This window comes from Haliotis rubra, unplaced genomic scaffold (genome assembly GCF_003918875.1).
Source record: "Haliotis rubra isolate DU_JTF1 unplaced genomic scaffold, ASM391887v1 Scf976, whole genome shotgun sequence".
NCBI lineage: Eukaryota > Metazoa > Mollusca > Gastropoda > Lepetellida > Haliotidae > Haliotis > Haliotis rubra.
The window spans coordinates 133,713-205,801 of record NW_025767719.1 but is presented as its reverse complement, the minus strand read 5'-3'; the positions used below and the strand labels follow the sequence as shown (position 1 = coordinate 205,801).

At 40.0% G+C, this 72,089-nt stretch overlaps 1 protein-coding gene across 1 annotated transcript; it reads left to right on the top strand.

Moving 5' to 3' along the window:
* Window positions 1–23,992: 23,992 nt before the first annotated feature.
* Window positions 23,993–71,499, top strand: LOC124265376. Its single transcript, XM_046700150.1, has 3 exons — window positions 23,993–24,295; window positions 69,744–69,887; window positions 71,223–71,499. Exons 1-3 carry the CDS (start codon window positions 24,112–24,114, stop codon window positions 71,324–71,326), a joined length of 432 nt encoding a protein of 143 aa, XP_046556106.1. The 5' UTR covers window positions 23,993–24,111; the 3' UTR covers window positions 71,327–71,499.
* Window positions 71,500–72,089: the final 590 nt, after the last annotated feature.

The following is a 72,089-nucleotide window of genomic DNA, read 5'->3' as shown; positions in this document are numbered from 1 at the left end:
AGTGGTCGAATATTGGGATACGCTGTCACACGATTTCCTACAAACTGTGATCGGTAGTGTACCAAGGCGCATTCAGTCGTTTATTGCAGAGCAAGGAGGTATCACAAAGTACTGAAAAGACACTTAGACTGTAACAGAATCATATCTAAACATATTCATTTAAGTAAAACTTCTGTAGTTTATATACATGTATTAGATATTTGCCGAAACAACATTCTCAATAATTTCTGGGAATGCTATACTTTCTTTCGCCCGTCAGATGTTTGTTTCTGAACAAAGACAGTAAAGGCTTTTTTCTGTACCTCACTGCCAGGCTTGTCATGAACTTGACGAGGGATTCCTTGGTAGTTAAAAAAGACCGAAAAATATATTCCATCATTGGTATTCTATAAGTTTTTATAACATCACTTATTTCTCACGGGGATACATAAAATTATTTCACCCTTCCAATTTCAAGTTTCAACAATATCCTTGACTTTGGAGTAAAAAATCCGAACCATGGATAATTTTAGATGACCTATTATTTCACATACAACTGTTTTCCTATGTTGATGTCATAATAGCCTTCTGGGGAAAATAGTGGGTGAGTGAATTAAGTTTTATGCCGCACACTTTAATATTCCAGCTATATGGCTGTGTTTTGTAAATAATCGAGTCTGGACCAGACAATCCAGTGTTTAACAGCATGAGCATCGATCTACGCAATTGGGATACGATGACATGTGGCAACCTAGTCAGCGAGCCTGACCTCCTGATCCCGTTAATCGCCCCTTACGACAAACATGGGTTGCTGAAAACCAATTCTCACCCGGATCTTCACGGGGTACGACAAGCATGGGTTACTGAATATCAATTCTAACACGGATCTTCACAGGGTACGACAAGCATGGGTTACTGAATATCAATTCTAACACGGATCTTCACAGGGTACGACAAGCATGGGTTACTGAAGATCAATTCTATCCCGGATCTTCACGGGGTACAAGCATGGGTTATTGAAGATCAATTCTAACCCAGATCTTCACGGGGGTAGAACAAGCATGGGTTACTGAAGATCAATTCTAACCCAGATCTTCACGGGGGTAGAACAAGCATGGGTTACTGAAGATCAATTCTAACCCAGATCTTCACGGGGGTAGAACAAGCATGGGTTACTGAAGGTCAATTCTAACCCAGATCTTCACGGGGGTAGAACAAGCATGGGTTACTGAAGATCAATTCTAACCCAGATCTTCACGGGGGTAGAACAAGCATGGGTTACTGAAGATCAATTCTATCCCGGATCTTCACGGGGTACGACAAGCATGGGTTACTGAAGACCAATGTAACACGGATCTTCACAGGGTACGACAAGCATGGGTTACTGAAGATCAATTCTAACCCGGATCTTCACGGAGTACAAGCATGGGTTATTGAAGATCAATTCTAACTCAGATCTTCACGGGGGTAGAACAAGCATGGGTTACTGAAGATCAATTCTAACCCAGATCTTCACGGGGGTAGAACAAGCATGGGTTACTGAAGATCAATTCTAACCCAGATCTTCACGGGGGTAGAACAAGCATGGGTTACTGAAGATCAATTCTAACCCAGATCTTCACGGGGGTAGAACAAGCATGGGTTACTGAAGATCAATTCTATCCCGGATCTTAACGGAGTACGACAAGCATGGGTTATTGAAGATCAATTCTAACCCAGATCTTCACGGGGGTAGAACAAGCATGGGTTACTGAAGATCAATTCTATCCCGGATCTTCACGGAGTACGACAAGCATGGGTTATTGAAGATCAATCCTAACCCAGATCTTCACGGAGGTAGAACAAGCATGGGTTACTGAAGATCAATTTTAACCCGGATTTTAACGGGTTTCCGGAGAATACGAAAGTACACACGCATGTTTCATTGTAGCTAAAAGTGAAACAAGAAATTGTTTTACGAAGATATATATTTGGTACGGATCAAAGATTGATCAAAAGCGGTATTACCGGCAATGGGTATCTCGCAGCAGAAAACCGTTTTCAGCATACTAACGTGTTGATAACGTCTGGAATTGTTCTGGTGAAAACCAAACTTCAAACGTTTACTTTTTTGACCGACAGTTTACATCTTTTAACCTTTAAAAGAAATGCTTGAGATACTTTATTATATAAGAGAATAATTGAATTAGTGTTGTGTTCATTACAATTCCTACGTTATGATTGGCTAAACTGGCTCGTGTTACTGCATTCATTTCCCAAAGAATGTAAACAATTAAGCCACGTCCACAAAAGTGGACTACTTTCACCACCACAGATTGTAGGAAAATCCCATATACAGACGAGGGAATTTCCAAGTCAAAACATTGATGACACAACAGTCTCGTTTCCTGTTGACTGCGTTCCGTCCTATTGTACTTAGTACAATAACCAGTCCAGAAATTTGAGACCAATTCATTTCATTGGATACATAATTATTAATCAGTATTCTAAGATGCCTAGCGGTTAGAACAATCGAAAAAAAAATACATTATCAGACAATAAAGGTATAGTTTTTTGATGACGTAACAATTGAATGACGTTATCCCGCCACTGCGCCATTCTAGTGTGCCCCTTCGTAATCGAACCATTTTACATTACGTCACAATGTAAGCGACGTCACGATGCATGTCAGTTGTCATCGCCTCGTACGGCCTCCTACAGTAAACTACACCGTTGCATCCCGTTTCTTGGTTGGCTGTTGCTTCACGCAGCTAACATCACTGGTGGAAACATTACGTTTATGTTTTACGACGGTTAAAATGTGTCATTTCGACTCACAAGTTTTCAGCGACACGGTAACGTTCGCAATGCAATCACGGAATGTCGCTAGACTACTCAACTTCCTCTGGATGTACTGATCTAAACTTACGTTGGTAGTAGAAATGCAACGTTCATATTGCCCCATATGGTTTACGTTAATGACAGATGTAATTAAAATAATTCAGAGAAGATATTTAATCCGAACGTAAACCGTCATCAAACTGTTATCATTTGTTTTTTTCTGGTAACGTTCGTCTTAACGTAGGGGGCAGACACATCAATAGAACAGCGCGCCAGTTAGCCCTGTGCGAGGATTCTTAATTTAGGTCACCGACACCGTCGTTTGTTTTCTGCCTTAAATTAATCGTAATTATCCTTAGAAAGTATTAAATTTGGCATCTTAGAAAAAAAATACAGTTCGCTCTACCACCATGTATAGTGTAATAAAACACACTTTCGCCCTGAACTATTATAACGTTAAAGCACGAGGACGCAAGCGCCCTCGTGCTTTAACTATAATAGTTCAGGGCAAAAGTGTGTTTTATTACATTATACATGATGGTAGAGCGAACTGTATTTCTTAATTATTTGATACATCTAAGCACTTGTATATTGGAACACTACGTTCCTTATAATCCTTGCAAACATGTCGTGCAGCGTACTCTGTCGTACAGCGAGCACTGACAAACAGAAACCTGGAAATCGTGGAAATCTCAAAACGAGGCTCTGCCGCTCTAAATGCTTTGCTGTCTGGTACGGACTTGATATTACAGCAATTACATTGTGCGTTACAGAACTACATTGAATAAGCGCAAAAAATACATAACAGGTGTAACCAGTGAGTCAGATGCATTGTGTATCATTTTACGACCTTATCAAACTGGGGCAGTCTGTGACGTCTTAGTTAAGGTCATGCTGCCTACACCTCGCCATAAAATATAGAAATACGATGTTATTAAAGTTTAAAATTAAATTCATGTCACTTTTCTGTTTGTACATACAACTTAAAAGGGAATAAAGATTTTTAAAAATAGAATAAATACAAAATGATAGAAACTGATATAATTTTCACATCTATGTCATCCTAAATTGGAAAATTGAAAAAGAGTGCAATTCTTATTGAAAGTATCTAAAATTACTGGGTATATGATTAATATCACACGGCGGATACAGACCAGACATAACACCCATCCGATATATATCATATCAAATGAGATTGTGGCACTCCCTATGAATATACAATCGTGTTACGGTATCGCACAATGGTATTATTCAGGTCATGATTCACAATGTCGTGACGGCCACGTCTTCGGGACGTCACGGAGGGCGAGACGTAGGAGTATGGAAGACAAATGAGGTGATCAGTGGTGACTCACAGGTAGGCAGCTACAACGAGCAACTGCAACTACATGTATCTACAACGTCGAGAAAAAATAACAAGAGAGCGAGGTCAAATTCAACGTCGCATCGTCATTATTTCAGCCCGGGGCGGTGAGATATCCTAGTGGTTAAAGCGTCCGCTCGTCACGCCGAAGACCCGGGGTCGACGCCTCACATGGGTACAATGTGTGAAACCCGTTTCGGATGTTCCCCACCGTGATGTTGCTGGAATATTACTAAAACCATACTCACTCACGTAAACGGCGCCTACGTCACCGTCAACAACCATCAACTACTCTCAACGAATCTGCCGTCAACGTTGACATTTGAGGGTTCATTAAGAGTGCGCCTTCTCGAATCCGGGATTGTCTCTTGAGAGTGAGTGAGTTCAGTTTTACGCCGCACTCAGCAATACTTCCAGCTATATGGCGGCGGTCTGTAAATAATCGAGTCTAGACCAGACATTCCAGGGATCAACAGCAAGAACATCGATCTAAGCAAATGGGATACGATGACATGTGTCAACCCAGTCAGCGAGCGTGACCACCCGATCCCGTTAGTCGCCTCTTACGACAAGCATGGGTTACTTAAGATCAATTCTAACCTGGACCTTCACGGGTCTATATCTTGAGGACAGAGGCGGATCAGGCGATGTCAATTTATTGATCTTTTCATGGTAAATGACGTGAGTGACAGTGGGATACCAGAAAGAACACAAAACCTATGGTCATCTGACGTTCAACGACTAATACAGATCTCAGTCAGATTTCGCCATTACAATGATAAACTATTATCTCATAAAGATTTAAAAAATATATAATTGTGACACTTAAATAGCCCTAAGTTTTTAATGGTAAATTCATATATAACGGCTGATTATTTATTACTTTAACCTTTTGACTATCTGACATCAAAGATTTTCTTCAAAGGCACAATGTCACACATTTTCGACAGTGTGTTGGCCTATATTATGTATATTGGGGCATATGCACTCAGTCTAGCTTCCTGTTGATGCGATTGGCGTATTATCCCTTACAACTTGCCTGAAATCGATAACTGAAACTTCGAGGCGAACAGCTTCCAAACAGAAGCACTTGCCATATATGGAATGTAAACGATTCGTCCGTATATCGAAAACTGTTGCACGCGGTGTTGTCGGTGCTTGCCGAACTGATTTCAATCACAAGTCAGTCTAAGTAAACTTAGCGTCAGTATTATTCGTTACCCTACTATACAGTAGAGGAGTGTAACGAATAATACTGAGACTAAGTTTACTTAGACTGAATCTCAAGTTCGACGAAGGATATTCTTTAAGAGCACTCTAAGGGGCATAACTCTATGGAGTTTGCTTGAAATAATGTTCGGCCGGTAGAGGGCTCGAGAGTCGATTTAATGCAACATTGCATTAACTCAGTCGAATTATTTAATTTAACATTGTAATCTAAATACGTAAATCTTTTTTGGAAAAAATTATATGGTAGCTTTCCAGAGGGATGATAGTGTTATTGAGAGAAATGCATGATGTATTTTTAGAGAAATGTGGTGTGAAATTGTGCTTTTAGCATAACGGTATTTTTCCTTTCAAATACATGTAGATCTATCGATTTGAACATAGAAGGGGTCTTTAGAGAGTATATGGCAGTAATTTGTTTCTTATATCTACAACATATTTGCAATCATATATATTTATTACCCTTAAGATAAATTTGTCGAATTCTGATTGGTCAATAGCCAAAGCATACCAAACCATGTAGGTAGATTTGCCAGGGTGTACGAACCGTACACACCGTCAGATCTGTCATGTGACACACTACACGGGTTGTACGAATGACCTTGACCTTAGATGGAATGTGGCTGATCGCTTCGAAATTTTAGAGTCGGCGTATACAATTATGAGTAAAAACAGAGTAATATAATTGTTGCCATAATTTCTTATTTGTTTGCGTCAATACATATATCTAAAAAATAAAATTTCACTTGTCGTTTAACCAAAGACGTCCTTGGTTTAACAAAACCACAAATTCGATAATTTGTATCATAAGTAAAGCGATTCCGAGTTATCTCCCAGGAAAAATCATGGCGAAACATTTTGCGTCTCATTCTGTCGATGATTGAATGTTGTTGTTTAAAGATAAGCTAAATAAAAAGATCTTAAGGGTAATAAATTCATCACAATGTGTTTTAAAAGGGTGTACGGGACTGTAATTCCGTATTCGGCTGCGCCTCAGGAAATACGGAATTTACAAGGGTCTTACAGATAGTATATGCTGACACTTGTCTCCAATATCACTAAACTAGCAAAAGAGACATTATCATTCTCACAAAGATCTGAATTGAATTAAAGTAAAAATACATTTATAGTGAAGATTTTGTAGATAATTTTTTTTCAATTCTATTATTGATTGTTTTATAGAATTTGACCTTCGATGAGGATTATATATGTCAGATCTCCAGTTTTGGATATTTTAGTCTTCAAGACAATTTCTTATTTTCAATTTCAGGAAGAAAATATCTATTATTTGAGAAGTCCAAATTAAGATATTACTTAAACGCAAGTAAGCCATGCAGTTATTTCTGGTTTATCACTGATGATTGTCACACAGTAACCTTGTAGAACGTTGAACATGAGATGAACCAGTTGATATAGTAAACATTAATTAATATAGGTTTCTTCCACTTCCTCCATACACTATAACATGTGTGTGTGCGTGTGCGTACGTGCGTGTGTGTTTGCGAGTTTTATGCGTGCGTGCGTGTGTGTCCATACACGAAGTAGTGTTCTTGGGAAGGTCAAGTAAACACATATATAGTTTTTCAAAGCCCCTATGTTAAAATAAGTCTTACAATTGCACCAAATAGCTTTAGTTGGATGACTTTTTGAGATCCCAAAGTTGTACATCTTGTTGAATGGGCCCATTCTCCAGATACAAACAAAGGCTTTCTCAAAGACTAGAAAAGCATGGACCAAGTTCCCTTTTTGAGATTTCAAAGTTGTGTGCGTGTGATATCTGTATCACTTGGTGCAGTCCTCTCACAAAAAGCTGAAACACCTTTGTATAATTGGAATATACAATGTATATAAAATTATATGTATATATAATATATTAAAGGCGTATTATTAATTTGTTACAATGTACTTAAAGGCAGTAAACGTCCTAGACTAACGCTTAGTCTCTGCATATATAATTTTGATAGTAACATATAATACCATTTGGGGCGGTGGGGTAGCCTAGTGGTTAAAGTGTTGGCTCGTCACACCAAAGACCCGGGTTCGAATCCCCACATGGGTACAATTTGTGAAGCCAATTTTTCTGGTGTCCCCCGCCGTGATATTGCTGGAATATTGCTAAAAGCGGCGTAAAACCAAACTCAGTCAGTGAGTATAATACCATTTAAATTGAAAAGGAGCCAAAGCGAGAAGGGAGATTCCTGAACCTGAGGAAATTTAGACTTGCTTTATTCGGGGCTTTAGCATTGTAGGAAGGGTGAGGTAGTAGGGACAACATGGTTCAGAGACTGCGAGACAGACTATAACCGTCCCCACCTTGCATCGTTTAGTGTAATAAAACTGTCAGATGGTCAGTTGGGTGTAGTCAACAGGCATTCTTGAAAACCTCACCCATTCCTAAGGTTAACAGAAAGCAAAATCACATAGCTGTAAACAACAGTGACTCATCATTATTTTGTCAAGATTCATCCGCTTCTAATGGAGGACACTGGTTGTAAACAGGAGTTTAGTTTATAAGATATGCCTCAGTGTATGACCACATACTGGTGACCATCGTGTCCTTATTAGCAGCAGGCATCACCATGGTAACAGATAATATAAATGTAATGTTTACCAGAAAACTTATTGTGTTGAAATACCCCAGATTATATAAGAATGCTATCAGGCTTCTCTGTTTTCAATTTTGCGGTCCTTTATCGTTGATTTAAGACCGCTAAATTTAATTTAAAAACCGAACGCGTAAGCGCTAAATTAAACATTTAGCGGTCTTAAATCAACGATAAAGGACCGCAAAATTGAAAACAGAGTAGCTTTATCTTCATTCTAGCACGACTGATAAGCGTTTTAAAACCGAACTGTTTGGCGCCCAAGAACAGTGCACACAAGGCGGAAAGGGGCCTTTTTCCTGGAAATCACTTGGAATTGTCCCGTTGAGGGACAGGTTGTGTAATGAACAAAATAAGACATTTTCAACAACATAAATGCTTTTTTTCAGGAACAAGTATGATTGGTATTTGTAACAAGTAGCATACATAAATATAAAAATACAGTTTATACTATGAGCAAGTTACAATTATTTGATTTTTCTCAAGCGAATTATTGATCTCCCCTACTGTATGACAATCGACTCGCCCCAATTCAAGCCGTGAACTCGCTAAGTTTAGTCGCCGCTAACTTTATTCACGGAAATAATTGTTGATAACCACCCTACTATTCCCAATTTGGAAAAGACCTGACATGCCACGTTTTATGTGGGATACATGGACAGTGGAAGTGGAAGGACTGGGCATTACGGCCGGGACGGAAGCGGTCAGGTTAGGACGCGTGGGCCGACGTGTGTTGTCGACGTCATGCCCGCTAGATCAAAAACACCAAAGATGCAGCCGAGGTAGAAATTGCCGATGTCCGACATGTTTGTTTACAAACAATAGGGTCAACGAGTTCGTTGTATTCATACGCGGTGAATCGGTCACTTTAATTAGCGGTCTTAAACTGCCATTTAAGTACGGTTTTGATAAGCTCTCAGCCAATCAGAATCGAGTATCACTCAGTGTCGTGCTAGAATATATAAGAATTCCCTCCGGCCAATAGAAAATATGTTTTATTTGTTTGTGGCCTTTATAATGATATATATTTGTTTGAGTTTTAAGCCTGCACTCCTGCTCTGTGACTCCTGTCTGTATAATATTGAATCTGGACCAGACAATCGAGTGATTGACATCATGAACATCGATCTACGCATTTCGGATACGATGACATGTGTCAACCAACTCAGCGAGCCTGACCACCCGATCCCGTTTGTCGCCTCTTACGACAAGCATGGGTTGCTGAAGATCAGTTCTAACCCGGATCTTCACGGGGTACGACAAGCATGGGTTGCTGAAGATCAATTCTAACCCGGATCTTCACGGGGTACGACAAGCATGGGTTGCTGAAGATCAGTTCTAACCCGGATCTTCACGGGGTACGACAAGCATGGGTTGCTGAAGATCAATTCTAACCCGGATCTTCACGGGGTACGACAAGCATGGGTTGCTGAAGATCAGTTCTAACCCGGATCTTCACGGGGTACGACAAGCATGGGTTGCTGAAGATCAATTCTAACCCGGATCTTCACGGGGTACGACAAGCATGGGTTGCTGAAGATCAGTTCTAACCCGGATCTTCTGTATGGTATAAGAATATACTCCAAAATGTCGGGTTTCTTATAATAAGAAAGGTGAAATCTATAACTCTTTGCTTCCTCGTGTGTAGTGACCGCCTCCGTGGTGTAGTGGTTAGAGCGTCCGCCCGGAGAGCGAAAGGTCGCGGGTTCGATCCCCGACCGCGTCATACCAAAAGACGTTAAAATATGGTACTTGTTGGTCCCTGCCTGGCGCTCGGCATTAATGGGTACAACAAGGACTGGTCGGCTCGGAGTCACTATAATGTGTCTGAGTGGGGTATTCATGCTTCACTGCGGCATGGTATCTCAGTGGGCTAGCACTATAAAACCAGCTTAAGTCTGGGCTAGTACAAGCAGCCGCACATACACATACACACGCATGCACGTCGTCATATGAGCGAAATATTCTCAAGCACGACGTTAAACCCAATTCCACCACCACCACCACTTCGTGTGTAGTACTTCCAAACGTTTGTTTGTTTGTTTAACGCCGCACTCAGGAATATTGAAGTAATGTGGCTGCGGTCTGTAAATAATCGAGTCTGGACAAGACAACCCAGTGATCAAATGACATTCAAAGACTTATCGATCTATCTTGAGTGAAAACAGTCACTGAAAGATAGCAAGGTCCATAACAACTACAAAGGTCTTATCAAATATATACTCAGCAGCAAAAAAAACGTCAGTACGAATTCAAAATTAGATAGGCACTGTAATCAAATCATTACGGAAATTGACATAATACGCGGATCAAAAATATTTTTTGTGTACAATATCTTGACACATCAATAAATAACTCAGCAGAATTTCAAGACATTACGTGAACGTTTGCAGTCCATTCAGACTCTTGACTTCAGTATCTAGTGTGACCACCACGAGCGGCAATAACTGCAGCACAGCGTCTATGCATGGAGCGCACCAATCGATTGATGAAGGCCATTGGCACCTGGAACCACACTCTGAGAAAGGCCTGGCCCAATAAATCGGCTGTGTTCGGCCTTGGTATGACAATATTTAGTTTCCTCTTAATTTCATCCCAAAGATGTTCAATTGGGTTTAAATCAGGACTAAGGGCTGGCCACTGCATAATGTTGACACCGTTCTGCTGTAGGAAGTCCCGTGTAGTTCTGGCAGTATGGGCCAGGGCGTTATCATGCTGGGAAATGTTGGGGGGATGTGTTTTTGTTTTTGTTTTGTTTTTTGGGGGTGTAGGTTTTTTTCACATATTTTTATTCAGTTCAAGAGTATACATGTAATTGCATAGTCTTCATATACACTACATTGATTCAGTCAGGATACAATTAAATATCAAATATCTACATGTCAAATACATTTTCACATGTTTATACCAAAAGATATACTGAGACTGGAACTATTGAAGCATATCCACCAGTGATCTCCATTTTTGCTCAAATTTATGTTCTTTATTGTTCTTTGTTGCAATATATCTTTCTATTTTCATTATCTCTTTAAGAGATTTCTTGAATTTCCAAAATACAAGAATGCTATATTTTATGCTCATATCGTGTATGTACTTCTTGGCTAGGAGAATGATATGATTTATCAGATAATCTGAGTATTGGGAACCAAAAAGATTATGAACTTAGTTAGGACAAAACCTGGTACTTTGTCTTTCAAGAAAGCTTCAAAGTGAGACCAGAAGTTATTGGTATGCTGACAACAATAATACACTTGTTCTATATCTTCTCTTTCTTCCGTAGAAAGGCTGTGGGGTAGCCTAGTGGTTAAAGCGTTGGCTCGTCACGCCGAAGACCCGGGTTCGAATCCCCACATGGGTACAATGTGTGAAGCCCATTTCTGGTGTCCCCCGCCTTGATGTTGCTGGAATATTGCTAAAAGCGGCGTAAAACCAAACTCAGTCAGTCAGTCTTCCGTACAAAACGAACAAACATCGTCATCAACAATGTTCATATATAGCAACTCACGTTTGGTGTAAATTTTCTTGTGAATAAATTTGTATTGAAAATCGATCAATTTAACATCTTTAGTACATTTTCTAAATTTAGTGAATATGGATTTGCAGTTCATATCTTCTGGAAATTGGGTTTTCCATTTTGTACATACCTCAGGTAGATTGTCTTTCTTTATCAATGTATCTACAACCTTTAGAATATTTTAACATATTTCTTAAGGGTTATGGAATATACATATTTTCTCCGATGAGATCTCCATCAGATATGGATTTTCTCCACTGGAGAGGGATATTTAATAACATTTTATTGTAATGTAGTACTGTGCCATTCAAGTCATATTTGTTTTTTAATTGCGCAAAAGACAATATACCTTTGGAATCACATTTTTCTCTAGAGTACAAAGTCCTTTGGAAAACCATGACTTAATAATGAAGTAAATTGGTGGTTAAGCCATAATGGTTCTGCTAAAATATCATCTACCTTGTTTCCCTCACATTTATACAATCTGTAATAAACATTCCAAGATTCCAGTACATTTTGCCTAAAAGGGTTTTCCAGTGAAACAAAGGTATTAATATTAGCTCCCAGTTTAATTATATCATCTACAGGAATATGTTGTATATGTTCATTATTTCTAATTTATACTCATGCCAATAATGGTTGTCACCCCCTTCAATTTTTATAAGTGGAGAGGGGTGTGGGGTGGGGGTTGGGGTGGGGAGGAGGTGACAACCATTATTGGCATAAGTATATCTTTGGAGGTATGATAATTTTAAGTATGTGACAAATGAAGTGATATCTATCATTCTAAGCCCTCCTCCGTCATAGTCTCGCATTATAGTTTCCCGTTTAATTTTATCTTTTTTACCATTCCATAAAAAGTCCAAAAATATCTTATTAAGATCTATATTCTGGCGGGTTAGGTAAAGCAGTTAATATATGCACTAGTGTTGACAATGCTAGAGATTTAATAACGATTATTTTGCCAATTAAGGTTAAATTGCGTTTCTCCAGTTTCCTAATATTCTTTTAATATTATCTAGCTTTTTAAGTGTGTTAATCACCCATAGGTCTTCCAGCTCTGCATTTAATGTGACTCCCAAAACATCAAAATTATCTTCTTCCGAATCTAGTTGGAGGTTGTTACACATTTTTAGCCTACTCCCTGCTATAGAGCCTAGCCATACAGCCTTTGATTTTTGATTATTTATTCTTAGTCCTGACATTTTGTAAAAAAGTCTAGAGTGTTCATTACTGCCTGTAAACTATTTTCAGGCCCATCTAGAAACAATGCTGTATCATCCGCATACTGTCCTATCTTATGTTCATTATCATGTAGAACAATACCTTTGATTTCTTTATTCTGTCTGATCATTATCCCTAATATTTCTGCGACTAATAAAAACAGATATGGGGACATCGGGTCACCCTGTCTACAACCTCTTTCGTTATTGAAAAATGAGGAAAGATGGCCGTTCTGAGACACGCAGGATTGATTATTATTAATTAATATTTGAATCCATTTTATCATATTTGTTCCAAATTGAAACTTTTTTAACACATTTACTATAAAAGTTTTCGAAACAGTATCAAATGCTTTTTCAAAGTCAATTAATACTAGAAGGCCACGTTTTGTCTTAATTTAGTTTCAAAAAATAATATCATATAACAAACGAATATTATCGCTTATATATTCTCCCAAACAAGAAACGCATATAGGAATTTCAACTGTATTTTTATGTTTATTTTGTCTTGTAGGCTTTATGTCAATTAAATATAGCGAAATTGCAGCAGACTTATCCGTCTTTGTCGAGGAAAGTCAGTTTGAGTGTCACATGAAGACGTGTGGTGGCGCTGAAGTCAATACTGTTTGAAGTGCACTTCTTTTTTGGGATATACATCACCCGATATAAATCCTGTATGGTTACTATGTATTAAAGCTGGTAAAGCTAATTTGAGTCTGTTTGCAATACAAACTTAATATCTTTATATATATTCCAAAAAAAGAGTCATATTTAAGAGTGTAATCGGTCTCCAGTTTTTTAACAATGTCATATCTTTAACTGGCTTAGGTATACATGTAATTATGCCTTGGTTAATTGTTAAACTTAATTTATCATTAGTAAGCACTTCTAGGATATATCTATACACCCATGTTTCTAAATCTTTCCAGAAAAACTTTAAAATTCTACACTAAAACCATCAATACCTGGACTTTTATTATTTTTCATGGCCTGCTGCAGCAACTTCTTGTTTTCCAATAGGTTTCTCTAGTGACCTTTGTAACACATCGTCTAGTGTAGGGGTTGTTGTAGTACTTAGAATATTTGTATCATGTGTTTCATTTACGGGCAGAGCATATAGTTTTTTTGTAAAACTTCATTTGTTCCTGTAAAATATCTGTACCATCTACAATAATATCGCCATTATCTTTTTCTATTTTTGTAATAAGTTTACTGGTATAGTTCCTGTTTTCCAAATGGCAGAAGAAATTTGTTGGTTTTTCGCCTTCTTCGTACCATCTAATTCTGCTTCTTATTGCTTGTCCTTTACATTCTTCCTCTTTAGGGGCGGTGAGGTAGCCTAGTGGTTAAAGCGTTGGCTCGTCACGCCGAAGACCCGGGTTCGAATCCCCACATGGGTACAATGTGTGAAGCCCATTTCTGGTGTTCCCCGCCTTGATGTTGCTGGAATATTGCTAAAAGCGGCGTAAACCAAACTCAGTCAGTCAGTCAGTCTTCCTCTTTACTGCTTTCTAATTCTTTTTGTGTTTTAGATAGTTCTGAAAGAAGACTTTCATTTACATTTTGAAGATCATCACTAATTTCATCTTCTAGCTTAGCAATAGTTTTTTCCAATTCTGACGTTTTCCTTGATTTATCTTTTTAACGGAATGCAGAGTATGATATAGTACTTCCTCTTATTTTCATTAAGAATGTTTCTAAAAATAAAGTATCTGAAATAGTTAGTTTAATGTTTTCATCATTTGTCTTTATTTCATCTATATTCATATTTTGATCGTGATTATACTCTTTCTTCATATCTGTTAATGTTTGGTTTACCATTTTTATATATTCACTGTCTTGTAGAAGGGATGTATTTAATTTCCAGTAACCTTTTCCTTTTTCCTTTTCAAGTATATTGGAGAATGACATACTAATTGCAGAATGGTCAGATTGTAACCTGGTAGAATTGCGGTTTCTTGTGTTATAAAATGTATATTTTCTGAAGTAATAAAGAAGTCTAACCTGGCCTGTTGTCGTGGTTTTGTCTTATCTTTATTAAATTCTCTTCATACGTCAACCAGATTACCTTTTTCAATATAATCCAATACAACATCTCTAGCTTTGGGGTTATTGATATTTTTGTAATTTTCAAGGTCTATGTTTGGATTTAGAACTAAATTCCAATCACCACAGATCACCAGAGGGCTATTATCTATGCTATTTATCTTTGTAAAAAGAGTGTTATAAAATTGTGGTTGATCTGTATTTGGACCATATATGTTTGCAAGAGTAAGACGTAAACCTTCTAAAGTTACATCAACAATCACATAGTAAACAAATAAAAAAAAAAAAAAAAAAAAAAAAAAAATCACATAGTTTCCGTTTTCATCCTTAGTGTATGTATGTAATTTCTTTCTCACAATTGTTGTTAAATAACATGGCTACGCCACGTGCATTTGATTTGAAAGGTGCTATTATACAATCCAAGCCCCATTCATTTCTCATTATATTTTCTGTGTTTTCATCTACATGTATATCTTGAAGGCATATGACTGAATATTTTGTTTCCTCCATAAATTCAGACCTTCCTTACGTTTTTGTTTTGGAGCTAGACCTCTACAGTTGGCCGAGACTATTTTTAATTCCGCTACTCATAAGTAAAGATTGTGTCCTTATGGAAGTGTATATAAAGACGATATCTGAACGTACAACAAATGAACCTATTTTTTTTTTCATAACAATAAAATGGAAAACACATAAATGTAAAAACAAAAACATATCCGGTGACGGTTGTATACTCTACTGATAAGTACCATGTTGTCGGGCTACCGGCCTTTTCTTATACATTATTGAGGCCGCCTCCGTGGTGTGGTGGTTAGAGCGTCCGCCCGGAGAGCAGAAGGCCGCGGGTTCGATCCCCGACCGCGTCATACCAAAAACTAAAATATGGTACTTGTTGGTCCCTGCCTGGCGCTCGGCATTAATGGGTACAACAAGAACTGGTCGGCTCGGAGTCAGTATAATGTGTCTGAGTGGGGTATTCATGCTTCACTGCGGCATGGTATCTCAGTGGGCGAGCACTATAAAAGCAGCTTCAGTCTGGGCTAGTACAAGCAGCTGCACATACACATACACACGCATGCACGTCGTCATATGAACGAAATATTCTCAAGCACGACGTTAAACCCAATTTCACCTCATCAATACATTATTGAATGAACAATATTCTAAAGGTCACGCAACAATTTTACAGTTTTACTCACTCCGTGGGTTTTGGGTAATTTCCAAATTATGTGGGTTTTGATAGTGAATTTTCTTATGCAATTCTTAAAATAATATTCTAAAGGTAATGCAGCAATTATAAGCGAAACCGATGTGAATGTAATATCTCTGGCAATCGATTTCAACTGAAATGCAATATCAAACAAATAGCATATATCAACTCATATCGAATTAAAAAAAAATAAAAAAAGTCTACACCCTCTAACTGTTCAACAGGATTGATCCCATAATAAAAATAAAAACTAATATATCCCTGCAGGCCCTTAGTGAAACCTCATGTCTCTAAACAAATACAGATTGTTCTATCAGGAAGTTTGAATATATATAATAATGTAGAACTAAATCAATAATGAGACCAATAAAACTAAAATCAGGGTATCTCAAAATATCCTTAATTCAATGTCATGTCTCTAGATAGATGAAGGTGGCTTTATTGGGATATAAATATTAATTTAACATGGATTGATTTAGAGTGAGTGGGTGAGTGGGTGAGTATGATTTAACGCCGCTTCTGGCAATATTCCAGCAATATCACGGCGGGGGAGACCAGAAATGGGTTTTGGATTGATTTAGGATCATTTACAGTGCTATTATTCCGTGTTAATATTCTGGCTTTTGAGGATTCAGATGATCACCTCGGATAAACGAGTGATATAAAGAACATCATACAACAGAGTACAGCTTTACTCACTCCGTGGGTTTTGGATAATTTCCAAATTATGTGGGTTTTGATAGTGAATTTTCTTATGCAGGTAACGCAGCAATTATAAGCGAAACCAATGTGAATGTAATATCTGGCAGTCAATTTTAATTGAAATGTAATATCTAGCAAATCACATATATCAATTCATATAGAGCAAACAGTCTGTGCTATATCCAACTATTCGGCATAATTGATCCCATAATCTTATACAAATTAATAAATCCCGGCATGTTCTGAGTGAAACCTCATGTCTCTGAAGAAATAAAGATTGTTCTATCTGAAAATTTGAATCCATATAATAATGTATAACTAAATCACAGTCTAAGTAAACTTAAACTCAGTATTATTCGTTACGCTGCTATACTCGGTATTATTCGTTACGCTGCTATACTCGGTATTATTCGTTACGCTGCTATACTCGGTATTATTCGTTACGCTGCTATACTCGGTATTATTCGTTACGCTGCTATACTGGGTATTATTCGTTACGCTGCTATACTCGGTTTATTCGTTACGCTGCTATACTGGGTATTATTCGTTACGCTGCTATACTGGGTATTATTCGTTACGCTGCTATACTCGGTATTATTCGTTACGCTGCTATACTCGGTATTATTCGTTACGCTGCTATACTCGGTATTATTCGTTACGCTGCTATACTCAGTATAGCAATGTAACGAATAATACTGAGTCTAAGTTTACTTAGACTGAACTAAATCACTAATCACTAATAGTGAATTTTCTTATACATCTTGATTTAATATTCTAAAGGTAACGCAGCAATTATAAGCAAAACCAGTGTGAATGTAGTATCTCTGGCAGTCAATTTCAATTGAAATGTAATATCAAAACAAATCACATATATCAACCCGTATTGAGCAAAAGCAGTCCATTAGGATCGAAATATCAACTATACAGTCCGTTTGAGTCAGAAACGGACCGATGAATTGCAAATTTTATCATTGTACAAAATTGCCACACAAATATAAATAGTACACATGTTTATCATTTACTAATACCCATTCTAAGATGCCTAGCGGTTAGAACAATCGGAAAAAATACATTATCAGACAATAAAGGTATAGTGTCTTTCAGATTTAGAAGTTGTACAGTGATGTCCAAGATATTTTATGGATTAAACTTATACCGTCACTGCGAAACCATTCTAGTCTGCCCCATAAAATACATTATCAGACAATAAAGGTATAGTATTTTGATGACGTAACAATTGAATGACGTTATACCGTCACTGCGCCATTCTAGTCTGCCCCCTCGTAATCGAACCATTACGTCACAATGTAAGCGACGTCACGATGCATGTCAGTTGTCATCGCCTCGTACGGCCTCCTACAGTAAACTACACCGTTGCATCCCGTTTCTTGGTTGGCTGTTGCTTCACGCAGCTAACATCACTGGTGGAAACATTACGTTTATGTTTTACGAAGGTTAAAATGTGTCATTTCGACTCACAAGTTTTCAGCGACACTGTAACGTTCGTAATGTTTACATTCCCACAATGCAATTGTGGAATGTCGCTTGACTACTCAACTTCCTCTGGATGTACTGATCTAAACTTAGGCTGGTAGTAGAAATGCAACGTTCATATTGCCCCATATGGTTTACGTTAATGACAGATGTAATTAAAATAATTCAGAGAAGATATTTAATCCGAACGTAAACCGTCATCAAACTGTTATCATTTGTTTTTTTCCTGGTAACGTTCGTCTTAACGTAGGGGGCAGACACATCAATAGAACAGCGCGTCAGTTAGCCCTGTGCGAGGATTCTTAATTTAGGTCACCGACACCGTCGTTTGTTTTCTGCCTTAAATTAATCGTAATTATCTTTAGAAAGTATTAAATTTGGCATCTTAGAAAAGAAATACAGTTCGCTCTACCACCATGTAAAGTGTAATAAAACACACACTTTTGCCCTGAACTATTATAGTTAAAGCACGAGGACGCTTGCGTCCGAGTGCTTTAACGTTATAATAGTTCAGGGCGAAAGTGTGTTTTATTACACTATACATGGTGGTAGAGCGAACTGTATTTCTTAAACAGATTTCTTATAGTTGAAAATTTTCCGGACTCCACCAAAAAAGTTGTTTAAGAAACTATCATTGAAAACGCAAAAGTTGTTATCTGTCGCGGCGGGGGTGAAACCGCAGAAACGGAACAGCCACTATCTCGTCGTGCACGGGATACACATGCCTGATGAAAAATGAAGTTGAATGCTGACGTGAAACAGTTGATGATTAAAGTGTACAATTTTTTCCGTGCTGAAGCCGAAAGGGGCAAACCATTTTATGCCATTAATAAATTCCGTAAGCGGGCAGCAAAAACTTTAGGAGTATCAGCAAGGGTACTGACAAATGGTCTGGAACACAAACATTGTGAGGGTGATGCGAAGCAGGTAGGGGTCGTGTCAAAATCACACAAATTAAAACATCTCGACAACTTTCAAAAGAACCTTGTAAGGCAGTCTATCAACAAGCTCTATTCTGAAAACAAATACATGTCGCTGAAATTTTTTAAAAAACATTTGAAGCAAGAACACAACCTCAGAGTATCAAATTACACACTCTGGCGACTCTTACACTCTTTCCGGTATCGTTATAAGAAAATTTCGGGGGAGAATAGGTCAGTACTCTGTGAACGCCCTGATATCGTTCGCTTGAGAAATAATTTTCTCAGGGTTATAAAGAAGAAGCGCGAGGAAGGGTTCGAGCCAGTGTACTTGGACGAGACCTGGGTCAATGCCTCGCACACTGCCAGCAGTCAGTGGGTACCCGATGGGGGTGATAAGGGGTCACGTAGAAAGCTGCCTCAAGGGAAAGGAGAGAAACTAATCATTCTCCATGCTGGTTGCTCCAGCAAAGGCTTTCTCCCAGGCTACGATTTGGTATTCAGGACAAAGTCCACAGATAACAGAGACTACCATTCCGAGATGAATGGTGCGGTTTTCCTCAATTGGGTTAAAAACAAGTTGGTACCAGCTCTACCAGAGAAGTCTTTTATCGTAATGGACAATGACCCATACCACAGCGTGCAGGACCCCGACATCGAACAGTCGAAAAGGTGATATGATATCATGGCTCGACAAATTTCAGATCGCACGGCCTTCAAAGGCAACGAAGCATCAGCTATATGAGATCATAAAAACCCACAAAGGTGAACCTTTCTACAAAGTTGACAGTTACATAACAGTAAGGATCACGATATTCTGCGACTTCCACCCTATCACTGTGACCTTAACCCCATTGAAATGATATGGGGTATTGTCAACGGAGATGCTGCCAGATCAAACACAAAATTACGTGACGTAGAGGTTTTGGTTAAGGAATCCCTTAACAAAATCACGACTGAAACTTGGCAAAACTGTGTCAACAAGGTAGCTAACGTCATTGAACAAGGTTACTGGTCTCGGGGTGGCTTACAACAGGCAACTGTGGCACCACTTGTCATCCCTTTAAGTCGTGACTATGACACTACGACGGACGAGGAACCGACAGGTCTCCCGGAATAGATTTTGAGATGCCCCCCGCCATGACTGGCTGTTCCGTTTCTGCGGTTTCACCCCGCCGCGATAGATAACAACTTTTGCGTTTTCAATGATGATAGTTTCTTAAACAACCTTTTTGGTGGAGTCCGGAAATTTTTCAAATATAAGAAAGCTGTTGGGTATTAGTAAATGATAAACATGTGTACTATTTCTATTTATGTGGCAATTTTGTACAATGATAAAATTTGCAATTCATTGGTCCGTTTCTGACTCAAACGGACTGATCATGGATTGATTGAGAGTGAGTGGGTGGATAAGTATGATTTACGCCGCTTCCGGCAAGACTCCAGCAATATCACGGCCCGGGAACACCACAAATGGGTTTTTGACTGATTTAGAATCCTTTACAGTGCTATTATTCCATGTAAATGTTCTGGCCTCGGATAAACGAGTGATATGAAATTGAAAACATCCTACAACAAAGTCCAGATTTACTCACTCCGTTGGTTTTGGGTAATGTCCAAATTATGTAGGCTCCGATAGTGAATTTTCCACGAAAATTCCACGGAACACTATTCACATCCAATCGAGTCTACCTCACTCGCGCATGGCCACTCACACACACACACGTGCTAAATTCTGCACGAAAAACACATGATTGTCTGACCTTGACACTGAATGTAAACAATTAATAGCCTTGACCTTTGCGAAACTGTCTTCATTTCGTTGATCTTGTTGAAGGCGCTCCGTAAGGCGTATTACTCGTATCTTTACCATACTGACTTGGGTTCCTTGTTGAAGGCGCTCCGTAAGTCGTAGTCCTTCTTTACCATACTTGGGTTTCTTGTTGATCCGTCGATCAAACTTTACCATACTCTTGTCCTTGTTGACCGGTTGGTTCGTATCGAACTTTCTGTCGACTGTCGGCCAATTTCTTTCTCAACATATAGACCGGTTGATTTAAATTTCGGCCGACTGAACGCTTTCAATTCTGTGAACGCTCAATTCTGGGGGCTTTCCCAGATTTCAAGACTGCGTCTCTCTCCGGTATTGACATAAATGAGGCAATTATACTGCGTACTGGATGTTGGCGGTTTTTCTGTTGATACTCCGAGATCGGTAGGCGGTGTACAGTTTTAAACAACATGTCGGCTACCCTCTCCACTGTGAAATTAAGCTTATCTATCAAGAAGTTTCTCAAAAGCATTTCCGTGTTTTCTTCAGTGACTTCTTTGATGCCATAGAATAGTAAATTTACTTTCCGGTCATGTATGTCCTTCAGTAGGAACTGTCTCCCGAGTTGTTCGTTAGCTTTCTCGGCTTTGTCGATTTCCACTCGAAGCGCTACGATATCGTCGCCATGTTTCTTAATGTCAAATTCCGTTGTTTCAAATGCTGGAAAATGTTGTTCCGGTGACGTGCGAAATGTGGTATGACGCGGGGTCTGAGAGCTTGGTCGATGTAGCGCACAGCTGTGATGCCGCCTCCTCTCCCTGGACCAAGGTTCTGGAACACAACAGGACCCACTCTCTGGTTCAGGACTATTCCACCCCATGCCATGATGCTTGCACCTCCCCATTAGTCTCTTTCCATAACACAATGGTTTGAGTAACGCTGGCCACGTCGTCGCCATATTCTTGTTATGCCATCTGCAGTTGATACGCAGTACCGACTCTAATCTGTGAACAGAACAGTTTCCCATGTCTGTATCGCCAGTTTTGGTGTTGTAGGGCAAACTGTCGACGTTCACGCCGATGACGAGGGGTGAGGATACGGCAATGGAGGTTCCCGCTGTTAAGACGTCGGCGTACTGTATCAGTACTGATTGGTCTTCTGTGTGTTCCCACTGTCTGGCGTGCTGTTTCGGATGCCTGCATGAAGGGATTCTGTACATGCTGTCGCACAACATGACGGTCTTGTCGTCTTGTGGTCACCCTTGGTCTGCCAGTAAGGGGGCGATCATTTTTGGTGTTGGTGGCCCGGATACGTTGCTGCAACCTGTAGATGGTCCGAACGTTGACCTGGAAGTGATTGACAACGGCTTGTGCAGTGTGGCCAGCTTCAAGTCTTCCTAGCGCCTGGTTCCTCTGAGCTGTCGTGAGTCGCGGCATCCTGCTGACATTGTAATGTGAATGTTTCAACGAGGTTTGGGGGTGCATTTTATAGGGCTGGTCCTTGTGAAGAGCACGTGCAGCATGAGTTGCATGAAAAACATGGAGAACACCGTACCATCTCCGAGATCAGGTTGCGCCTTTGAGACCATTTCCTGGGTTCAATTCTGAGTTTGGGAAGATGTTGTCAAAAATATACAATCAAAACATTAAATGAGTTTACAGTTATCCGTTTCTGCGAAGGAATATTCCAAACTGACGTTTCTTTTGCTGCTGAGTATATATCAATTGAATAGCATGCGTCTTTTCATATCTAGAAACCATAACAAGTCGTACATACTTTAATTGGCAGATAAGTCGCATGGATGACATTCATTTTGTCTTTGTTACGGGTTTAATAGTATCAAGAAGGGTGAGTGAGTGTGTTTAGTTTTACGCCGCAAAATTCCAGCAATATCACCGCGGGGGACACCAGAAATAGGGTTCACACATTGTACCCATGTGGGGAATCGAACATGGTCTTCGGCGTGACGAGCGAAAGCTTTAACCACGAGACTACCCCACCGCCCCGTATGGAATCGTTACAGACAGCTCCCTGCTCCCTCCTTATCCTTGGAGCCAGAGTTTGTCTCCAGTGCAAAAAAGGTTATTTGTTTTGGTTTTTTCCTACAAAGCAGCACTCAGTAATATTCCATATCTAACCAATAAAAAAAAATAAAAAAAATATTTAAAAATATTCCATCTGTGTCGCAGCAGTTAGTCAAGAAGGAGATCGAGTCTGCACGAGACGAACCAGTGATCAACATCATGACTACTTTAATATGATGACATTCAAACAGCTTTTACTTTCTCAACACGTTCCCAGCAATATCACAGCGGGGGACACCAGAAATGGGCTTCACACACTGTACCCATGTGGGGAATCGAACCCTATCTTCTCGTGACAGGCGAACACTTTACCCAGTCACGGAGTATTTGTATTTTTGATTTTCACATATTCTGCCAGGCAAATGAAAGATTAAACCTGAAATCTGGATTTGACAAAGAAAATTACAAATGTTATCAAAACGTTACTAGGCTGAAAACAGTTGACAAAATGCATCAAAATTTCGCCCAAATCGCTACACTGTGATACGTGTATCAAATACTCCACAAATGAAAACTATTTCTTGGTTTCTCTTTGTTATTTAGCCACCTTCAAAACGTGAGTGTTTATTCCATTTGACCGGTTGTCAACGCAAACTATTTCTTTGTTTTTGTCTATTTCAAGCTTCCTTTCAAACATGGGTGTTTATTTCATTTGTCCGGCAAGTACCAGGACAGGGAGTATCAGTTTAATTTATTCTTACATACTATCTGTGACATGTTTAAATAGTAGTAAACACGCCTATCCTTCATCACGGGCGAATCTGAGCGGTAGCTTCAACTTCCGACAGCTGCCCCCACGTATACTGAAAAACATTTACCCCACGCCAACCCGCATACCAATCAGAAGAGTTCTACCAATCATACCGACAATTTTACAAGTGACGATTTACGATCAATAAGATCGAGAGTCGTGGTCACGGTGTTGTGTCCACGCGTCCACGTCCGTCCACCAGGTAAACCAATCAGGGACCACGCCAGGTGTGCATTGAACTGCGTTACGGGCATATAAACCCGGTAATTCTATATCTCCCTGCACTACTGGTAACTGTCGGCGGAAAGAGTCGCCTTGAGCACTGAACTACTGGTAACTGTCGGCGATAAGAGACACCTAGAGCACTGGAATCAGCTGTCAGTCAGGAGTGAGAGGCAAGTCGCATGCTACGAGCGCACGTGGGTTGGGCACCGAGGCAAACAAAACTGGCGACTGGCAGCGAGGTACTGTCTTTCCATCACGCCGCAAGCATCATGAGACGGGGCCCACAGTTCTTGATGGTGTTGACCGCCGTCTTGCTTGGAACTCTAGCAGTGGTCACGGGTTATACTCTGGAACCATTTGCAGGTACGTCCAAATAGTACTTTTTATCATGATTGTTCCACAATCTTTTAGATTTTTTTTGGCAACATCACACACGTTTCTGTAGTTCTTCAGTTATTTTTTAACTCTGGAGCCACTTGCAGGTACGTGCCTATGGTAAGTTTTATCATGATTGTTGGTTTCAAATATCTGTTTGTTTAAATTTCGTTAAACAGGATCATTCCACAATCTTTAAGCTTTTCTTCCATCACACGTTTCTGTAGTTTTGAAGTTATTATTTAAACGTGAATGTATTTTCCATTTCGCGTCTTCAACGCCTTGGTATTGCTAAAGCGGCATGATACAATGCTCACTCACTTTTGAAGTTAACTGATATTGTTTAACTGTCAAAGGTTTGTGCATTTTCATTTTTTTACACGGCCTTTACAAAGCACATATAACATTTCTGTATTTTAAAGCATGTGTAAAAACATTATGGTAAAATATTAAATGTTAACCTATGGCGACGTACAGGATACAGGCACCATATGCATGTGTTTGATATGTGTTTGCGTCGTTTAGCCATCTGTATCCAGCCATGTGGTGGTGTAATTACACATCTAATTTTGAGTCCAATACAATCATCAGGTTTATATGTTTCCGGCGGTTTATTTTAATATACGTTCATGTTTACCTGTAAACTAATTACATGACACCCACATATCCCACAAATATACCGCCTCTACCAAATGCATGCGGCTTGAAGCAACATTTACTTACTCACTACCAAATACAAAATGTTTAGAGAAAGGTGTCTGTTCTGATAGCTCATACAGTAAATGGAAACTTAAATGCTGACTTTCAGTTACTAAAAAACCCTTTCAGACTGATTCTCTGGTCGAACATCAAACGAATTCTGATTATTAAACTTAAACGGATTTTTATGAAGGTCAATAAAGTTAGGAGATAATATAGATAATTTCATTTCTACATGATTGAAAGCATGCGAAAATATTCAGAAAATTAAATTTAATGGACATATTCAAACACAGTGGGGAAATGTAATCCCCCACAACCCGGTGTTTTCTGCGTAAATTCATTTAAATATGTTTATTTCATTTCCCAGAGGCATGCTAACGTTTGCTTTGCTGATAAATTTAAATAGAAGATTTGGTGCACTAAATGGCACAGTCATGGCTCCGATGTGCACAGTTGTGTCCCTTGGGTGCGACTGGATCCTCTAGTCAATGATTCGAATTTTGTGTTCCTGTGATTATGAGGTGAGGTGAGGTGAAATTGGGTTTAACGTCGTGCTTGAGAATATTTCGCTCATATGACGACGTGCATGCGTGTGTATGTGTATGTGTGGCTGCTAGTACTAGCCCAGACGTAAGCTGGTTTTATAGTGCTAGCTCACTGAGATACCATGTCGCAGTGAAGCATGAATACCCCACTCAGACACATTATACTAACTCCGAGCCGACCAGTCCTTGTTGTACCCATTAATGCCGAGCGCCAGGCAGGGACCAACAAGTACCATATTTTAACGTCTTTTGGTATGACGCGGTTGGGGATCGAACCCGCGACCTTCCGCTCTCCGGGCGGACGCTCTAACCACTACACCACGGATGCGGTCTTCTGTGATTATGATTTCAGATTTGTGATGAAAGCGATAAAAGTCTAACATTCCATACTTTACGCTGAAACAACTCAAATACGGTTCGAAACGGACTTAAACCCACCGTCCTCACTAACACTCACTCAGTCCCTAACTAAACCGTACGAGGTTAACAATCTCAGAAGATGAATCTTGGAAATCAAATCACGTGGATGTTTTACAGGCTACGAACTTGATAAGCAGCATATCCCACCAATTGAAAGAAATGTCATTCAGCAAAATAATATATATTAAAGACGTTTTCTTGTAAATATCATCAATTTGTATCATGTCGTTATTTATTACTCACCCGTGAAAGCTACCTCAGTGTTATATTTTTACGGCAATATTACACTAGTGTAATACCGCTAGACGTATGACGTCATAATGGTTTGCAGTTATGACGTCACAATGCTAATGCCTCTGTCACAGTGGTATTATACCTTGCTTGACTCGCGGAAAGCTGAGAGTCATCACACTGTAGGCAGTTTCTACCAGTTTATGTTGGAGGGTAATAAACAGAATACTAAACGACCTTCTGTGTAATACCATTTTTATTAAACTCTTGAAAGATTAAAAGTATCAAACGAGCGAAAGCGAGTTTGATACTTTTAATCTTTCACGAGTTTCACCAAATCATTAACTCGTTTAATAAAAATGGTATTACACAGGAGGTCGTTTAGTACCCTCTATATATGGCTCACATCAGTATCACTTTAGGGTAGAAAGAGTGCTACAGAAAATAATATTTTCTATTTGCACAAACATTAGCTGTGTTCGTATATGCGGGTGTTATGGAGTACTGGACGCTTGGAAATCTAGAAATTTGAAACCCGCTTTCGCCGTCGGTTTTAAATGAAAATACCGTGTACTAAGTAATCAATAACACCCGCAAATCCGATAACACATAAAGTTTATCTCTTAAGATATAAGTGCCACTCACTTGTACCTTTATTTCCCGCTATAACAGGCGTCGACCTACTCCACAATAATTTATAAAACGGAGAGGTCGATAGGTCAACTTTACTGACACTTTGTGTAACTCTACTTTATCCAACGGCTGGAGATACCATTAATATCCAGAGTATAAAAACGTCTCAGTTTAAAGGCTAACCGGTTTGCGTTTAAATAACAGGTACAATGCAAGAACGTGCATTTGTACACTTAATCCTCGCTGAAATTACTTGAACTCCAATTTAAACGAGCCATTGTGAATATAATCGGCCTAAAGCGTTTGCAAGATATAACAGTTTACAGGTATGCATAATTTTATTATATAAAACACGGTCAACTTTCAACGTATTGCAATAAAGTACATATTCCCTTCTTTACAAGGGGCGGTGGGGTAGCCTAGCGGTTAAAGCGTTCGCTCGTCACGCCGAGGAGAGGGTTTGATTCCATACAATGGTGCAATGGGTGAAGCCCATGGATCCGTGATATTGCTGGAATACTGTTAAAGCGGCGTAAAACTAAACTCACTCACTCACCGAGAGAATTCTTATATAATTTGGATTATTTCAAGACAATACTTTTTCTGGTAAATATTGCTTGTATATTACATGTTACCATGGTGATGACTTCTACTGATAAGGGCACGATGGACACTAGTATGTGGTCATCCACAGAGATAGTCAGCGGCTGACATTTAGTACACGTAAGTCGACTAGACGCGGGTGATAATTAAGGAAGAGGTGATGTGATGAGATCTGTGTTTAAGGTCGAGCTGACTAATAAGCTTTATGTGTAACTCACTTAGATCACATGGATCTCTGAGACCCGATGGCACCAGCTCCTCTTTTTCTAACACAACTGCAGGTGAGTGAGTATGGTTTTACGCCGCTTTTGGAAATATTCCAACAGTATCACTGCTGGGGACTGATCTTCACAGATTGTACCAATGTGGGGAATCGAACCCGGATCTTTGGCGTGATGGGCGAATGTTTTAACCACTAGGCTACCAAGACGACCTTACATACCGTTTGTGAGAAAACGTATACTGAAAGCCATTAGAATCGCATCACTGATAGATTAGCATATGTCTTAGGTGCGTTTTGGCATCCAAGAATTTTTTAGAGAACGATGTGATAAGTGACCATTTAAGAAGAGAATGAAATGCGTTATGAAGTTGTACTGCATCTATTGACCAAGGCAACGTGGGTTAAACAGAGACGGGGTCAAATCAAAAGTTACACAGGTAAACAACAAGAAGAAAGACAACGTCAGTATCGCGTGTGTCCACCATCAGCATCAATAACAGCCACACACCTCCTCCTGAGAGAAAAGATGACCATCCTTAAGAAATCCTGAGGGATCTGTTGCCATATCCTGCGGAGAGACGCTTCCAGCTGCTGCAAGTTGAGAGGTGGCGCCACATTGGCAAGTCTCCTCCCCATCTCATCCCAGACATGCTTGATGGGTGCCAAATCAGGAGACAGCGATGGCCATTGCATGACACTGATGTTGTTCTGTAGCAGGAACTCCATGGTATGCCTTGCGGTATGGGGCCTGGCGTTATCTTGTTGCAGAGTGTGCAGACGTTGATGGGTCATCATGTGAGGGACAACGATAGGCCTTAAAACGTCCTGCGTGTACGTTTGGGCGGTAACACGACCTCGAAAGACATGCAAGGGGTCCTGTCAAACACACTGATGCCGCCCCAGCGATTAGCCTCCAAACCACAGCAATTGGCGTAACGCTCACCGCGTCTACCCCACACACACAAACGTCCATCAGCGTGACTAAGGTGGAATCTGGATTCCTGTCCACTCTCTGTGTGTCCATCTGCGATGATGTCTACACCAAGCGAGACGTGCCTGACGATGTCTACGTGTCAGAATTGGACCAACATGAGGTTGACGTGCACGTAGCCTTCTCTCACGTAAACGAAGTCTCACAGTTTGAGGACTGATTCTCCCCCTTCTCCCACGGATTGCTGAAGCTGTCCTCGCTGCTGGCTGGAACCGGTTCCACAAATAGGTGACCTGGATGTAGTGGTCTTGATATGGGGTTGTGACGCTTGGTTGTCCCGGACGTTGACGGTCACGTGTGCTGCCTGTTTGTTGAAGACGCTGGAAGCGTCTAACAATTGTCAACATGTGACAGTTGAACTGTGCGGCCACTGCACGGGTGGATAATCCAGCATTAAGCAAACCCACTGCTCGCTCTCTCTGAACAGCCGATACTCGAGGCATCGTTACAAATTGAGCAATGGAATTAAAGACCAAAAACCATGTGATTCTTACAGGAAAATTGTCAAACTTTAACCCTGCTTGAATTTCGGATCAGTTGGGTCATCTGTCCATGCTCTACATGACAATTCGTGGTTATGTGATCATCATGTGTCACGTGACCGCACATGCATGCATGCTGCTCTCACTTTGCATGCTTTTCAGGGGACATGGTTAGTTGATTCATACAACAGTTTGGGTTCGAACCATTCACGTCAGTAAAACTTATATCATCAGAATGGGTGATGCGTTTCTAATGGCTTTCAGTATATTTTTAAATTAACATAGACGTATACTCCATGTTGATGATGTAAGGTCAAAATATCCGGACTACTTTCCTGATTGCCAATGACACGTTCTCGTGCTTCAGTCGAATTCGAAACACGTCTTAGTCGAAAATGTATGGATTTAAATTGTTTCATACATGTGGTTTAATCTTATAAATTCAATCTCACCAGCGATTTTAAGGAGTGGAGGAAACAGATTTCTGCACGCTTGGCTATCACATACCATTATACCACAACTCGTTGCTCCGAAATGTGGCTATTGCGTCTTGGTTTTGAAACAGCTCGTTGTAAGATATTGGTATATGACAGACAGTAATGAAGAAACCATGTCATATACGGACAATATGCATCATGTGTAGGAGAACCTTGTTCATACAGACAGACAGTCTGGATAAACGGGTGAACGACCTATCAAATAAACAGAGATTCAGAGATTGAGGACCGAGATTTTTTTTTTATTTTTTTTTTTATTGGTTCCCAGGATTGCAATGTCATGTAGAACAGTGATGTACAGACAGATGGATGATGTACAGGTATTATGTCAATATCATGTTAATACACATATATAAGTCAATAAAAGAGAAATATGACCTCAGGTAAATTGGATACATTTTAAATTCACCAAAGTACTGGGAAGAGAAGACCCCATATATGATTGAAATCTTCTATTTTATTATTTCTTTTGCATATATGGTTTTCCACAAAGAATATTTCTTTCAAAGTTTTTATAAATAGAGTTATGTTTGGATTCATTCGAGATTCTTTCTTAATCTCTTTCCCTCGCGGTTGAAGGGTATCAGCTTGGATACCATTTTTGAATTTCACTACCCTTGAAGAATGCTTGGAATATTACAAAACGCGGCATAAAACCTTACTCGCTCACATTTTCATTCCGACTTGTGGGGTAGCCTAGTGGTTAAAGCGTTCGCTCTTCATGCCGCAGACCCAGGTTTGATTCCCCACATGGGTACAATGTGTGAAGCCTATTTCTGGTGTCCCCGGCCGTGATATTGCTGGAATATTGCTAACAGCGGCGTAAAACTAAACTCACTCACTCACTCCGACTTGTGGCGAAATAAGATCCATCCAACACCATGGCGTTTGTATTGGGATTATAACGAGCTGTCCTATTATCAGTAATTAAGAAATAAAAACGGATGAGATTTGTTTATTGTACAATAAAACACTAGAGGAGGGAATAAAACACAAGGATCGCAGCAGGGCTGGTTTATTCTCCCTACGATGTTTTATTGTACGATAAACAACGACCAAGAGACGTTTATTTGTAGGTTTGTTATTTGTTGTTTTAGTGGAGAAAGCAACATTATGTATCGCCGCTTTAAGGATGCTAATAAAATTTAGACGGCTTTATTTATATTTATCGAATTTAAATAATGTTTCCCTGAATACAAATTGCAATCCGCTGTCGACAATGTTGGACAAGTCCATTTTTCGAACAGGGGGTTTAGTCTGAAGTTTCTAATAAACACAAACAACTGATAGCCATTATCTGTGCCATTTCCCCCTTTACAGATTGTGATATTTCGCCCATTTTATGGGGTGATCGTTCGGTCATTTACCCTTATCTGTGCTACCCGGCTACATCTGGGGGTTCGGGTTCGATTCCCCACATGGGTACAATCTGTAAAGCCCATTTCTGGTGTCCCCCGCCGTGATATTTCTGGAATATTACTAAAGCGGCGTAAAACCATACTCATTCACCATAAGGATATTTGACTTTGGTTTAAATCTGCGTGGTCTTGTGCATCGAGCCCAGGTCACAAATCAATTGAAGTTAAGCAACGTTGGTCGCGGACAGTCCTTGGATGGGTGACCATGTTTGGCAGCTTGACTCCTGAGAGTTTCTAGGACTTCAGTCCAGCCCCACAACGAAGTACACCTGACACATGTGGTCTGACCTTAGGCAAGCAAGTTTGTTCATGAATTGCCTCTGTTCACCAGCAGTGAATGGGTACCCGGTAGGATAAGTCATATGACTGTTAACCTTCTCACGCCTCACTGGCAGCTTGGGTTATCCGGGTAATAATGCGTTAGCGCTTTGAGCATGCACAGGTGCGTGGAAACAGGCGCTTTATAGCTAGCCATGATCATTATTAAACGACAATATGTTTTTTTATCGGCGTAAAACCTAATCTCACTCACTCACTCACTTACGGCCGGCAGTTTTCACTTACAGAATACAGGACAGAGAATGTCCAAACTTTCTACGATGGTTTCACAGAGTACATTACAAAAAGATATTTTCTAGTCAGATGCCAGTTCACCAGATTGCATTATTGATTCTCCTCCCGTTTATTTCAAACTGTATCCAGGAACTTATTTGATTCATAGAATCCTAACATTCGATTTTGCCTGTTTCCGATTCCTCAATTCCTGGAATCAGGGAATTGTCAAAAAATGGTTTCGGGCCGTGCGTCGGTAAAACATTTGACAAGGTATCAAACAAAACGGTTCTTTACTGATATAGATTGAGCACTTTAAGATATGTTTTAGGTCAGTATCACATCACACAAAGCTTTAAGGCATTATGGATGTTTCAGTTGTTTTAAGATATGTTTTAGGTCAGTATCACATCACGCAAAGCTTTAAGGCATTATGGACGTTTCAGTTGTTTTAAGATATGTTTCAGGTCAGTATCACATCACGCAAAGCTTTAAGGCATTATGGACGTTTCAGTTGTTTTAAGATATGTTTTAGGTCAGTATCACATCACGCAAATGGACGTTTCAGGCATCAGTATCACATCACGCAAAGGACGTTTCAGTTGTTTTAAGATATGTTTCAGGTCAGTATCACATCACGCAAAGCTTTAAGGCATTATGGACGTTTCAGTTGTTTTAAGATATGTTTCAGGTCAGTATCACATCACGCAAAGCTTTAAGGCATTATGGACGTTTCAGTTGTTTTAAGATATGTTTCAGGTCAGTATCACATCACACAAAGCTTTAAGGCATTATGGACGTTTCAGTTGTTTTAAGATATGTTTCAGGTCAGTATCACATCACGCAAAGCTTTAAGGCATTATGGACGTTTCAGTTGTTTGAGCACTTTAAGATATGTTTTAGGTCAGTATCACATCACACAAAGCTTTAAGGCATTATGGATGTTTCAGTTGTTTTATTCTAATCTGTACAATGTGATTTTGCTCGGCCGTACTATCCTTAGTTTCACCTAATAAATTCACCATCTAATTCAATCACTCACCTTTGATACTGTGAAGAATATTTTAGCAGATTGTTCATGATCATTTGTGTGTAGTTTGTCGATATGAATTATTGTTGTGACTGAAGTACTGTTGGCGTTAAATATCACTCACTCACTCCTCCACCTGTTCGAGGTGAGGTGAGGTGAGGTGAAATTGGGTTTAACGTCGTGCTTGAGAATATTTCGCTCATATGACGACGTGCATGCGTGTGTATGTGTATGTGCGGCTGCTTGTACTAGCCCAGACTTAAGCTGGTTTTATAGTGCTAGCCCACTGAGATACCAGGCCGCAGTGAAGCATGAATACCCCACTCAGACACATTATACTGACTCTGAGCCCACCAGTCCTTGTTGTACCCATTAATGCCGAGCGCCAGGCAGGGACCAACAAGTACCATATTTTCACGTCTTTTGGTATGACGCGGTCGGGGATCGAACCCGCGACCTTCCGTTCTCCGGGTGGACGCTCTAACCACTACACCACGGAGGCGGTCCCACCTGTTCGAGCACCCTCCATTACCTCTATACGATTCTTCTGTAACAACCCGAAAAAATACAAATATGTGTTTTTCACGTGAATGTCTTCCAAGAACATTATGATTACTAGCTTCGAAGCCATAACGTGTAATTAAACCTTGATTCTGGACTTCAATCACCTTGGAATACCCTGTGTTTTCCATCGCCTTAATTACAGGCCAGTCAATATTGCTTTTTCTGCCTTCGTATGTGGAGTGAGTGAGTTTAGTGTTACGCCGCACTCAGCAATATTCCAGCTATATGGCAGCGGTCTGTGAATAATGGAGTCTGGACCAGGCAATCCAGTGATCAATATCATGTGCATCGTTCTACGCAATTTCGATACGATGACATTTGTCAATCAAGTCAGCAAGCCTTACCACCCGATCCCGTTAGTCGCCTTTTACGACAAGCATGGTTTACTGAAGATCAATTCTAACCCGGATCTTCACGGGTCTGTATGTGGAAGCTGTATCAGACCTTTGTCAATACATGTTGTCATACATTGCGACCCTGTGAATAAGAGTGTGTGAGTGAGTTTAGTTTTACGCCGCTTTTAGCAATATTACAGCAATATCGCGGCGAGGGACACCAGAAATGGGCTTCATACAATTTACCCATGTGGGGAATCGAACCCGGGTCTTCGGCGTGACGAGCAAACCCTCTACCCGGGGGATAGGAGGTGACACAAACTTCTTTTTCTGAGACATATTTGAGTGACCCCGTTGATAGCTCTGATTACTGATACGGAATATTGTTGATAGTTTCATCGCATTCTTATTTGTTTGTTTGTTGTGTAACGCCGTAATCAGCAATATTCCAGTTATATGGCGGCAGTCTGTCAATAGTCGAGTCTGGCGATGATCACATTCTCCAAATTACTAGTAATGTCAATGGGGTTGTGGAGGCAGTGTCACATTAGTAGTAGTAGTGGTGGTAGTAGTAGTAGTGGTAGTAGTAGTGGTAGAAGTAGTAGTAGGAGTGGTAGTAGTAGGAGTAGCGGTAGTAGTGGTAGTAGTAGGTGGTAGTAAGGTAGTGGTAGTAGTAGTAGTAGTGAGTGGTGGTAGTAGTAGTAGTAATTGGTGGTAGTAGTGGGTGTGTGTAGTGGGAGGTGTAGTGGTAGGGTAGTGAGGTAGTAGTGAGTGGTAGTGGCTGTAGTAGTAGTAGTAGTAAGGTAAGGTGGTGTGGTAGTGGTGGTGGTGGTGGTGGTAGTAGTGGTGGTAGTGGTGGTAGTGGTAGTGTAGTAGTAGTGGTAGTAGTGGTGGTGGTAAGTATGTAGTGGTAGTAGTGGTGGTAGTGGTGTAGTGGTGGTGGTAGTGTGGTGGGTGGTGTGGTGGTAGTGGTGGTGGTGGTAGTGTAGTGGTGGTTAGTGGTGTAGTGGTGTAGTAGTAGTGGTAGTGTGAGTAGTGGTGGTAGTGGTGTGGTAGTAGTGTGGTGGTGAGTGGTGGTAGGTGGTGGTGGTGGTGGTAGTAGTGGTAGTGGTGGTGGTGGTAGTGGTGGTAGTAGTGGTGGTGGTAGGTGGTAGTGGTGGTGGTAGTGGTAGTGGTGGTGGGTGGTGGTAGTGGTGGTGGTAGTGGTGAGTGTAGTGGTGGTGGTGGTGGTGGTGAGTAGTGGTGGTAGTAGTGGTGGTGGTGGTAGTGGTGGTGGTGGTAGTGGTAGTGGTGGTGGTGGTGGTAGTGAGTAGTGGTGGTGGTAGTGAGTGGTAGTGGTGTGGTGAGTAGGTGTGGTAGTGGTGGTGGTAGTGGTGGTGGTAGTGGTGGTAGTAGTAGTGGTGGTGGTGGTAGGTGGTGGTAGTAGTGGTGGTGGTGGTGGTGGTGGTGGTAGTAGTGAGTAGTGAGTAGGTGTAGTGGTAGTGTGTGGTAGTGAGTGGTGGTAGTAGTGGTGGTGGTGGTGGTGGTAGTAGGTGGTAGTGTAGTGTAGTGGTGGTGGTAGTGGTAGTAGTAGTGGTAGTAGTAGTGGTGTAGTAGTAGTAGTAGTGGTAGTAGTAGTGGTAGTAGTAGTCGTAGTAGTAGTAGTAGTAGTAGTAGTAGTGGTAGTGGCAGCAGTAGTAGTAGTAGTAGTAGTAGCAGTAGTCGCAGTGCTAGTATCGGCAGCAGTAGTAGTGGTAGTAGTAGTAGTAGTGGTAGTAGTAGTAGTAGTAGCAGTAGTCGCTAGCAGTAGTAGTAGTAGTAGTAGTAGTAGTAGTAGTAGTAGTAGTAGTAGTAGTAGTAGTCGCATCAGAGGAAGTTTGCTCAACAAGGAATAGGCTCCATTAATGCCCCGTGGTATCCCAACAACAAATTACCCCTACATGTCAGAGCGACGCCAGGCCCTCCAAATTTACAATGTCCACCTTTCTGGACAGGCATTTCGCCAGTGTGACCGACGTGACCGACTTCCTCGGAACGTTAGTTGAGTAGCACACAATACTTAACATACATCGTAAAGGTGCTATCGAGCTGGAGAGACACCGAGACACGGTTAATTCCACGTCGGATAAACGCAAGCCTCCATGAGTCTTTGGTTCCTGCTGTACACAGTTATTGTGTTCAGCTCACCTGGGCTCCGTTTCACAACGCTATCGTAGCGCTACGCCTGCCGTAAGTCTATGTTACAGTATAGGAGTACGATTGCTGCGAGAAAAGGTACGAGATCTTAGGCTTACGAGAGCTTTGTGAAACGGGGCCTGCAGACCAGTGATTTACAGCTACGGCGGAAACATGTGTCATCAAGAAAGTAAAATATGATATCAATATTGCCGTTATAAAACGATTTGGCCTTGCTCAGATTCCTGCATAGGGTATGGTACGATCGTCGGAAGAATTACAGCTGTTTGTGGTTTGACCTCTCACTAAGGAATGATTTTAATGGGGATCTGGTAGTGCATGCAATGTGTATGGAGTGATGTGTATTCGGCTTTAAACATGCAGTACCTGTTGTCTACAAGACAGAAATATCAAGAAGGTATTTAATGCGAAACGGATAGTGTGGTGTGTGGTGTAAGAGACCGCATTCTGATTGGCCTGTCTTCTTCTCGGCTCATTCCGTTACCATAGTAACTCAGGCAACAATGACGTAGTGTTATTGCATAGGTTAGCGGTAAGACAGTTTCTTCTGATCCCTGCGCATTTGTACGCATGTTAATACGGGTTGTATCGTCTTTAGGAGCTGTCACTCGTGGTTGTCGTGGTCTTCGCGAACGCTGACGGTCCTTAACGTCATCAATGTTCTGACGTTTTCTGGCCAATCTGGTGATCGTAGTTGGATGACAGCGAACATCTCTTGCCATAGCCCTTTAATAACTTACAATCTTTCAGCAGTTGTCATTTGAGTGGTACTTAGTTTTACGCCACTTTTAGCAATAGTCCAGCAATATCACGGCGGGGGACACCAAAAATGGGCTTCACACTTTGTACCCATGTGGGGAATCGAACCCGGGTCTTCAGTGAGTTGTCGGGTGAGTAACCCCCGTGTGTGCTTATCACACACACAAAAACAGTTTACTAAACCTCGATATTAACTTAATGACAGATACACGTATTGCACGTGATACTTGCGTTTGATCGTAACACTTGTATTATCTAACTGACTGACTGAGTTTGGTTTTACGCCACTTTTAGCAATATTCCAGCAACATCACGGCGGGGGACACCAGAAATGGGCTTCACACATTGTGCCCATGTGGGGATTCGAACCCGGGTCTTCGGCGTGACGAGCCAACGCTTTAACCATTAGGCTACCCCACCGCCCCTGCTTTATTAATGCCTAACACTGGATGTTTGACGACGTAGATGACGACGACGACGGTGAAGATGACGACGATGAAGATCTGGTTTAGAATTGGTATTATCTAAGATCAATGTATTGTTCGTCCGAAAGGTCAAACTAACCATACAAACAAACACAATTATTATATGAATATAAATGGTGTTTGGGGGTTAAAATCATAGGTGTTGCTATACGTTTTCTATGTGCGTAGTTCGAGCAGACATCAAAGCTATTTTGAGTGAGTGAGTGAGTGACTGTAATTTTACGTCCCCCTAAGCAATATTCCAGCCATATGGCGGCGGTCTGTAAATGATCGGGTCTGGACTAGACAATCCAGTGATCGTCAGAATGTACATCGATCTGCGCAACTGGGATACGATGACATGTGCCAACCCAGTCAGCGAGCCTGACAACCCGATCCCGTTAGTCGCTTCTTGGGTTGGGTTGCTGAAGATCAGTTATAACCCGGATCTTCATGGGTAGCGATTTTGAGAACGATGGTAGGAATACAATTTGATATCGAGTAATTTGATATCGTATAATTTGCTGTCGGGTGTCGCGACTGTCGTCTTATTGTGTTGTTTTATGTGATAGTGACGAGAACCATTAAAAATAGTAAATACAGTTCCTACCCGTGAAGATGTGGGTTAGAATGGTTCTTCAGTGACCAATGCTTGCCGTAATCGGGATCGGGTGATCAGGCTCGCTGACTTCGTTGACACATGTCATCGTATCCCAATTGCGTAGATCGATGCTCATGCTGTTGATCACTGGATTGTCTGGTCCAGACTCGTTATCTACAGATCGCCGCCATATAGCCGGAATATTGCTGAGTACGGCGTAAAACAACAACCAACAAACCAACCTGCCAATAAACCAAATATAGTTCCAATATGGATTCTTCCCAATGCAGCCCGAGGTGCCATATCGGTCGAGATGAGCCGAGTATGTACTGAAGGTTACGGAAAGATGCGATGAATGAAGAATGACAATGATGACTACAGACATTGTTTGGGGCGTTTGTTCATAATGTACACGGTTTCACTGCTGTGATATGCACGTGAGATGCAGGTGTCGGGATGATGGAGGGGTTGACGTGCACGACACAAACTTCACAGTACTGACATGCTTTGTTGACAGCGGCCAAACAAACAGCAGACAAAACCGTCTGGCTTTCCATGTTCAATCTCCCCATTTTCTACTGTGCTCGGTAATTTGAATAGGTAACTCTGGACCCAAGGGGGATTTGAACGTTGTTAATGACATTTGCGACTAATGCAGTTTATTTCAGTCACAAATGAAGACGATCAATTATTCCAATGGTGTGACTCACGGTATTCCTGATCAAAATTACTCAACCTAAAAGTTCATAAGCACGCCTTAGTGATCTACCACACCTACTCGCAATGCCATTGAAGCTAGTTAAGAGTTTTCAGTTTTAATTAGCAAAACTAGTCCCGCAGTATATAAGCTTTGGTATTAAACAATCTGTAATAACAGTTTATTGTTATTAACAGCGGTATCTCCAACGAGTTATAAAATGTTCTATGAGACTTGTGCTCCTTTGATCTGCTTTATTAATCTTCGAGGTAAAAGGCCCAGAGAAAAAATACATTTTGAGTCCCATTGTTGATTTGATCCCACACTCTCAGATAATCGCCAGCATACAAAGTCAGCGATCTACATCACTCAGCCACCCGGATGGGTCTCAACCTAACAAAGTAGAATATGTACTTTACAAAGTGTAATCCCAAATACACATATAGATGCTATAAATGGAAGATGTTCGACAGATCGACGTCACTGGGAATCGTTTACTTTGTGTGCCAGGACCCCGTTTCTCAAAGCTCTCGTAAGCCTAAGATCTCGTAACTTTTCTCGTAGCATTCTTACACTTATGTTACTCTGAGAGTGTGGGTTGGAATCCCGAATGGACTCAACCCAACAAAAGTACTAAAATATGTTGCCTACTGAGAAAGTGTAATCCCAAATATAACATATGTTACAGTAGACCACTTCCTAAATTGCGTTGTGTATCCATACATATTCCGTGGCTTTGAAAGTTTACAAGTGTTTTCAAAATTTGGTTCGACTGTCATATAGATATTTAGTGTGAGTTTGGGCTAAAATACGTCACCCACAAGAAATGACGTCACGTGTTCGCGCAATGACGTCATTCGATTATTTCTTTGTATCCCGCCAGAGATAACTGCCAGCATGGGAGTCAAACCGAGAGCGAGGTGTTCCATGTGGAATGCACACACTCCTCTAATCAGACAATTTGTTCCCCAAATCCCGCGAATTCTCGCGAGACTTGGTTTTAATTGAACTGCGGCTGTCAGCCATGTCACGTTAATCTAATCGCTCCGCGGGTAAGGTGACACGCCGTTGAGATCTGACACACCGTTGACATGGGCAGGAGAGTACCGAGTTCGTCTGAAAAGGAATACCTGCTGATTAAATTACCGGGACATTCAGACTTTGCCACTTGGCGGAGCACAACCATGTTTTTTAAAATGTTTCCAATTTACTATCGGAGAGGTAATCGGCGCGAGGAGGTTTTTCAACCAAGAAAAAGGATTGTGTTAATTTGTTGTAATTTCGGATTTAATATATGTTTCGGTTCTAAATTAAGAGGAAATGATCAAGGGAGAAACTGGGTTTGATTATTGTCTGAGAATGTGAGTTGGTGAATGTATTTTTACGTTGTTTTTATTCCCTCAATATCACAGCGGAGGACACCAGAAATGGTCTTCACTCATTGTACCTCTTTGGGGGCATCGAACCCAAGTCTCTGGGCTCCACGACTTCGTTATTCATAACATATAAACCCTTTCTGGCGGGATATCTAGCATGCCCAGTGGTCAAATTAGTGGGATATTTTTAACATTTGTCCTCAATCAAACCTATATTCCTTGAGTTAATATCAAATTCATATACGTACAAAATGACCACAAAATAAAAAATAAATACCGATCTGACCTCAGCACCAATACCCTCTCCCTTTTTTCACCCAGCCGTTCGTCTTAACCAACCCACGATCGGTCATCTTGTATTTCTTTTGCTGTGCACATATTTCCCATCTCTCATAGCAAATATGTCATTTCATCATTGTCAAATTCTGTCATCTGCTGCGTGTTAATCCACGATAACAGGTAAAACTAAACAGTAAAATGGGGAAAAATCATACAAAAAGATCAGAACCGGCCTGAATCCAACTCTCACTTAGTGCATGCTGCATGTACTCTCGCACGTGGTGTGACACAAGATCCCGCAACCAATATCACTCCATCATTCCAGAGTTACATCTACTGGCAAGGAACTGTCGCAGACTGTGAGCCTGCAAATGAGTTCCGTCATTGTTGATGGAAGGGAACAGTACACCACACATATGTTACACTTACGTTTTCGTTCGACTAACGTGGGGAAGAACCGCAGTGAGGTCAAGTCTCGCGAGAACTGGGAACGAGCGAGATCAAACGTGATTGGTTAATAATGCCGTTGGTCGCTTTCAGTTGTAGAGTACGAATGTCCAGCTTCTATCGTTATTTTGCTGAAGAGCCACTGTGAGGTCAAGTCTCGCGAGGACTGGGAACGAACGAGATCAAACGTGGTTGGTTAATAATGTCGTTGGTCGCTTTCAGTTGTAGAGTACGGATGCCCAGCTTCTATCGTTATTTTGCTGAAGAGCCACTGTGAAGTCTAGTCTCGCGAGAACTGGGAACGAGCGAGATCAAACGTGACTGGTTAATAATAGCCTTATGTTGGCGCATGGTCGCTTGTAGAGCACGAAGTCTCGCGAGAACCAGGAACGAGGGAGATCAAACGTGATTGGACAATAATGGCCTTATGTTGGCACGACGTTGTATTCAGTAGTTGAGTACGGATACGTAGCCTGTTCGTTATCTTATTCAGGTCTATCTTTACGCCAGTGTCTTTGGAACAGGTTTAACAGGACTTGTTACTCCATATATACGTCTAAGATGGCGGGCAAATCAAATGATATACATGTTTGGTGTTGGTTCCACATGAAACAGGGGTGGTGGGGTAGCCTAGCGGTAAAAGCGTTCGCTAGTCCCGCCGAAGACTCGGGTTCGATTCCCCTGATGGCTACAATGCTAACATTGCTAAAAGCGGCGTAAAACTAAACTCACTCCAAATGAAACAAAATAGAAATTGCAATTCAATAGTGTTGAATTTCATACCAGTATCAAAAATGTGTTTTGTTGCTTGAGTTTACCTGAGTAGGCGACTGTTGTCAGCTTAGTAATCATAACCTTTGTAATTTTTAAATCAAATCCATTTTTGAAGTGTTTTGCACGCAAAATGTGTGTAGTACAGTGACAAGTGGACACGTTCGCCGTCCATTTTCTGGTGGAAAAAACGTTGGAGAAATGCTGTGTGGAACCCAAAACTCGTTTACTCCATATGTTCCGAAAACAGTTATGGGACTGATTGTTGTTTAATGCTGCAGTCGACGGTATACGACTATGTAATGGCGGTGGTCTTAAACTCCTTATAAACGAATCGGATGGTTAATTTACGGTCCCTTGGACTAAATGACGTCACGCCGTTACAATGTTTCTACTAGTTATAGTCCGTTTGGCTCAAAAGCGGACCGATGAATTGCAATCGAACTCGAAAACTAATAAACATAAAATACTGAACGAAACGCTGATCATAATCAAAAAATCATACCCACTCTGTGAGGTTTTTGCAGAATTTTTGTCCTAAAAATAAAAAAGTTGTTTAACAATCTATCATTAAAATATTGACACAGTTCATTATTTGTTACGAGGGAGTAGTGCAGAGAAAGGGACAGCCAGGTGTTCGAGAGCGGATGGAGACGGCACAGCACAGGTTAATGAATCAATAACTTTGTCTGTGAACGTGCTTCTCGAACACCTGGCTGTCCCTTTCTCTGCACTCCTCCCCTCGTAACAAACAGTGAACTGTGCCAATATTTTAATGATAGTTTGTTAAACAACTTTTTAATTTTTAGGACAAAAATTCTGCAAAAACCTCACAGAGTGGGTATGATTTTTTGATTATGATCAGCGTTTCATTCAGTATTTTATGTTTATTAGTTTTCGAGTTTGATTGCAATTCATCAGTCCGCTTTTGAGCCAAACGGACTGTAAATCACGTGAGAAAAAATTTGTCGAAATGTACTATGCCTTAGGTATATAATTTCCTCTTTCAATCCTGCGGAAAATGATTTCTTCTTTTTTAGGAACCGATAATAATATACAACCAACTAAATATGTAAATACCTTTATCAATATCAACATTGTCCAGGAGTTTAAAGTTGACGGTCACCGAGTACATATTGTTATTTCAAGCATACAACGGGTATTTCTTCTGTGGGAATTCTGCAATATTTCTTGGAGATGGTCAGTCAACTTGAGCTGTTTTGCTAAACATCTCTCCAAAATGTCCTTACATTCATTCCGGAAATAAGTCATTCATGCATACATGTTTATTTGCGAAACTGCTAAAATAGCAATCATCATAATCAATAAACAGTCTTTAGTGGGGGCGGGGGGTCATAAACTCTGTTTATAGATTCCGAACAAACACAAAAGATGTTGATGCTTTAGTACGTTATATCACATGGCGGGAGGTCTCGCTTCACGGAGCTCCATACAGCGCCTTAGTGATTTTATTGACGCAGGTTTATTGTTTGTGAATGCTGAAGGTATTTCTGGTAGTAAACATGTGTAATAATTATATGTTTATCTTTTAAGCGAACATAGCAGCTGTGCCCTTTCTCACCGTCTTTGTTTGGAGATATTTGACTGGTTATTTCCCTACAACGCGCTTTTAACTGCGTTTGTTATCACTCATGTTTTTTCAGTGAAAACCGCGTTGAGAGTATGTCCACTTGGTGCCGTCTTTACGCAAACGCGCATAGAGAAAAAACAAGTCATCTTGTAGTACATCCGCCATCGCTCTTCAGGTTTACGTGATGGTGTTTAAAATTAACACGGCTTCACTTTTAACAAACACTTGTTATTCAGTCTGGCGAGATGTTCATGGGTGTCAGTTGTGTGATGATGATGATGATAAAATAGTAAAGGTGAGCGGTTTATAATATACAGTCAAACGTGCTTGCTGATTGGTCCGGTGTATTCCCATACTGCCTACAGGTTAAAACAACATGATACGGTCCAGTGATCAGGAAGTGAAGTTAATGGGAATACACCGATCTGACCTGTTCTACCCCTGCTAAAATGAACTTGACTAGTTCATAATCTGACACAGACAGACAAAGCCTGTAACAACATAGTTAAAATAAGCCTACCCAACTTGATCAAATAGGATTAAGTTAATCCTGCTTTGGAGGTTACAATATAAGCATGCTAACTGCTTCCCAAACGAAATAAAACAATATCATTGTACTTGTCTTGTAGTCTTTATTGGATGAGAAGTCGTCACGATATGGCTGAAATATTGCCGATGTGACGTTAAATATGAACTCACTCACTATTGGATGAGAAGACTCAAAACATACTATACACAGAAGTAGATGCACAGATATATACTAATATAATACCCCTAATTATCCCTTACTCCAAACGAAGCACCCTTTCTTCATTGATACTCGGGCTGTTCCATTATTTTACAGGGCAAAAAATCAATTCCCACGCTGCCTACAATGTTTTTGCTGACAGTTTGGGATGTAGGCAGTTTGGAACTGTAGGCAGTATGGGACCTAACCGATTGGTCCGGTGTTTTAACTCATAGCATTTGTCGATAAGGCGTCAGTCGGTCGGGTTTGTACACAGAAGGAAATATGTTTGAAGATCTCTAGTTTGTCAGACAGACTCTGAAACAGATATACCCAAGGCAGCCCTTGCAATTCTAGAATATGTGGCAAGTCTAGAAAGTTTCCTTTACATTTTATGTATGAACATAATTCAGAGACTAGATGCTAGTCTAGATGTTCTCATAATTTCTTTGAGGGCATTTAGAAGTTGGAGCAGTAAGGAAGGATAACAATATATGCTTGATAACGGTGTTAGAACCTTCACCGAAAAGTCGCTCACAGCAATAAAGAAGTTGTTCATCCATATATGGTTATCCTTCCCTAGATGTTCTCATGTTTGAATGGCTGCCGCCTCGATCGTGTAGCGGATAGAGCGCCTGCCCAGCGGAAGGCCGGTAGTTCGAATCTCACATACTACAATACACTGATATTGAATCATGGTGCCTCTAGATATCCAGAATGGCGCTTGGCATTAAAGAAAGGCTCGGCGGACTACGTGTCGAAGATAATATACTTCTGCTGACTGTCTCATAGTCAGGGGTTAAACCGTTCGCTCGTCACACCGTCACGCCGAAGACTCGGTTCGATTCCCCACATGGGTACATTGTTTAAAGCCAATTTCTTGGGTTCCCCACCGTGATATTGCTGGAATTTTGCAAAAAGCGGCGTAAAACCAAACTCACTCACTCACTCATAGTCTGTCTCCCAGTTCGCGAACCATGTTATTTGCCCATCCGCCCAGCTTGTTCTGCAATGATAAAACCCTAAATGAAGCAAGTCTAGATTTCCCCAGGTTCAGGTTCTGAATCTCCCTGCTCACTGGGGCTCCTTTTCAAAATAAAAGTAATTATTTGTTTCTATTTAAAATTATAAAAATTCAGAGACTAGTCTTAGGTATTTCAGTGAGTTCGCTCTATAAAATCACGTATTCTGAAAAACTGACCTCAAACATCAGACATTCCGTGAGTGTGTGAGTGAGTGAGATGGGTTTTGAACCGCATTTCACTTGCAACACGGCATATCAGCTTAAAGTATTGAATGGTAGTCTTTTCTCGCCTTGATAACAATCTGAAATGATAATCACAGATAACATTGAATTCGAACCATGGACTAGCGGATCCTGACGCACGCAAGGGACACAATCCTACACATCGACTTGTGTTGTCTTAGTGAGTCTGTGAGTGTAGTTTTACGCCGCTTTTAGCAATATTCCAGCAATATCACGGCGGGGGACACCAGAAATGGGCTTCACACATAGTACCCATGTGGGGAATCGAACCCGGGTCTTCGGCGTGACGAGCGAACGCTTTAACCACGGGACTACCTCACCGCCCCAGGTGGATAAGGATAATTAATATAAAAGTAATAGAATAGATTAAAATATAACAGATAAAGCCTGTCCAAAAAAACTATATAGGGATTTAACACTGTACTCCAGGAGTGTAAACAAGTTCCTAGTTCTCATTAAGCTGAGTTAATAATAATAATCATCATTTTCACCATTATAATACACATAATGAACCCGTAATTGACTGTATCATATTCATTCTATGTCCGACACGCACTGACTTCATCAATATCTATTCCGGAGGTCAGTAATGACATCTTAATACCATAGATGATTGGATTTCTGAAACAATGTCACCACTTCCGGTATAAACATCACTTCCGGTGAGATCGTGACTCGGAGTTGTTGCGCGGTGTTACCGCTATTCAATGTAAATTACTCACCTTGGAATTAATCCAGTTGTTACTGACAGTGATAATTTATTCCACTGCATAATTACTCACACGTAGGACGTCAATGCGAATAATATTTAATTTAGCCGAAGATACAAGCGGGCTGACGAACAATACTCTCGATCCATTACCTTGTAATAGTATCCACTATTTGAATAGTGTTAATATTTTTTAGGTCGAGTATAGTAGTGGTACCTGTGAATCGTCATGCGTGGAGATGCACCTTGTGAATCAATTTAAAATGTCACTAACAAACAGCGTGACAGATTTCAATGGAAAAAGATTATCGCGTCGTGTGGAGCTTCATTGTTTTGATCAAAGCCGGCCATTAAACTCTCGCAACCCGATGGACAAGAGACAAAAGATGTTCGCGTAATTCTGGCTTCATTTAAAAGCGTGTAGATTTAATAAATGAGTTTTCATTGAATTTAGCCGGGCTTGCAAGAAGAGTTGTTTCGTTATTCTATCTCGTTTGTGTGGGTTTGTACTTAAGTTGTTGTACAACAGTGGGGGCGTTGTTGACGCCCTGTTCGAATAGGCCATGGTTGATTGATTTTGAAGTTCAGCTCGCGAGGGTTGGGAAATCACTTTTTTTAAATGATGGTTAAAAGTGAAATGACGTTGTTGTGGCAACGTTTTGAGGATTCAGGTTTTAGTTTAAGCATATTTTTATTCATGAGAGAATCTGGTTTGGTAAACAAGCAAAGCTTTGGTTTTCCGAATGCCTCACCAGTACAAATATAACTCAAATAGAACACACAAGAACTAGAGAAAAGATACAGGATGAAATAAACTAAAATTTAGGTTTTGAATTCTAACCCTTCTATATGTTTAGCTCGCGATCTGTCACAGAATATGGCAAGAATAATCACTGCATTTTTAGATGATGGTTAAAGGTGTAATGGTGTTGTAGAGGTAACGTTTTAGGATTGTCAAATGTTGAATTCTAACCCTGTCAAATGTCGTTCGTGTGTACAAGTGGCATGTGAATATTGCCACGTGCTTAGTATTGAAATTAGTTAATTGCGCCAATTTTAACATTAATATAACTACTATGGTTTTCGAATTTTATCTAACTGTTGGTTCAGTCTAGCTATATACTGTCAATTGGGGCGGTGGGGTAGCCTAATGGTTAAAGCGTTCGCTCGTCACGCCAAACACCCAGGTTCGATTCCCCACATGGGTACCAATTCTGGTGTCCCCCGCCGTGATATTGCTGGAATATTGCTACTAGCTGCGTAAAACTAAACTCACTCACTCACTATACTGTTTTTATACAGTTGGTGCATAAGATTGAACAAAATCATGATTTTCATTATATCCCATGCGCATCAACGTAAAGGATAGCTGTGGCACTTTAGCAACAGGTACAAAACAGCTTTGATTAGTCACAATCAAAACACTTTTCCCAATAGTAGGGCTGCGCAATATAACCGGTTTACCGGTATTTACCGGTTCAGACATGAAAACGATACGTATTGCGATACGCTGATCGAAAACCGGTATTTTGACTTGCATTCGGAAATCACTCGGAAATCTTCGGATATGTCCTTGTTTCATTTGTGCCAAATATTATTCACATTTTTATTTTATCATGATTAATAGTTGTTATTAAAGCTTAATCAAGCGTAGTGATTCTTGTTGTGTTTTTGCTCTATAAATCAAGAATTAACTTGATTATAAGTAGTTTTTTGTTTAAAAATAATTCATGCAATATATTGCAATACATATCGCAATACTGACATGCTTTCGCATCCCAATATATCGCTATATGAAAATTCTCTGCAATACCCACCCCTACCCAATAGGTATGTTGTTGTTTTTTGGGGGTCTTTTTTTTTTTTTTTTGTGTGAACCATCCTTCATGGTGAAGCCAATGAGTGAAGCCCATCTGACATAACTGGAATATTAAACACAGCGGCGTAAAACAATAATCCTCAACCCCAGACGCGCACAGATAAGGAAAAACTTATATAGTTGTCTAATTCCAATTGTTGGCGGTGTCGAGCCAGGAAAACAAGATAGCAGTGCGTGATAATTCAATATGGCGCTGCTCCTTCACAGGATTATTAGATGATGTGCCCCATCTGTTTTCGTTAGTATGCGCGCGCACAGCGCAACAATAAGATGAAATGTCATTCATTGTAACGCATGGTTTTGCACCAGAGTATAGATCTCACTGCAACCTGAGTAAGTGACGTTGACTAACGGGGGAATAGTTAAGCGTTTGATATGCTGGATATACCGTTAGATGAATGATGATGCCTCTTTATCAAAAGATGATTCGATAATCCTGTGCGATGCGTGGGGTTTTATGATAACTGTACAGCTTGTTCATGATACTTGTATTTTCATGTCAAATGAAATATTATCACTTTGTGTCTGATAATGCTGAGATATTTATTAATGGCGAACGGATATGTTTCTTTTCTTTCTCATTGTTGCCTTTTTTTCTTTTATTTTGACGCGACAATACAAGTGTAACAAATGTACTACTATATTTAAATAGGGGTTTGTTTAAATTCTTAGAAATAATAGATGTTTATTTAAATTCTTAGAAATAATAGATCTTTGTTTAAATTCTTAGAAATAATAGATGTTTATTTAAATTCTTAGAAATAATAGATGTTTGTTTAAATTCTTAGAAATAATAGATGTTTATTTAAATTCTTAGAAATAATAGATGTTTGTTTAAATTCTTAGAAATAATAGATGTTTAGAAATTCTAGAAATAATAGGCGTTTGTATAAATTCTTAGAAATAATAGATGTTTGTTTAAATTCATAGAAATAATAGATGTTTGTTTAAATTCTTAGAAATAATAGGTGATTGTTTAAATTCTTGGATATAATGCGTGTTTGTTTAAACTATTAGAAATAATAGATCTTTGTTTAAATTCTTAGAAATAATAGGTGTTTGTGTAAGTTCTTAGAAATCATTGTGCCACGGGGGGAAAATGGCAAGTTCCGCTATAAAATGTTATTTTACTCCAGTGGGATATTTCAGTCGATATTTATTTTGAGATAAGTACAGAATATAGTGCAGAATATGTCAAGCAGCTGGCATGTCATGTCATTCCTGGTACACAAGGTATCATGTTTCACCCCTCGTCGCGTGAAAGCAAGCACTGGCAGTGACAGAAAGGTCATATCATATTGCTGTTTTACGGAAAATGCTCAGTTTCCATTATCTACCGAAACTGATTCCAAAGGCAACTGGAAGCAAATACGAATTTACTGAAAACTAGAGATGACACCTGGTGCTTGTGAAAGCAGGAATGTCGCTGAACATCCTGGGGAAATACAAACAAGTCAATATAATGGTTAATGTTTCGGTTCACACCTCGTTCGAAAAAAGAGTATTAGCCTGTCACGCTATCAAAACACACCCACACCCACACCCACACCCACACCCACACCCACACCCCACACCCTACACCACACACCCACACCCACACCCACACCCACACCCACACCCACACCCCACACCCACAACCACATGTCATCGTACCCCAATTGAGTAGATCGATGCTCATGCTGTTTGATCACTGGATTGTCTAGTCCAGACTCGATTATCTACAGACCGCCGCTATATAGCTGGAATATTGCTGAGTGTGGCGTAAAACAACCAACCAACCAAACAATCAACAAAACAACCAAACAACAACCACACCCCCATCCACCATTGCTGAACAATGACATCACAACACTCGTTTTTTCCACGAAGTACAAATAATCAACGGTGTAGGAGCTGTCGACAAGTTTGTAAGATCTATCAAATCAAATCCGAATCAAAAGGTCTTCTTCTATCCACTCAGTGTAGAATTATATCACGTTCATCTTTAAATGTGATCAGGACGATAATTCAGGTAGTCGAGAATGATGTACCAAACAGATTAACTGATTTCTTGATCATCCTCGGTCTTCAAGGGCGTTATGTTTGTTTAATACGATATACCGTGGGCCTAGGTGCTCCCACAGCGTCCTGAGGGATGGTGAGGTAGCCTAGTGGTTAAAGCGTTAGCTCGTCACGCTGACGTCCCGGGTTTAATACCCCACATGAGTACAATGTGTGTAGCCAATTTCTGTTTTTCCCCGTAAAGATATTGTTGGAATAGTGCCTAAGGTGGCATAAAGCTAATCTCACTCAGCCCATGGACTCCTGTTGGAAGTGACGTCACCAGCTCCTCTCCTCTGATCACTCTCTTTTTTAATTCGACTCAAAACGAGGGCTGTTTTGGCGAATCGATACAAGATATTTGTCTCAATAGAAATTATATATATATTACTTTACATAGTGGAGGATTCCAAACGATTGGTCGAGTTACGTGTCAGTTGTTAGACACGGTATTGGAGGGGTGGAAGTTTATGATATTTACTGGTCACTGGTTTGATGTGTGGACTAATGGTCAGTCACTGGTCACTGGTTACTGGAATTCGTGGGTGGATTTATACGTCAGTCACTGGTCACTGGAATTCGTGGGTGGAGTTATATGTCAGTCATTAGTCACTAGTGTAGGTGGGTGGAGTTATATGTCAGTCATTGGTCACTGGAATTCGTGAGTTGAGTTATATTTTGTCAGTCACTGGTGACTGGAATTCGTGGGTGGAGTTATATGTCAGTCATTGGTCACTGGTGTAGGTTGGTGGAGTTATATGTCAGTCATTGGTCACTGGAATTCGTGAGTTGAGTTATATGTCAGTCACTGGTCACTGGAATTCGTGGGTGGAGTTATATGTCAGTCACTGGTGACTGGAATTCGTGGGTGGAGTTATATGTCAGTCATTGGTCACTGGAATTCGTGGGTGGAGTTATACGTCAGTCATTGGTCACTGGAATTCGTGGGTGGAGTTATATGTCAGTCATTGGTCACTGGAATTCGTGGGTGGAGTTATATGTCAGTCATTGGTCACTGGAATTCGTGGGTGGAGTTATATGTCAGTCACTGGTCACTGGAATTCGTGGGTGGAGTTATATGTCAGTCATTGGTCACTGGAATTCGTGGGTGGAGTTTATGTCTGTCATTGGTCACCGGAATTCACTGGTGGGTGGAGTTATACGTCAATCACTGGTCACTGGTGTAGTAGGTGGAGTTGTATGTCAGGCACTGGTATTTCCCAACAATATAAAGCTACGACGTGGGTGTTGGTCGCTGAACGAGCACTGTTTTATATCAAATGGCCACAATTATCTGGTGACGTATCTTGTACCTATCTTTATAACTGTCTCGTGTATGCAAATGATCTGGTTGTCTCTGGTCAGTATCTTACCTCACGAAATGTTTTGGGTTATGACTTCAGTATTTAATGCCTTAAGCTCAAGCGAAAAGACATCATTAGCAAGCGTTACAAGTGTGGTTACGTGCAGAACTTGCGGGGCTATTTATCTAAATCTGTTTCTGGAGGGCGGTGGGGTAGCCTATTGGTTGAATCGTTCGCTCGTCATGCCGAAGACCCGGGTTCGATTCCCCACATGGGTACAATGTGTGAAGCCCATTTCTGGTGTCCCCCGCTGTAATATTGCCGGACTATTGCTAAAAGCGGCGTAAAACTAAACTCACTCACTGTTTCTTGGGTGGTTACGATGAGCACTGTATTATGATATATTTTCACGTGCGTGTGTGTCTGTGTGAAAATACATACGTGTGACTTTTTCTGTGACCCCTGGTTCACCATGATTGGTTCGGACATCTACGTACTTCTCTCCAACTGGGACGTGTGTCGTATTTGTGTTTGAGACTGTGTGCGTGTGTGCGTGTGTGGAATTACGTGCTTATGTCTTTCGCTTTCGGAGCCTCTTAGTGTACACCCCTCTCTCTTTCTCTCTCTCTTATGTCTCTCAGTATACGCCTCTTTTCCCAGTGCACGCAAATGTGGGAAATATGATGTAAAATGTATGACTATATGTCTGTTCGCGAATGTATGTTCGCGTTGTTTTATACATATATGTGTTGATTTAAGCACTTCAGGAAAATTATTCTACTGTGAATTAATCGCTATGCTATTTTAAGAAAGACGTGATAATTTTTTGCCGCCGAGTGGACACCTCAAGATTTCTTCTCACGTTTGCTCCAGCATATTGGTTTCAAACAATGTTGTATATGATAAAATGGCACAGGTGTCAGATGTTTTGACACGTCTGATTGGTTCCGATTTATTTTATAGATTCCCTCACAGTAAAATTAAGTTCTTCAGGGAGCGTAGCTTGTGCCATTCCATCCAACGCAATTGCGTTTACATTATCGGACAAAGAGTGAGCGAGTGAGTGAGTTGGCTTTTACGCCGCTTTTATCAATATTCCAGCAATATCACGGCGGGGGAACACCAGGAATGGGCTTCACACATATCGGACACAGACTGAATAATAACGAAGCATACGACTTTGTTGAAAGCAACTTCTCGTTTATAGCATATTGAAAATAATTTCAATATAGCGATATAAATGCATATATCAAAGCGCCTTTGAGCAGCTCAGCTGGATATCGGCGCTATACAAATGTATGTATGTATGTATGTATGTATGTATGTATGTATGTATGTATGTATGTATGTATGTATGTATGTATGTATGTATGTATGTATGTATGTATGTATCTATGTCTCTCTCTCTCTCTCTCTCTCTCTCTCTCTCTCTCTCTCTCTCTCAAAACAATATTTACATGAGAACTTTAGGAACAGCTCTTTAGAAAAGTTATTCTTTTATAAATAAATATTTTATGAAATACATGATAGTTATTTGCCTCCGAGCGTAGGTTGTATAATGTTGTTTTACGACGCACCTATATCCTGGAGTGACTAACGCTCGCAACCTTTCATTGAGAATTTCGGTGCTGCAGATCAAGTTTACCATATGAACCATTCACTTGAGACCGCGCAATGTGGGCAATGAGCACGATATTCTCACGCATGAACATACCATCGATCCTGACACCTGCTCTCTTCGCGGAATAATGCACACTTCCGGGCACGTGATGCACACTTCCGGGCTCGTGAATGCTCAGCAGCGACCGGTACCTGAGTTTGTCTCTGTTGACAGCGAAGTGTCGCACATTCTTGTCATGGCGCATTAAGAAAAGATGTTTGTACGAAGGGCCAGTATATCGTATTACAAAATCGTAAGGAGAATTTGAATATTCTCGTTCTTCAGATGTTACTGTGTCATTATTCGATACTATGGAATGGTGGGTTGATTGTCTTTCTAGTTTGATGTCTGAAGCGTTGGTGATATTCCAGAACCTTCTATACATGTATACTGTATTAGAGAGAGTGTCTCTCCGGAAAGTCGACAGTTAGGCAGATGTTGTATTGGAGAGAACGTCTCACGGGAAAGTCGGCAGTTAGGCAGATGTTGTATGGGAGAGAGTGTCTCTCCGGAAAGTCGGCAGCTAGGCAGATGTTGTATTGGAGAGAGCGTCTCCCGGGCAAGTCGACAGTTAGGCAGATGTTGAATTGGAGACAGTGTCCCTCCAGAAAGTCGACAGTTAGGCAGATGTTGTATTGGAGAGAACGTCTCACGGGAAAGTCGGCAGTTAGGCAGATGTTGTATTGGAGAGAACGTCTCACGGGAAAGTCGGCTGTTAGGCAGATGTTGTATGGGAGAGAGTGTCCCTCCGGAAAGTTGGTAGTTAGGCAGATGTTGTATTGGAGACGCGTCTCACGGGTAAGTCGACAGTTAGGCAGATGTTGAATTGGAGAGAGTGTCTCTCCGGAAAGTCGGCAGTTAGGCAGACACATCACACCAAAAGATGTTCTAAGATGTTGGTTTGTTGTTCTTCGTGTGTGTGTTTTGGTTTTTGGGTTTGTTTGTTGTTGTTTCTTTATTTTATTTTTTTATAGTTTCCAAATTTTGCCGTGCCTAGAGCTCGGAATTAAGGGTGAAAAACAAGGATTCATGAGAGCCGCTGCTTGTATGGATCGGGCACGTCTTGTTTGTTTGTTTGTTGATTAACGCGACACCCAGCAATTGTCCAGTTATATGGCGGTGGTCTGTAAATAATGGAGTCAGGACCAGACAATCTAGTGATCAACAGCATGAGCATCGATCTACGCAATCGGGATACAATGACACGTCGTGTCAACCAAAGCAGCAAGGAGAGGGGGGTGGAGGTGGGGTGGAGAGAGAGGGAGGGGAGAAGAGACAGAGAGAGGGGGGACAGACAGCTGGAAGATTCATGGGGATATACTTCGGTTTTAACGCTGCAATCATGATCTCTTTCTTTCATTTCTCACTTCCCGCCATAACCTTTCAGTCAACAATGCCAACATTCAGGACACTTTCAAGTAAACTACTTTCGGAACAACTGATCTGGAATGAGCCAAGTAATATTACTGTAGTTGGTGTTAAATGTCGTTTTGGTACATTTATAAGAAAGTATCGACAAATGCCTGTAAAAAAATTGGTTAAAGGTGCTCTATGGTTTCATATGTTGTTAAATATATATTTAAAGTTCTTCGGAACTGAAGTAATATGTCATACAGATCACCTTACATTCACAAAAACAGGGGGTGGATGGGGTTATTTTGGTTTGTTGATGTGGTTGTATAACGCCCCAGTGTGCCTTTATTACCTCTATATGACACCGGCTTGTACTGGTCAGGACCAGACAATCCAGTGACTCAAACATGCGCATCGATACATATTAATAGAAATTCGATGACGCACAGCACGTCTAGTTACCCAGCTTCACTTAAACCTCTTACAATATTTGCCAGTGGCCTTTATCCAAGACCTTTCCCTGCGGAGACGCAACTAATTAATGTACTTATAAACAATTTGAACTCAGAGACAAAATGACGATAAAGTTCATGGTAGCAAATGCCTCTTTCTACTTTTCTGATACAAACTTATTTTGTAAATTTTTTAATGAACAATGGACATTGTTTGATGATTTTACAAAAAGACACCTTACGTGTCTATTTTAGTCATAATCGTGGGAGGCTAACGCGAGTTTACCACACCAAACCAACATCTATCATCATCTTTATACAAGCTAGCCTATAAATATAGTGTTTTCCTTCAAACTTATTTCAATCCAAATCATCATCCAACGCTTGAAATGATCTCTCATACCTGTTTAGAACCTGTACCCTTTCTTTACCTGGCCCGGACAGTGATGAATCACGGTAATAGAGTAGGATGATCTTATCTGATCACTTAGTCCCTTCCACGCCAATAACAAGTACATCTTTGTCTGCTATTTAGTCTCGGAACATGTTGAAGAATATCGGTAAAATAAGCCATGTCTCAAATATCTCTCCTCTGACACGACGAAGTGGGCCGTTGGTCGTTATTCATAAGCCAATAACGTGGGCCGGCTGACGGCTTGGGCAAAACAATGATAAGTTGGTGGGAATGTATGAGGAAACTCCAAAAACGTTCCATTTATCAATCGAAGCAATCGGAACCGCTCGACTCTGTCCGGTAAGCTTCGGGAAATTTTCGGAATCGATCGTGTTGTGAAGTGCGTAGAATGTGTTGGGGAAAGCTGCGAATGGTAGTGACTGCTGTTTCTGTCAATTTATATTATTAAATCAGAAAGTGAGATATGTGTTATTGTTATATACCATATACTGACGGCTAATGTGAAGACTAGTTTGATAGTTTGCGTCACTGTGATACTGTCACACAACAATTCGGATGTTCCGGCTCGAATATACCGATCATGAATCGCGGACCTGATCATTTGGAGTGTGTTGGGTTTTATTAATAAAAACATAACACATATAACCAGTACAATACTTGAATAACACAATTAAGCTTCAAACTAGCTGAAACAAATATCTAGTCTCCATGCAACCTTGTCTGACCACCATCACGCTATGATGAACGGATCAGCGAACGCTGTAACCACTATAGTCTATTTTACCCCACAGCCCCCAGAATGAAAGAAGAAGATACCATTATGTCCATTAAAACCTGTAAATAAATAGTGGATATTATATGAGTGCCCATGTCATACCACGTTTACGACGCGAGTGCCTAAATATTGGTATTTCCCGAGCGAGAGCGAGGGATATACCGATATTTAGGCACGAGTGTCGTAAACATAGTACGATATGGGCACGAATATAATATTCTGTTTATTACCGAAGTCGTCAAATTGAGGAAAATAACCCAAATCTTCTTTCAAACATAGGCTCGCTACCCGCCGTCGCCGCATGTAGAACGCAACGTCACAGAAGAAACGTGACGTCATAGCTTTGTTCATGACGTCACGTCACCATGACAGAGTGATATTTTGCCCTAGGGAATCGTATGAAAAATATGAACCCCTATATGTTCGCCCTCGTAGGTAATAATACATCTATACTGTTTACGGTGTAGATAAACTTCATGAACGCTGCCCGTTTGACCAATGAACACAAAATGAAAGACAGTTCTAAAGAAGATGCTTGATTGGCATTTTAGAAGATGATATTTGATGAACATAGAGATTTTTCTGGGTTACATCTTCTTTTTATTCTCGAGTACAACGTTTCAGGGCTTTAGCCTTCTGGCCCCATCATCAGGTAAACTGATGAAAAATATGAACCCAATCAAATATATGTTCGCCATCGTAGGTAATAATACATCTATACTGTTTACGGTGTAGATAAACTTCATGAACGCTGCCCGTATGACCAATGAACACAAAATGAAAGACAGTTCTAAAGTACTTTAACTCAGACTCGTTTATTCAATACTGCAGGCCATATGACCTAAAGTACAATTACACCAGGACACATTATGTCACGTGTTTGATATAATTAACAAAACTAAGAATTAAGAACGGCGTGTATTAAATACATGCTTCAAACAGAGTAACAGTAATTTGATTGTTTGTGGAATTTGTGAAGAAATCAGTTTGATGAAGTTACATTTGTTTGGTACTACTTAGGTTAGCCAAGGTAAATATTTCATTCGGAGTGCAGGATATTGTAGAGAGGAACATTATAAGTATACTTCATCTTCGATGTCGGGATCCATGCAAATGTTCACAGCAGATGTTATAATCGTACTGTTGTTTCTCCTTCCTGTATGCATTTACCTTCAGATTGTTCAATGCTATTCTCAATTTACGAAATGCACGTACCAAGGACTTGTCTCGAAGACAGGTAATATATGTTTCTGTGTTAAAGTCAGATTTAAATCCAGAGTAGAATGAGAGATAACTTGAGGTAGAAGTAGTGAGTGAGTTCAGTTTTATGCCGCACTCAGCAATATTCCAGCTATATGGCGGCGGTCTGTAAATAATCGAGTCTGGGCCAGACAATCCAGTGATCAACAGCACGAGCATCGATCTATGCAATTGGGAACCGATGACATGTGTATACAACAAACCAACCAACATATCAATGGGGCCTACTATTCATTTGCTCTGGATGCTGCAGATGAAGGCAAGAGTTAATTTTGAAGCCTCCTTAAGCAGAATAAAAGATGTCATGTTTACACTTTAAAAAATGAATTATATTATGTTTACGTTATAGATTGACTCCATGAACGCTGTCCGCTTGACCACGTGTTTCACTGTCCCCGTTTGACGGGTGGTGTTTGTTGGTCAATGGTTAGTGATTTTCTTTAATGTACGAGCAGATGTTTTGTTCTCTTCGAATGTCAATCGACAAAACAATAGACGATACAGGAATGACGCATCTGCTGCTACACATGCTTAAAACATGTTTGCAACATGCTTGTAATATGACTGGCAGATACAATCATAAACGATCACGTGTTCGCCTTTAAAACAATTATTGCACCGCTCCCTTGCCTGTCTCACAGTCCCTGAACCACATTATTTTCCCTTCCGCTCCCAGGGGCGTAGCTAACATTATAGAAAAAAGCCCGGGCTTACACATGATTTTTGCTAAAGAGGTAGGGCAAGCCCTCAATAGTATCTAAATATAAGCTTTGCAACCTGTCGGGCTTACACGAAAAAAAACTGGCTTGCTACGCGCCTGGCTCAGCCCTCAACAAAATCTTTTCAACGTTACGAATTTGTTTTACAATACATCAGTTCATGTGTAAACAGTACCTTTAAACAGTACGGAATATTTTGCAAAATCTAGTTAGAACAGTTGACTGAAGTACGTGGCTACATTTACACCAGTGACTCTAAACTATAATGGGTAGTATAGATTCAAAATCTGAACGCTTGGTTGACCGCGCCCCACGTCAAGAAGTCCTGGCAAAACAATCGCCTTTGCGTGTGGTGGTTTCGCGCATGTTCTTCGAGGCAGTCCGTGCAGCACGTGATGTATCTATCACATGCAGGTGCGTGACAGTTGCACGTGATTCACAAGCATAACGCCTTTGATGATTCAACTAAGTCGAGTTCATTTGGACCAATTTATTTCTCGCATATAAACAGATAGGCTGTTGAGTAACGTGTGCATTGTCGGCGAGATCTGTATTTTACGAAAGCCCAGAGGGGTCAAAATGGTTTTTTGAATTTTCTGTTTTAAAATTGGTAATAACAACTTTTTTCTGGTAATTACCACTTTTGAAAAAAGTAAATTCGAACTTTTAAATTTCACTTATACTCATTCATATTCATTGTACGAGGGGCGTCCCAAAAGTAGTCGGCCTCACCTAGAAAATTATACAAATGCAGGTGTTTTTATGTTTTATTTTTCTACATATTATCTGTCAACCTCAAGCAGATTAAGAAATACAGTTCGCTCTACCACCATGTATAGTGTAATAAAACACACTTTCGCCCTGAACTATTATAGTTAAAGTACGAGGACGCTTGCGCAAAATCTACAATACATGCATCACAAACTTCAGGAAACAAAATATGCAAGAAACATTTTGTGTGTTTGAGATAGGCCTCTAGAATCAAACATAGATATCAAAGTGCATAAAAATGCAATTTGAAACTACAATCGCTTGTTAAAGTGACTCCCCCCATGATGTTTATTGAAAGAGCTTGTTTTGGAGACACTACCCATCCCCCTTTCAGATGACGTAATCATAAGGACATAACATATTCTAATGTTTTCACTTGTTCATATATGATGCCAAGGGTTTAAACTAAATACTGAATGGTCACACAAGTGTCAGCACTCAATATATTGTAAACAGTGCCAGCTTGAATATCTGGACACAATGTTTTTGAAAGATTAAAATGAGGGTGTCTGTACCCTCGATGATTGTTCATGTTCCCTGAGCCCAAAGAGCCCTAAGGGCGAGGTGAAAATAAACAAACATTAACCCATGGGCCCAAACAAACATTAACCCATGGGTACATTAACCCATGGGCCCGAGGGACCAGTGAACAAGGTACATGTATTTATTTTTCCGAACACCTCAGTGTCAATTTTGAACTGTTTGAAGGACGGGTATCGGATCATAATAAGAGTGCCAGAGTTAGGCGATTAGCCAGTACTAGATTATGAGATGACATAGAATCTAGCAGACAAGAAAAACAAAATTAGAGATACATGTATATCCCTTTCATCGATTTGCATTCGTAAGACACGATAATGTACGTACATTATTCTTATGGTAAGATACATATTTATATAGAATAATATTCTGGACAAGACAATGGACACTAACCAGTACATTATCCACGCCAATGGGCGGCCAATTTTTATGTTAATTATATCGCTGAATAGTGGTCAATGTGTATATTCAGGAAACACGATCTACACAGACATGCTGATATTTGCATCATGGAACGCAGTTGGTGACGCGCTTATCCTGGCAGGAATAATACACTTGTTTGAGCACATGTTGCCAGATAGGCTTCATAATCTTCTTGTATTACCCACGACTTCTCTAATCACAAAACAGTGGGCGTGGACTCCATTGACTCCTAATGTGACTGACTGAGTTTAGTTTTACGCCGCTTTTAGCAATATTCCAGCAACATCGCGACGGGGGACACCAGAAATGGGCTTCACATATTGTACCCATGTGGGGTACAAGCATGGGTTACTGAAGATCAATTCTAACCTGGATCTTCACGGGTCAGAATGTTAATGAGTAACAAATGGCAAACAATTCCAAACCGAGTTGTGTACTCTAATATATTTAGGCATGAAAACGCGCTTCCAATGTCGGACAACGATTGAACAATAACGAAGTATACGACTTTATTGATATAGAGCGATGTTTCTATGTCGACCATAACAGTGTTATCAAGCTGAATGAAACAAACAACCCATTGTCTTCTTGCGTAGTCGCTGTTCTGTGTGTTCCTGTGTGTTCTTGTCTGTCTGTCCTTGTCTGTCTGTCTGTCTGTCTGTCTGTCTGTCTGTCTGTCTGTCTGTCTCTCTCTCTCTCTCTCTCTCTCTCTCTCTCTCTCTCTCTCTCTCTCTCTCTCTCTCTCACTCTTGCACTCTCGTCTCTTCCTCTGACATTCCCCAACCCCCAACCCCTCCCTTTCGCTGACACACTTTAGGAAACTTTTTCTATTGTAACTAAATTGTTTGCTATTTTAAGAAAGTCGTGGTAATTTGTTTCCGCCAACTTGACACTTCAAGTTTTTTTCTCGCTTTTGCTGCAGCAAATTGGTTTCAAACAATGGCCCATATAAATAGGACACCGATGTCAGAAGTTTTGACACGCCTGAATGATTCCGATTTATTTTATAGATTCCCACACAGTAACATTCTTCAAAGAGCGTTGGCTGTGCGAGTACAACCCACGCCAGTGTAATTGTGTTGTGTCAGTCGTGATGGTTGTACAGGATGGGAACTATAGGCATTAGTGGCCGACCGCACGGCGGGAGCAAAATAGTGGTGATTCTACTACTACTACTACCACTACTACTACTACTACTACTACTACTACTACTACTACTACTACTACTACTACTACTACTACTACTACTACTACTACTACCACTACCACTACTACTACTACTACTCACTACTACCTGCTCCACACCACTCCTGCTGCTACCACTGCCACTACCACTGCTACTACTACTACTCACTACTACTACTGCTACTACTACCACTACTGCTGCCACTACTACTACTACTGCCACCACCACCACTACCACTACTACTACCACTACTACTACTACTACTACTACTACTACTACTACTACTACTACCACTACTACTACTCCTACTCCTACCACCACTACTACCACTACCACTACCACTACTACTACTACTACTACTACTACTACTACTACTACTACTACTACCACTACTACCACTACTACTACCTACTACCACTACCACTACTACTACTACTACTACTACTACTACTACTCTTTCTACAACAACTATTTCTACCACCGCTCTTAATACTACTACATCTACGACTACACCAACTACTATTACCACTGCTGTTACTACTACTTCTTCTACTACTACTACAACTACTACTGCTACTACTACTACTGCTGCTGCTGCTGCTGCTTCAACTACTGCTCTTACTACAACTTCATCTACTACTACCACAACAACAACTACTACTACTACTACGACTACCACAACAACTACTACTACTACGACTACCACAACAACTACTACTACTACGACTACCACAACAACTACTACTACTACTACTACCACCGCTCTTAATACTACTTCATGTACTACTACAACAACTACTATTACCACTGCTGTTACTACTACTACTACTACTACTGCTGCTGCTGCTGCTGCTGCTGCTGCTACTACTACTACTACTACTACTACTACTACTACTACTACTACTACTACTACTACTACTACTACCACTACTACTACAACTATTCCTGTCCACACACCAGAGAAACATCTATCCATACCTGACAACAATCAGTAACTGGACTCTGGAGTTAACATGATGTCAATGTACTTTGTTTCGCATCAAAACATGTCCGCGTGGATATATATTTTATCATTTCGAGTGGCAAACGTTTCATCGGAGATCGTCTTACCTTGCCAAGCCTCGCAACGACATGAAGCTTGACAGCTGAATGATATCTGTGGACTCGATATTGTGAAAAGTAGGTGTTCCATGTCGTTTATCTTGATGAACTAGATTATAAAATATCATCAGTGATTGTAGTTTCTGTGGGTGAAAAGTACAGTTATGATAATATCGATGAGGTTGCCTTCGCTTGGTTAACTGACAGGCTGGGGAGTTTTAAAAAAATGTATTTGACAGGGTTAGTATATTTTGATCGGCGACTGTAAAGATCGCTTTGACAATAGAAATAATTCCAGGGATGTTTACATTTTTCGCCCTACGATATGTCGTTACTGAAACTAAGAATTTAGAAAAAATTTATATTGATATACATGTATTTATATGGGTAGACCAGGCGAATATTTATTCCTTTTATTCGACTTTCAATACTAATCTAACTTCAGTGAGTGAGTGAGTTTAGTTTTACGCCGCATTTAGCCATATTCCAGCTATATCACGACGGGGAACACCAGTAATGGGCTTCACACATTGTACCCCTGTGAGGAATCGAACCCAGGTCATCGGCGTGACGAGCGAAAGCTTTAACCTCTAGGCTACCCTACCGTCCCTCCAACTTCAAGATATTTACAAAATGTGTTTACTAAGCTGGGCCCCCTCTTCCACAAAGCGTTCGTAGCTCTAAGTTGACCGTAACTCCCATACTTTAACATAGACTTACGACAGTCGTAGCGCTAAGGTGATCGTATCTCCCATTCTTTAACATAGACTTACGACTGTCGTAGCGCTAAGATGATCGTGTCTCCCATACTTTAACATAGACTTACGACAGTCGTAGCGCTAAGTTGATCGTAACTCCCATACTTTAACATAGACTTACGACAGTCGTAGCGCTAAGGTGATCGTAATTCCCATACTTTAACATAGACTTACCACAGTCGTAGCGCTAAGTTGATCGTAACTCCCATACTTTAACATAGACTTACGACAGTCGTAGCGCTAAGATGATCGTAACTCCCATACTTTAACATAGACTTACGACAGTCGTAGCGCTAAGATGATCGTAACTCCCATACTTTAACATAGACTTACGACAGTCGTAGCGCTAAGATGATCGTATCTCCCATACTTTAACATAGACTTACGACAGTCGTAGCGCTACGATCGCTTTGAGGAACGGGACCCCTGGCCTTCCACATTAATGGGTTGATATAGAAGTTGGGGAGTCAATAATATAGCAAACGATTTTATGGATAACAACTTCTTGTTTATTGCATATTCTTACATATTATTTCTATGCAATAAACAAGGAGGGAGTTGCTTTATTAATGCCTAACACTGGATGTTTGACGGCGTAGATGACGACGACGACGGTGAAGATGACGACGATGAAGATCTGGTTTAGAATTGGTTTTAGCACCCCATGCTTGTCGTAAAAGGCGACTAACGGGGTCGGGTGGTCAGGCTCGCTGACTTGGTTGACACATTTCATCGGTTCCCAATTGCGCAAATCGATGCTCATGCTGTTGATCACTGGATTATCTGGTCCAGACTCGATTATTTACAGATCGCCGCCATATAGCTGGAATATTGCTGAGTGTGGCGTAAAACTAACCTCACTCACTCACCGTTTGCTTAGATTGATCCTCATAAAGTTGATCACTGGAATGTCTGATCCAGACTCGATTATTTACAGATCGATACCATATAGCTGGAATATTGCTTTGTGCGGCGTTATACAACAAACAAACAAACAGATAGTGTTAAAAAAAGGAACACAACTTGCATATGACGTCACAGGTCACATGACGTGTTTCCAAATGGCATCCTTTTTTAATGACCTAAATACATCAGCATTTTTTCTTGAGATTTGATTTGTGTCTTTATTGTGATTGTTCATCTGCAAATAAAAATCTTTATTACAACATTAAATACTTCATTTCTAACATTTTACTATCGGTGCGTATAAGTGACCTTTAGTTTGTTTGAAGATTCTTTTTACCAAATGTACGTTCACTTTGAGCACCAACCTTTGAAGAATGAATTATGATGGGAATTCGTGCCCGCGTACAAGTTTGTTGCCTGAAATATCACATTTCGCATTTCTGTATGAATACATTCTATGAGATCTATCTTATAATGTGTTAACGAGAAACAACAATGTAAACTATTGTTATTGTGAAACTTATATCTAAAAGATTCTTACTGTGAAAAGTACATCTCCGAGCTTCTTATTGTGAAACATACAACTCTAAAATTCTTATTGTGAAACATTGACATATCTAAGACTCTTATTGTGAAACATACATCTCCGAGCTTCTTATTGTGAAACATACAACTCTAAAATTCTTATTGTGAAACATTGACATATCTAAAACTCTTATTGTGAAACATACATTTCCGAGCTTCTTATTGTGAAACATACAACTCTAAAATTCTTATTGTGAAACATTGACATATCTAAGACTCTTATTGTGAAACATACATCTCCGAGCTTCTTATTGTGAAACATACAACTCTAAAATTCTTATTGTGAAACATTGACATATCTAAGACTCTTATTGTGAAACATACATCTCCGAGCTTCTTATTGTGAAACATACGACTCTAAAATTCTTATTGTGAAACATTGACATATCTAAGATTCTTATTGTAAAACATACATCTAAAACATTCTTACTTTGAACCATACATTTCTATGACTCTTTTTGTGAAACATGCATGTCTAAGATTCTTATTGTGAAACATATATCTAAAACATTCTTACTTTGAAAGATACAACTCTAAGATTCTTATTGTGAAACATACAACTCTGTTCTTATTGTGAAACATATATCTAAAACATTCTTACTTTGAAAGATACATCTCTAAGATTCTTATTGTGAAGCATACATCTCTAAGATTCTTATTGTGAAACATACATATCCATGATTCTTTTTGTGAAACATACAACTCTAAGATTCTTATTGTGAATCATATATCTCTAAGATTCTTATTGTGAAACATACATCTCTAAGATTCTTATTGTGAAACATACAACTCTAAGATTCTTATTGTGAATCATACATCTCTAAGATTCTTATTGTGAAACATACAACTCTAAGATTCTTATTGTGAATCATACATCTCTAAGATTCTTATTGTGAAACATACATCTCTAAGATTCTTATTGTGAAACATACATCTCTAAGATTCTTATTGTGAATCATACATCTCTAAGATTCTTATTGTGAATCATACATCTCTAAGATTCTTATTGTGAAACATACATCTCTAAGATTCTTATTGTGAAGCATACATCTCTAAGATTCTTATTGTGAAACATACATATCCATGATTCTTTTTGTGAAACATACAACTCTAAGATTCTTATTGTGAATCATATATCTCTAAGATTCTTATTGTGAAACATACATCTCTAAGATTCTTATTGTGAATCATACATCTCTAAGATTCTTATTGTGAAACATACATCTCTAAGATTCTTATTGTGAAACATACAACTCTAAGATTCTTGTTGTGAAACATACATATCTATGATTCTTATTGTGAAACATACATCTAAAACATTCTTACTTTGAACCATACATTTCTATGACTCTTTTTGTGAAACATGCATGTCTAAGATTCTTATTGTGAAACATATATCTAAAACATTCTTACTTTGAAAGATACAACTCTAAGATTCTTATTGTGAAACATACATCTCTAAGATTCTTTTTGTGAAACATACATCTCTAAGATTCTTATTGTGAAACATACATCTAAAACATTCTAGTTGTGAAACATATATGTAAAGGTTCTTATTGTGAAATATATATCTAAAAGATTCTTATTGTAAAACGCATGTCTAAACGAGTCTTATTATAAAACACATGTCTATTAGATTCTCATTGTAAAACGCATGTCTAAAAGATTCTAATGGTAAAACGCATGTCTAGAAGATTCTTATTGTAAAACGCATGTCTAAACGAGTCTTATTGTAAAACGCATGTTTAAAAGATTCTTATTGTAAAACGCATGTCTAAAAGATTCTTACAGTGAAAGATATGTGTAAACATTCATATTGTACAACATATAAGTAAACATTCTTATTGTGAAATATATGTGTAATAATTCTTATTGTAAAAACACAAATATAAAATTCTTATTCTAAAACACATGCCATAAGAAAACTTACCAGAAATATATATCAAAATTACTGAAAATCTAATATCTAAAGGTTGTTATTGTGACATTTATATCTTAAAAATGTTATTGTGAAACACATCTAAAAGTTTCGTATTTTAAAACATCTTATTCTAAAACACTGTTAATGTGAAACAAATGCCTAAAAGTTTGATTTTGTTAAACTTGTATAGGAAATATGAAATTTGATATTTGATATAATAATGTGAAACCTATACCTAACTCGCATTTGTCACGTTACTTATTTCAGCTGGAGCCACGTAGTCGAGTTGTCGCGAGTACTTTTCATTTTTTAGATATATTAGCTATTGTCGTGTTAAGGACATTATTGTTTATGCTCCCTATACACAATAGGCGAGCGGATCGTCATGATCTGAGTCAGACAGGGTTTTAGAAATATTTGTTGCACCAGGCGTTCTTCAAACGTTACCTGAAAACGAAATCGCTTTATCAATTTTCAAAAAAAACACTTGCTGTAGGTTCACAAATGTAAGTTCAGACTTACATCTTATGCCACGCCACTCCTCTCTTCATGGTTTTCAACAACCCATGCTTGTCGTAAGAGGGGGCCGGCCGGGGAAAGCCACATTTGAAAAATAACAATTGTCGCTAAAGCCACATTTCAATACAAACCTCGGTGCCGTGAATCGCCAAAAGCCACAATGCGTAAGGGAATCAATCGATTTTCTAATCAGCGTCACCCATTGATCACAATGGATTGAAACTGTTTTAGTGACTTGTTTGTTTAGTAAACATATGATGGGTGACTCTTTATTCCCGTTGAAGTTTTTAGTTAACAATTCAACATATGATAACATTAATCTGTTTATGTTTATTTTGTTTTTTAATCGTGCATTCTCTACTTGTATAATCATAAATAATTCGTAAAAGGTGTTTGAGTACCTACGTGAGGCAGCTAGTTTGCGTGATCTGGACATTCCTCCACGAACAATTCAACTGGATTTCTAGATTTTACATAATGAATATTTCAATAATTGATGCCTATTATTTACGGTAGCATGGATTAGCTAATAGCGCATTCCCGGGAGAGCCACATTCAGACGATCACTCAACCATGCCCATTGCCGGTTGAGGCACACCATTTTAACTGTATTTTTTTTTAATGTGGCTTTCCCGGGCTATTTATTACCGTAAGAGGCGACTAAAGGGATCGGGTGGTGAGGCTCGCTGATTTGGCTGACACATGTCATCGTATCCCAATTGCGTAGATTGATCCTCATGATCTTGATCACTGGATTTTCTGGTCCAGACTCAATTATTTTCAGACCGCCGCCATATAGCTGGAATATTGCTGAGTGCGTCGTAAAACTAAACTCACTCACTCGCTCGCTCACTTAACGTGTTTCGATTATTACATATATGCACAATTAAAGACACTTTGTCTCGTGGTTCAAACGCTCGCTCGTCACGCCGAAGATCCAAGCTCAAAACCCGACGCGTGTACAATATGTCAAGCCCGTTTCTGGTGTCCACCACCGCATGGATAGTGCTAAAAGCAGCGTAAAATCATACTCACTCACTGACGCGAAACAGGATTCCATTTACTAACTCATTCCTGGGCCCCTGAGCTTTCATTGCTTTAAATGTCATGCTGCTAAAAGCGACTTAGAACACCACTTACTCACCAATTCCATGAACCGAAAGAGGCTTAAATCTTGAAATTCGTTTCGATGGATCTGATTTCGTTAAATTTCCACTCCAATTTTTAAGATGCTGATCGTGTACGTCCTTCACCCCGAGCTTGCATTAAACATTTCTGTGTTATAAAACAGTGAACAATAAGTAAGTCATATGGAAACAACAACCTAATTACTCCAGCATAATGATATACAATAAATCATCCTTAAATGATTTGTCCTAGATTCGGTCATGCGATTTAAATAGAAAGTAGATTGCATTACAAATTTCAAAAGAAATTAACTTTTGTTGTATCTTCCAAAGAATAAATATTGTGCGTAATTCAGTTGAATGTGAGGGGTAGTGTTCCTTTGACGTGGAATATGATCACCTCGCTAAATGTCGTGGCATTTCCTTATGTTCAGTTCGGAAACCAATTTTTGACACACTTATTCCGCGTGAATGCCTGTTGATGAGTGGTAATGTATGGGGTTTGTTTTATTTCGTTTCAACATGAATTCTTCTTTTTTTTTTTTCTTTTATAATTCTGTGTTTTTGTGGTGTGTCTTTTGTGAAGTAAACACGGTACATTTGAACGGTTGCCGGATTAACATTGGATTGGTTTGTTGTTTAACGCCGCACTCAGGAATATTCCAGCTATATGTCGGCAGTCTTTAAAGCTTAGAAGCAACCAACAAAATAATCATAATTAAAGCACAATTACTAGTATTACTTATTCATGACATATAATATACATTGCTGATTATGAAAAAAACAACAAATAAACAAATTTATAAGTGTACAATCGCAAATCATAAGTGTAGTATTTTGTACTTGGGTTTACTACCCTCGAAACGAAGCACCCGGGATACCGAACCCAGTCAGAGCGGGTGGGCGTGTAACGAAGTCTTTCACTGGCTGGTTCATTTGCCGATACGCTCGCTGTTTGTGTTTGTACAGGCATCCCGGTTTAGGCCGCGCGAACCTATTCACTGCGCATGCGCTATGTGCGCAGCGAAGCACAGCTGTTGAAACCACTTTTCACCCCAGCTGGGGTGAATTTAGTGAATCGTTTGAACCCCGATTTCGCAGGAATTTTTTCATCGCGTTATTTTTCAACTTTATAAGTTGAATTTGCATTTTTTATAATTTGTTACTGTAAGTCCATACCGAAAGGTATCAGAATCTGCAAAGTTGTGTTTTGCGTTGCATATAAGCTTTACATAATAGAGTCTGGACCAGACAATCCAGTGATCAACATCATGAGCATCGATCTAAGCAAATGGGATACGATGACACGTGTCAACCAAGTCAGCGAGAGTGACCACCCAATCCCGTTAGTCGCCTCTTACAACAAGCATGGGTTACTGGAGACCAATTCTAACCCGGATCTTCACGGGTCGCCCGATTAAGAAATATCAATCACTTATTTTGTTGTGTGTATAGTGTGATCGCCTTCAAGTAAGATATCTCTTAAGTGGAGATACATGTATGATAAGCTGGGTAATCGAGGGTGAACATGTAACAGAGACATATAATCTCTACTGCAATAAATATAAGGGTTTTCATGTTTCGCTTGGTCCAGAACTACCCCTGGCTGTTTATGTTGTTTGTTTGTTTGCTTGTTTGTTTAACACCGCACCCATGCTGTACATATTTCCTATATTCCTCGCACGTGTAGACATTTCCCCCACATTTTTAGAATGTTCCCATACTCCCCACATATCCATACATATTTCTCATATTCCCCAAGTACCTATACATATTTCTCATATTCCTTACATATGTATATATATATGTCTCATATTCCTCACATATGAGTACATATTTCTCATATTTCCCACATATGTGTACATATTTCTCATATTCCTCACTATGTGTACATATTTCTCATATTCCCAACTATGTGTACACATTTCTCATATTCCCCACATATGTGTACATATTTCTCATATTCCCCACATATGCATACATATTTCTCATATTTCCCACATATGTGTACATATTTCTCATATTCCCAACATATGTGTACATATTTCTCATATTTTCCACATATGTGTACATATTTCTTATATTCCCCACATATGTGTACATTTTATGTATATTTCTCATATTCCCCACATATGTGTACATATTTCCCATATTTCCCACATATGTGTACATATTTCTCATATTCCCCACATATGCATACATATTTCTCATATTCCTCACATATGTGTACATATTTCTCATATTCCTCACATATGTGTACATATTCCCTACATATGTGTACATAATTATCATATTTCGCACATTTGTATGCATATTCCTCACATTTGTGTACATATTTCTCATATTCCCCACATTTGTATGCATATTCCCCACATATGTGTACATATTTCTCATATTCCCCACATTTGTATGCATATTCCCCACATTTGTGTACATATTTCTCATATTCCCCACATTTGAATGCATATTCCCCACATATGTAAACATATTCTCCCATTTTTGCCACATATCTACATACATACATACATACATACATGTGCATACTACTATATTCCCTTCATATGTGTACATAATTCTCATGTTCCCCACATATGTATACATATTCTCCCATTTTTGCCACATATCTATATACATACTATACTCCCTGTTTCAGATTCACAGCCGTCCCCCGCGAGGACCCGCCTTCTTGAGCTGCTGTATAATATCGACGGCCTTCTGCAGGCATCTTCACATAGTACCGACCAGCCAGATAACAATAAGCTAGCCCAGCCCAGGGATACAGACTTCCACAGTAAAGGTGAGTGGAAACAATAAGCTAGCCCAACCCAGGGATACAGACTTCCACAGTAGGTGAGTGGAAACAATAAGCTAGCCCAACCCAGGGATACAGACTTCCACAGTAAAGGTGAGTGGAAACATTAAGCTAGCCCAACCCAGCGATACAGACTTCCACAGTAAAGGTGAATGGAAACAATAAGCTAGCCCAACCCAGGGATACAGACTTCCACAGTAAAGGTGAGTGGAAACAATAAGCTAGCCCAACCCAGGGATACAGACTTCCACAGTAAAGGTGAGTGGAAACAATAAGCTAGCCCAACCCAGGGATACAGACTTCCACAGTAAAGGTGAGTGGAAACAATAAGCTAGCCCAACCCAGGGATACAGACTTCCACAGTAAAGGTGAGTGGAAACAATAAGCTAGCCCAGCCCAGGGATACAGACTTCCACAGTAAAGGTGAGTGGAAACAATAAGCTAGCCCAACCCAGCGATACAGACTTCCACAGTAAAGGTGAGGGGAGTCTCAGGTGCAAGACTGACCTTGTGTATCCCTTATTCACCGGTATTGCGATCAGGATCTACGCGCTTCTCTCCTTTTGGGACGTGTGTCGTATTTGTGTTTGTGAGTGCGTGTGTGTGTGTGTGGAATTACGTGCCTGTGTCTTTCGCTTTCGGAGTCTCTCTCTCCCCTCTCTCCATCTCTCTTACCCTCTCTCTCTCTCTCTCCCCCCCCCCCATCTCTCTCTCTCTCTATCTATCTCTCTCCCCATCCCACTCTCCATCTCTCTCTCGCCTCTCTCCATGTCTCTCTCCATATCTCTCTCCATCTCTCATCTCCATCGCCTCTCTCTCTCCTCTCTTACATCCCCCAACCCCCACCCCACCCCTCTCTCTCGACATTTCCACACTGTTATCACCTCTGTCTCTTATGTTTATATAGTGAGATAAATCACTTCCAAGTTCCGTAAGCCCATGTATAATTAGTCTGTAAAACTAGCATTCTCTTCTCGATTCCTTCTCTCGCAATAATCACATCACTAACACAACGTGATGTATTGTAAATTACATCTGTCAAACCTCCCTTCCAGATTGCCCTCCCTGGTGAAAAAAGTGAAATCTTACTAAGTAGCCACGGAAATATAAAAGTACAAATTTTAGTCTTCTTGAAGTTAGAATGAACAAATACATACCTAAAACTGGAGACACAAACATCAAAACTCATTGCGTGCATGAGTGACTGAGTGACTGGATTGATCTAAGAGTTGTTTCAGCTGCCAGGGAAACCGACAAAAATCATTTAAAAATATATAAAACCCAGAACGCAATTGTAAACCCAAGTACGTCTAATTTCAGGTGACACTGTACTTGCTAAGAAGAGAGACATGGGTGTTCTCCCGCCCTGGAACGAATTCTGTCGAATGATGAGGATAACGAACTGCTTCCACAGTCAACACTGAGCATGCGCAACCCCAGCCAATCATAACACAGGAAAACATTTGGTGCAGCTGAACACGGTGCTTGAAGAGATTTTATGACTATACGAGAGCTTGACGAGAATAGAGGATGTTATCATGAAAGTGCTCTACAAACTTGCAACAGTGGATTTCTCAATAAAATTATTGATTTATAATCTTTGTTTTGTGGTTCAGTTTGTTTGAGTCCGCTGTCGAGTGCCCGCGACAAGCAATATTTATGTTTCAGCTTTGTTCATGGTCGCCATTGACTATTAGCAGGTAGTTTCCTGGTTGTCAATGGATGACTGATACGTTCGAGATTTCCTAGATCGGTCTCTGCTGTTCGGATTGTAAGGACATGACAAAACACGGAAACTCGCTATCTCTGCAATATGTGACAGTCTTGACGCTCGCAGGTTGACTAGGAAGTTTCGCATGAAATATAACGTATGATCACGCTAACGTAATGATTGTTTTACACGTTACCATGGTGAATACGTTTACTATTCACAGGATGATTTGGCGTTATTGTCTTTAACCCGGAACTCTAACCATACTAAAATTTACAAAATCTATTCATCAACAAACAAGGCCTCAACAAAATTTTAAAATATCAAATTGTTTCAATTTGCAAAATTCAGGGAAGATTCGTCTATAAAACAATAGTTTGCACTTCAGATCAGATGTGGCAGCCGTTTATCTTCCGGGTTTTTAACACAGCGGGATTTGGGTATTAAGTGCTTTTGTGCTCTTGTTGTTTCATCTT

Bases quoted from the DNA above. Each gene is read 5' to 3' on its own strand.
- LOC124265376 (XM_046700150.1), top strand. From the start codon at position 24,112: ATGCTACGAGCGCACGTGGGTTGGGCACCGAGGCAAACAAAACTGGCG. The intron at 24,296-69,743 runs GTACGTCCAAAT...TCCCTGTTTCAG, and splicing joins TACTCTGGAACCATTTGCAG to ATTCACAGCCGTCCCCCGCG. The intron at 69,888-71,222 runs GTGAGTGGAAAC...GTCTAATTTCAG, and splicing joins TACAGACTTCCACAGTAAAG to GTGACACTGTACTTGCTAAG.